The sequence below is a fragment of the Cheilinus undulatus genome, linkage group 19 (assembly GCF_018320785.1).
Source record: "Cheilinus undulatus linkage group 19, ASM1832078v1, whole genome shotgun sequence".
In the NCBI taxonomy this organism is placed as follows: domain Eukaryota; kingdom Metazoa; phylum Chordata; class Actinopteri; order Labriformes; family Labridae; genus Cheilinus; species Cheilinus undulatus.
This window is the reverse complement of record NC_054883.1, coordinates 39,823,693-39,895,781: the sequence shown is the minus strand read 5'-3', so window position 1 is coordinate 39,895,781 and position 72,089 is coordinate 39,823,693. Positions and strand designations below refer to the sequence as shown.

General features: G+C 40.2%; 1 protein-coding gene across 1 annotated transcript; it reads right to left on the bottom strand.

Annotated features, from left to right (window-relative positions):
• Positions 1–43,492: 43,492 nt before the first annotated feature.
• Positions 43,493–48,801, bottom strand: LOC121527085 (dermatan-sulfate epimerase-like protein). Its single transcript, XM_041813772.1, has one exon. The coding sequence runs from the start codon at positions 47,906–47,908 to the stop codon at positions 44,252–44,254; it is 3,657 nt and encodes a 1,218-aa protein (XP_041669706.1). The 5' UTR covers positions 47,909–48,801; the 3' UTR covers positions 43,493–44,251.
• Between the last annotated feature and the right edge of the window lie 23,288 nt (positions 48,802–72,089).

The following is a 72,089-nucleotide window of genomic DNA, read 5'->3' as shown; positions in this document are numbered from 1 at the left end:
GTTCGGATAAGATGTGAATGCAACCGTGCTCGGATACGGGGCAGAGCACCATATCAGCTTTATGACGTCATCGTAAAAACTAAACTTCTTTCCACAGCGCAGCAGTTTGTTCACATTTTTCCTCATGAAAGGGCAGAAATCATCAGAATCCAGTCAATAAATGGTCTGTTGTGACTCACCTTACAGATGGAAACAAGTTGGAGTCAGTGAGAGGAGGTGCAAAGGCAATAAAAGTCTCCTGTCACCTCAATAACCACTGTATCTGCGAAGCCCGAGTCCATTTAATCCTCTGAGCTGTAGTAGATGTGCAGATAAGAAAAGCGAAGTTGCTGGCATCTTAAAAAGTGATTCTAACCATCCATGGATGCAGGATGGACTTTTTGCCGGGTCAATACAAAAATAATCTTCACTCAAGTCATGACCCCAGGGGTTGCCGTGGTAGCTTCTTCTTTTTTCTCCTCCTTTGCGGGGTTGTAAACCAGCTACGTGCATACCGCCATCTGCTGTCTCAGACCCAGTAAATACGCAAGTGCGGCCTGGCGTGATTCAATGTCGCTAGTGTGAAAGCAAGCCAGGGGGGGAAGGAGGAGGGGGAGTGGGAGGAATCGCGCCACGGCAACAACTGTGCCTAATGTGAAAGCACCCTTACAGAGGATAACAACAGACGCAAAACAAACAAACAGCAACAAAGATACACTATTAAGCTAAGAAAAACAGAAGTTTAAGGCAAAATAATTAATGATCTTGTACACACCTTGCAACAGTCTGTACATTTTGCATATACTAATGTTGGGATCTCCGAAAAGGAGCACATTCAAATCCATGAACAAGTTTGCACACAAAGATAACTTAACAGCCGAAGGCTTGCAAGAAAAGCAGCAGTTTGAGGCCACTTTTGAAGGACCTAAGTGTTTAAGCAGGTCAGCAGGCAGTTTGTTCCAGAAGACAGCACCATAGTGACTAAATGCACCGTTGTCAGATTTAGTTTTAATTTTAGGTACGTTGAGGAGACACATGCCTGATGATCGGAGAGGTCTGATGGGAAGGTAGTAAGTGAGAAGGTCAGAAAGATACTAGGGTGCCACAGCATTCAGAGATTTATAGACAGGAAGTAATATTTTGAAATCAATTCTGTACTGAACAGGTAGCCAGTAAAGATGTTTTAACACAGGTGTAATACGTTCTGTTTTCCTTGTCCTTGTAAGCACTCTGGCAGCAGCGTTTTGGATGAGCTGGAGCTTCAAAAAGTCCAAAAGGGTGTTGCAGTAATCTAACCTGCTGGATATAAATGCATGAACCAGTTTTTCAGAGTCCCATTGGCCAAATATCCAGTCATTTTAAGGATTTCAGGGGGGCAAATCAGATTTCAGGGGGTCCGGCTACTACTGGCTCTGACCCTACAACACCAGTGGTGCTACAATTGGCCTTTGTAATCCATCAGGATATTACCAATCAAAATATTGTTATTATTTTGGTTGCCAATATGTTTTCCATTTACAAGTGTCTAGATTTTGTAAAAGAAAACCCAACTCAAATCAATAATTTTTTTTTTGTCAAAATGTTTGTTTACAGAATTAGCATGGTAGCACTGCCTTGTGAAGAACAAAGAATTATGATACAGTCAAGCAAAAGCTTCATGTTCAGATGGGGCCATTTTTCATATTATGATTGGTGTTTGCTGTGGGCCAATCAAAAACTGGCCATATTTGGCCACCAGGCCATAGTTTGGACACCCCTGACCGAGGCTTTTGGAAACATAGGCTCCACCAATCACAATCAAGAGTTTGTGGGCATTAAGATGTCAAGTTTGCCTACAACAGAGGGAGGACAGGAAGTGATCTGGCTCTGTTTCTTATTGGGTACAAGTTCCTGGTCTAGATCTGCTTATGCCAGGACATAAATCCTTTTCATTTTTATGTATTTTTTGTGAAATATCTATAAATAAAATCAAACATTAAAGACATAAACAAAACCAACAGTCACAACCTTTGGAGGGAGGCGTACTGTAGACAATGTTTTTAATGTTCTGTTCCCCTCTTTTATACCAACCTAATTAAACTTAAAGCAAAAAGTAAGGCAATTTGTGTTTGGTACACTATTTCTTTGTTGTAACAATGCTTCTTGGTAATAAATCTTATACCGCTGGAAAGCCTGTTTTTTACCCTTTTAAATGATGCCACATTTGTAAGGATCATGCATTTGTGGGATGAGCAGCAGAGCTGAGTATGTGGGTTGCGCCCATGAAAAATGTACCAAATCTTCTCTGCCAATGCCAAACAGCTGATTTTTCTGTTGCTATTGACTCTTGTTTTGAGCTTCTGGTACCCCCTGTGAGCATGGACCCTGCTACAATGGTCAGTAGGTGTCTACTCCAAGAATTGGCATGCCACATTTGACTGATCTGGATAGGGCCCGTCGGTTGGGCAACTTCAAGCTGGTGTTCCGCAAAACCAAGTTGCGGCACTGTTTGAAGGGAACCCTAGTACCAAACTGAAGGCCAAGTTCCATATAACGGGGAATGTCAGAGACAGGCCGCGAAGTGGGCGTCCCAAGAAGACAACACCCCAAGAATACTGTTTTTTTAACCCTGTCAGCAAGAACTCTATCCTCCAAGATGACAACACTCACCCCCACAGAGCGGGGTTTATCAGAGACTACCTCCAGAATCTGGGAGTGGAGAAGATGGAATGTCCTGCCAGCAGTCCTGACCTTAACCCCACTGAACACTTGTGGGATCAGCTTGGGTGTGCTGTTGGTGCCAGAGTGACGGACACAGCCACGTTGGCTGACTTGCGACAAATGCTGGTTGAAGAATGGGATGCCATCCCACAGCAGTGTGTGACCAGGCTGGTGACCAGCATGAGGAGGAGGAGCCAGGCTGTTGTGGCTGTGTATGGTTCTTCCACACGCTACTGAGGCTCCTGTTAGTTAAATGAATAAATTGTTAAATTTTCAATATATCTTGTTTCTTCAAACTACAATAATCCAAACCAAAAAACACCAAACAAGAGTCAATGGCAGGATCAGCTGTTTGGTATTGGCAGAGAAGATTTGGCACATTTTTCATGGGCTCAACCCACATACTCAGCTCTGCTGCTCATCCCACAAATGCATGATCCTTACAAATGTGGCATCATTTAAAAGGGAAATAAACAGGCTTTCCAGGGGTATAAGATTGTTTTAAGTTTAGTTTACCCACAATTTCCACATAGAACGACTGCGCCGCGGGTTTGCTCCAATCTAAGGAGAGCGACCTCGCCCAGTATGTGTCACTGTCCCTGATCAGTGGGTAGAGATCACAGGAGAACTGCAAGGTCACGCACGAATAATACCTCAAGAGTGGACGATTTTACCTTATGGGGTTTATTTATCATCCTTTCCAGTATAACTCCTCCTGTTGTACTCAAGACCACACTATCTGAGACCAAGACTTGCCTGAGACCAGAGTGCACCGAGATCAAGACAAGACCAAGACTTTTGGGAACTGAGATCGTGTCAAGACCGAGACTAAGCCAAGCCGAGACCGAGACAAGATGAAGACCATAAAACACAGTTTTAAAAAAGCATGCCAAGGTTGAATGGTTAAAGAGCATTCTCTCTTTAATTTCATTTTCTTTTTAATGAATTTGACAGAAAAAAAACAAGATGTCTGCCAGAGCACAACATGCAAAATCTCAAATCTTATTTTTTTTTAACTAACTTCTTGTAAAAATTAAATCCTCAAATGTATTTAAAAGCCACTGACAGGAATCAGGAAGTAAGATGTTTCTCTAGAGTTGTAAGGTGAATGAGGCCTAAAGTAAGTGTTCAGAGGTATTTCTGACTAGAAATAAGATGGACTGATGTCTGAGTTTTTGCAGGTGTCTGACACATAAGGCACTCGAAAAGATTTCCAAGGAGGCAGAACAATCAGTGAGCTACCACAGCTGTTTTAAGTCAAATTACAACATTAAATAATCAGGAACAGTTCAACTGAAAATGATATCATGTGCCCAGCCCAGGAAAAAAACAGTAAAAAAACACTCAAAAATCCAGGCTCACCATCATGAGCAAACAAAGAGGAATGGTTGCTAAAGAACACAAAACATGTCCTCAAAAGTCCCAAAACTTTTAATGGGAAATGAAGATTTAAAGAGGAGTTTGGTTTTATTTAAGAAACAAAAGAGATGCAGCTTTTTGTGACCAAAATGTGCATGGTGGGGTCTCACATAAATTTTACTGAAACTGATACTGTTACTGATACTCCTGATTGATGCGAGTCCTTATCGATACCACTAACAATACTTTCTATGGACTGGGTTAAAGACAAAATGAGAAGAAATAATTCCAATAGAAGTGATAAAAACTGAGTTCTGTTTGAGTTAAAATTTCATTGTTCAGTCTGTAACATCTATTCTATGTCCCTCAAATACAATGTCCTCATATTCAAAGCTGCATTTATTAATGTTTCCTGTCAAAACTAAGTTTTCCTATCTTTTATGGGACATTTGAACATATGCCATATAGGATACAGTCATTGAATTTACTGAGGTTACCTGAATGCACCATATTTTCCGTCTTTCAGCTCGTAAAGTTCACTAATTCGATTCTGGAACTGATTTCTTCAGTGGTTTCTACACTGGGTTAATATTTTTAACAAACAGGATTTGTTGTAAAGTTTGGGAGCACGTTTTAGTATTTATCTGTGCACATGAAGAATAAAACTGTCTCGGGCTCTTCTAGCTCACAGGCTGTTTCTGAATTCGCCTCCTATCCTAGCAGTGCGTACTGATTTGCCCAAAATGTAGTATGCAGAATGCGAACAAATGCGAAAGTTGCAGTATGCCAAAAATACCCAGATGATGTACTGATTCGGGAAGATTTCACAGTATGCATCGGACCAGTCTGCATCGCCTACTGTTTCCCACAATGCAAAGTGCCAGATCAGAGTTTGTAATAAAATGGGGTTAGGGGTTAGGGGGTACCCTAACCCTAAAATAGCCACAATCTCGGCCTTCTGTCGCCTCCCACTTCTCACTCCTGCTTGTGTGCTGGGGGGTGTGTGTCCCTCAGCCACAACACCGGGAAGGTTGCAGTCATCGCGGGGAGGGGGATTACACATGAACTGAAGCTCTTTGTTTTTTTGGCACATTAATGAAGCCAAAGAATAGCAGATCAGTGCTGGTCTCGACCAGTCTTGATGCAAAATCCCGAGTCCGGCTAGTCCCAGACCGAGAAAAGACTGAGTAAAACTGCTCTTGAGTCCGAGACAAGACCAAGACGTTCAAAATGTGGTCTCAAAACCAGTTTCGAGACCAAGACAGGTCTCGAGTACTACAGCACAAACCTCCAATTTCCATATACAGCGTGCGCGCCGCAGAACGCCGGCAAATTGTACTGCGGAGCAAATCGCACCCTCTCTAGTCTATCTAGGTCGCTCACCTATAGGTCGGACCAAACCCGTGGCGCTTCGGTGCACGGCACACTTGTCCTATGTGGAAATTGCGGGTGGTAAGTCTATGATATTATTGCTTCCGCCATCAGGTGTGTACATTAGGAAGTTAAAAGGTGCATGTTTTCTTAAAGGATCCGTGGTTTTATGCAAAATTCTTTGGCCAAATGCCCTCAAAAGTTAACTTTTCCTCGTCAATGGCGCTGTTGTAGCTCTGTGACCCACTGACCTCTCGGTGGCCCTTCGGTCTCACTGCAGGATGAGACATAATGTTGATATAGTGATGATTTATGATCAGGAGTCTGTGCTTTGTGTTGTATTTTGAAAGAACCGAATATTCTACGCTTGTGACTTTCTTATTGGTGCTTTCTGATCGACAGGTATTGACGTGGTTTGACAGCAGCCGGCGCTGAAAATAGACCTGCAAGCGAAGCGGAGCAAAGTAGCGCCCCAGGCACGCGCCGCTGCCGGACTGGAGCGCCGGCTTCGGAAATGCTCTGATAGACTAGAGAGCGAGCGATTTGCTCCAAAGTCGCTTTATGTGGAAATTTGAGGTTGGTCTCCTTTTACTCAACAGATTTTCTTCCAGAAGTTGCAAAATATGAAATCCATGCAAGCTTCAAAAGCTACACATCTGTGAGTAAGAGTCGTTCTCAAAGTCTCAAACAGAATCTAAAACCAGCCAAAAGCATAAAACCAAACACCAGGGTATAAAAAGTGCTTGAAAAGCTCAGGAGTCAATCAACACAGGCGTCATCCTTCGAGCTGACGGCCTTTCTGACACTCTTCCTCTGGGATATTTCAACACACACAAGCTCAAGTAACACCATCAGGCAACTGGAGACAGCTGTCACAATACTGATGGGGAAAGTGAAGTTCTGAAATAGCACTTATTGATTGTTTGTCACCTATTAATAATAGCCAAAGCTCACAGAAGATAATTTGACAGAAAGATGATAAAGCTAGCCTTCAGGGCTGAACACAACAGCAGACTTTTTTCACATAAAACATAATTTGGCAGCATTTAGGTTACACGCTTGTTTCCTGGCTCCTGATCTGAACTACAACGATAATTCCCACTCTTCCACTTTTAAAAAGCCAGAAACTGTGTCATGGAGTATGAGGAACATGTTTCTGAAAAGCTTGTGAATTAGAAATGCTTGTGAGGGAGAATTAAGGCAAAGAGGAGTCGGTGTTTATCAGAGTTGTTATGAAAGTTGTGCTGATTGTCTTTGATGTCTGCCTTTGAAGCCTCTTTGAAGAATCTCCGCCAACACCGAAAATTTGACTGCAGCTTCAGACCTTCAGACACGTGTTAGCTTCTGTTATCACTGCGACAAGAATTATACCCAACGAGTGAAGATGACTGAAATACAGAGCTGAGCAAATGAGTGTAGTGGTTATTGGAGGCATCAGTTTTGTTTTTCATCTAAATATGTTGGAATCTGGTTGCTGTAAACATGAAAACTCTGAGATCTACATGTGACTGAGTTCTGGATTTAGACTGCTAGAAAGTTTTTCACCCTTTTCCTGGCTTGGTTTCATGTGGGCGGGGCCAATATGTGGGCTCATGATATCATGAGACCATAGTAGGTATTGGCCCCGCCCCTCTAACACTCCAATCTAAAATCACAGAGCAGTTCATCTCAGTCCAGGCTGTTGTTAGCTGATGTCACTGCCTTTATTAAAAGTTAACAGTCAGTTAAATACTGTTGTTTTGTTCATTGTGAGGTAAATTTACCAAATCTATCAGCCACAGTAGTCTAGTGATACTCATCGTGTGGCTCTTTTGTGATTATTTGTGGCTCTTTCATGTCTTATATTAAATATCATTCCCCCAGAAAACCTTAACAAAGGGTAACTTTTTTGCCACTTTTTCCCAATTTTTTGCCACTTTAAAGCTACCTATTGCTATTAAATACCACTTGTTTCCTATTTTTTGCCCATTTTTGCCACTCTTAACTGCTTTTTGCCCATTTTAGTCACTTTTCGTTCTTTTAATGCCATGTTTTTGCCACTTTTGGTCCATTTTTTGCCACCTGTAACTCATTTTTTTGTAACTTCTCACTCATTTTTGCTACTTTCCACTTTTTCTGCCCATTTTCGCCCCTTTTCATTCATTTTTGTTGCTTTTTGACCATTGTTGCCATCTTTAACTTATTTTTATCGCTACTTCAAGCCGGTTTTGCCGCTTTTCATCACTTAGATTGTGGCTCTTGCAAAGGTATTTTTTAACACTTTGGCTCTTTGGTTGAGTAAAACTGATCGAACGCATCAGAACAGGGATTTGAGACAGCATATGGACGTCTTTTATGGTCAACAAAGGGTCAAGACACAGGCTAATAGTGTGGATACTTTCCTCAATGCAGATTGTAGCATTTTTTAAATTTCAGAGGATCTTATTTCTCCTGAGTGGGCGTGGCTTCATCTCATTCAACAGACACGCCCACACCATCCTGGAGCAGATTTTACTGCCTCATTTTTCATGATTTTGAAGCTTAGATTTATAAACTTCAGATGTTTTATTTGACTGAAATGTGATGTAGGGGTTCATAACAGGGTGACCTGTCATAAAACAAACCTAAATATAAATTTATTTTTTTACTTTATGGGGTCTTTAAATCATTTGAAAATTGTCCATAGTTGGTGACCAGCCTTAGCGGCTCAGTAGGATCAAGAAGTCTAAGCTACTGCATGTGAACCTTTCTTTCATTTTAGCAGAAGTGTCACAATTGCTGTAATTTGTACACTTCTTTATATTTTTCCACATGAAGACCTTGTTTGCTTGACACAGATAGAGCAGGGACGCTGTGTTACACTTCCCTGAGGCTCTTAAACGGACAGCTGAAGGTAAAGAACTCATGAAGCGATTGTAAAGCTTTTGAAAAGCATTATTCTACCACTCAAGGACAAGGCATGACACAATACATACAGTAGGAATAGAGTGAAAGTGAATCTTCTATGAGCACCGATGTGGTGTTTAAAGCAGCAGCTTGCATTAACAATGTGCTTGTAGATGTCAGCTAACCAGAATACTTTAATGCTGCTGAAGCAAAACATGATTTAGAGAATTGATAGATATTGATAAATCAATGCTCTCCTCGTCCAGCACTTATTGGATTCTGCTAATGAGAACTTTCTTGAACCGGCAAGCAACCTGTTTTATTTCTTCTTCTTTTCCCATCAAATATTAACCCAGCATCCCTGCCAATAACCCTGATGAAAGGCTGTAGTAAATTGGCATGGCAACCAAAAGAAAAACACAGCTAACCGGGTTGATATTGACATTACGTCTGCCAAACGTTGGCACTGCAATCAGGCCCTGGCTGAGAAAGCTTGATGAAAAATGACATCAAATAAAAAAACATCTAATTCTTAGTCCGTCTCGTTTGCACATTGGCTGTGAAATTAGGAGAGTGTTATCACGGAAAACCTTCAAATAATTATCTGGATTGTGTACCTTTGGATTACAAGCCCTTGAAATGACTGTCCATTAATATAAACGCTTATTATTTTACAATTACTAGGATGTCGTTTAAACTGGCAGGGTTTTCTATTAACAGCTTCCAGGCTGTGTTGAAAATGGAAGATGTTTTCCTCCTCCGTTCACATTTAGTCGTCCTTGAGGGAGAATATATCAAGTGCCAAGATGAGAATACATATGGATAGTCTTTATCTGGCTACCTGATGCTCAAAGGTTACTAAATTAAATTCTGTGAGTTTTCAGTGAAGGGCACAATCCTCATTTTCTATGACCACATTCTGAGAAGAGCAAACACCATCACAAGCAGCGAACCAACACGAAGGACGGCAATCTATAAAGAGAATCAGATTGATTTTCTCAGGAATAAGCTATTATCTACAATCAGTGGCCCTCAGATGAGAAAGGGCCAGGCGGAAGGACACTACAGAGGGGGAATGCACAAAGCATGAGGTGTGCAGAGTGGTTATAGCTTAAGGCTTCTTATTTGACATAATATAGCAAAGACCATGGGCATCACAAAGAGACACAAAGCCCATTCATAGACCCTTGAATCAGTTTCCACACTGATTCATCCAACAAATCATCTTGCGTGACCAAGATTCAATTCATTAGCACAGCAGACAGAGAAATATCATCAGCTGGGTTTTCAAGGTTGCACCTAGTAGAACATTTTATGTACACTATATTGCATATATTCCATAGGGTTTAATATGACGTCGGCCCACCCTTTGCAGCTACAACAGCTTCAGCTCTTCTAGAAAGGCTTTCCACAAGGTTTAGGAGTGTGTTTATGGGAATTTTTCACCATTCTTCCAGAAGTGTGAGAAGGCCTGGCTCTCAGTGTCCACTCTAATTCATCCCAAAGGTGTTCTATCAGGTTGAGGTCAGGACTCTGTGCAGGCCAGTCAAGTTGATCCACACCAAACTCTCTCCTCCATGTCTTTATGGACCTTGCTTTGTGCACTGGTGCACAGTCATGTTGGAACAGGAAGGAGCCATCCCCAAACTGTTCCCACAAAGTTGGGAGCATGGAATTGTCCAAAATCTCTTGGTATGCTGAAGCATTCAGAGTTCCTTTGACTGGAACTAAGGGGCAAAGCCCAGCTCCTGAAAAACAAGCCCACACCACAATCCTCCCCCTACACCAAACTTTACACTTGGCACAATGCAGTCAGACAAGTACTGTTCTCCTGGCAACCACCAAACCCAGACTCGTCCATCAGATTGCCAGATAGAGAAGCACAATTCATCACTCCAGAGAAGGCGTCTCCACTGCTCTAGAGTCCAGTGGCGGCGTGCTTTACACCACTGCACCCGACACTTTGCATTGCACTTGGTGATGTATGGCTTGGATGCAGCTGCTCGGCCATGGAAACCCATTCCATGAAGCTTTCTACCACTGTTCTTGAGCTAATCTGAAGGCCACATCAAGTTTGGAGGTCTGTAGTGATTGAAAGCTGGCGACCTCTGTGCACTATGTGCCTCAGCATCCTCTGACCCCGCTCCGTCATTTTACGTGGCCTACCACTTGGTGGCTGAGTTGCTGTCGTTCCCAATGGCTTCCACTTTGTTATAATACCACTGACAGTTGACTGTGGAATTTAGGAGCCAGGAAATTTCACCACTGGACTTGTTGCACAGGTGGCATCCTATCACAGTACCATGCTGGAATTCACTGAGCTCCTGAGAGCGAGCCATTCTTTCACAAATGTTTGTAGAAACAGTCTGCATGCCTAGGTGATGATTTTATACACCTGTGGACATGGAAGTGATTGGAACACCTAATTTCTATTATCTGGATGGGTGAATGAATACTTTTGGCAATATAGTGTATAAAAGTCAGTGTGTACACATACAAAAATAGCTATCTTGTTAGGTCTGTTCAGATAACAAGAGAACCGATTTGTTCTTCTGTCAGAAATGCTGCTACAGCCTGTTAAAGTAGACATTTATCTCAAAAAACACACAAACAAATACATGTATTCTATTAGTTACCTGTCTTTGTGTTTCTTGGTGAAGGCTGTTTGATCTCAAAGACAATGAATTATTCCGTTCAATACACAACAAGGGCTGCACAGCAGCACAGGGGTTAGCGCTGTTGCCTCACAGCAAGAAGGTTCCTGGTTTGCTGGTTTGCACCCAGTCAGGGTGTGTGGAGTTTGCATGTTCTCTCAGTGCATGTGTGGGTTCTCTCCAGGTACTCAGGCTTCCTCCCACCACCAAAGACATGCTCGTTAGGTTAATTGGCGACTCTAAATTGGCCGTAGGTGTGAGCGTGAGCATGCCTGGTTGTCTGTCTCTATATGGCAGCCCAGTGGTGTACCCAGCTCCTCGCCTAATGACAGCTGGGATATGCTCCAGCCCCAACAAACTATTCTTTGTATTCCTGTATTCCTTGTTTCAGGCATGTCTGACAATAAATGTGAGAAAATCCAGACATTTTCTCACGAGGCATGACTGTTTCCATATGCACACAGTCTGATATAATAGGTGGCAGTATGCATGCAGTTGGTTTACAAGAAGAAGACAGAATAAGACTGCAAACATTATCAATTGGGTGATTTTAGTCCATCTACCATGCAGACAATGGAGTCCATTCCACAACTATGGCTGTTTTTATCATTTTTGAGCTACCAGCAATCACCCCCTTACTACTTCCACATCTACCTTTCCAGCTCAGAGGACAGGCCCATGCTCTGTTTCTGCATTTTTTAAGAGACTTCACATCTCCCATTCACCATGCATGAGTACACATGCCAAGACCAAGGCTCAGCCCCAAAATATCCCTTGCCCCTACCACCTAGCACTACCCCTCACTTCTAGGGTAGGATATCCCAATTCTTGTTGCAATGTAAGGGAAGGGTAAAGTGTTTTGTAGTCCATACAACAGAGCTCATGAAGGGAACAAAAGTTAGGGTTTTTTTTTTTGCAAAGATTTAAGATTTATGACAACGATCTAATATCATAATTTAATGTTTTAATGCATTATGGTCTTTTTGGTTTCAAACAAGCATATCAAATCTGTATTCTGGTATTGTTGTTGCCTCTGTTTATGTGATGTTAAAGTCTCGACTGTGACATGGAGCTAATGATTTTATTTTATAGTCATTTTATCCACCAAATTTGTAAGGTGTGATTACAGTTGTACAAAAAGTCCTTCAGCCGGTGGTTATAGTGCAACTGCCTTACAAATTTTAGAGCACTTTTTGATAACAACTCTTTCCAGTTTTAGTGGAAGTGGAAATATTTCTCTTTCTCAACCATAGCCTGGTAAAAGATTTTATGTGGAGACTTCAAAAACACAGCCAAAGCTGTGAACATAAGTGCCGCATTCAAGTTAACAGGAAAAATCAAAACATGTCTGGCGTTTCTGCAGATGTGGATGTGTGGGTAATGAACTACATCATGTGGTATTGAAGTTGGTTAATGCCCTTAGGAGTAGAGAGGGTGTCCAGTCAGTCTGAGGCGTGATGGATTATTTGGAGTGTCTGGACCAAAAGGATGTGAAGGAGGAATGATCTCAAGTACTTTTTTTTAATGAGATGAAAAACTCGACAACTCTTAAATGAAACTGGGCACTGTTCACTTTTTTAAGAGGTATTTTTGAGGTGAGCCCTACAGATGGCTCTGTCTGTGTCTGATTAAGTAAGTAAGTAACTGACTGAGTGATCCTGATTTATAAGCCATAGAATGCAGAGTTGAGTCTGCTTGTACTGAATGCTGTCAGTGATGGCTGCCTCCACTGTGTTCACTAGAGCCATACATACAGAGTTGCTCTATGGGCGGGGTTTACTGGGTTGTGCTGAAAGCCCTCTAATGGCTGCCGCCACTGCTGTAAATACTCAGATATAGCTTTAGCATGGCCTCTGTTTAACCAGAACCTATAGCTGGTATTGATGGTAATATAGGCTACTTAACCAGCTCATGTTGTTTTTAAACTACTGTCATTTACTAGCTAATGTTTTAGCTAGCTGCTGTCATTAACAATATAATATCCTTAGCTAGCTTCTATCATTCGCCTAAATGGTTTATCATGTTAGTCAGCCATTGTTGACATCTAGCCAATGTAAATAGCTAACATTAGCTAAGATATAAATCATAAACAGATTTTATAACCTAAGTGCAAAATGTTTGTTATGTTAGGACAGCTCTGGTGAGTCTGGGAGTTGTTCAGGTGGTTGGTATTAATCCAGTTAAAATCCTCTAAGACAGTGTTACTCAACCCTGCTCAACCAAAAGTCCAAATCGTTGAAAAATACCTTTGCAAAAGCCACAATCTGAGTGGTGAAAAATGGCAAAAAAAACGGCTCCAAAAGGTGGAAAAATGGTTAAGAAAAAAAAGAGCAGGAAAAATGGATGAAAAGGAAATGGGGAGAAAAAGTGAGAAAAGAGTCAGAAAGTAGAAAAAATGAGAAGTGACAAAAAATGAGTTACAGGTGGCAAAAAATGGCTTAAAAGTGGCAAAAATGTAGCAAAAAAAAAGAGAGTGGAACATGACTAAAATGGGCAAAAAGCAGTCAAGAGTCGCAAAACTGGGCAAAAATAGGAAAAAAGTGGTAGCCTAAATGGGCAAGAAGTAAAAAAAAAAGGTATGGTGAAAAGGGGGCAAAAATGGACATGGAAGTGGCAAAAAATTGGAAAAAAGTGGCAAGAAAAGTTTCAAAATTGGCAAAAAATGGGAAAAAGGGTATTTAACTGCAACAGGTAACTTCAATGGGCAAAAAGTGGCAAGAAAAAAAATGGAGGAAAAACAGCAAAAATGGGAAAAAGCGGAAAAAAGAATACATGAAAATGGGGAGAAAAGGAAACATGTGGTATGTAATGGCAAAAGGTAGCTTAAATGGCCAAAACTGGCAAAAGAAAAAAAGGTGAAAAAGCCCTAAAATGGGCAAAAAGTAGGAAAAAGGTTGGTATTTAATGACAAAAGGTAGCTTTAATGGGTTAAAAGTGGCAGTAAGTGGTGGAAAGGGGTAAAAAAGTTTCAAAAATTGGCAAAAAAATGGGAGGGAAGGGTATTTAACTGTAATATGTAGCTTAAATGGGCAACAAGTTGCAAAAAAAAGGATGGTGAAAAGGGGCAAAAATGAGATAAAAATGGCAAAAATTTGAAAAAAGTGGCAAAAAAGGTTCAAAAATTGGCAAAAAAATTGAGCAAAAAGGGTGTTTTAAAAAGGGGGGGGGGGGGGCGGGGGCGGGGGGGGAAGCTGAAAAAAGAAGAGATGAAAATGGGGTGAAATGGAAACATGTTTTTCTTTTTAACGGTTTTCTGGGGGAATAATATTTAAAATTAAGACACAGAGCCACAAATAATCACAAAAGAGTTAGATGTGGCTCCAGAGCCACACCTTGAGTATCACTCTAGACCGGTCCCAGTTTGAGACTCCTTTTTCCTTTGGGAAAAAGTAAATATATTACTTGCTCACACCTGTTTGCCTTGCTCACACCTGGTCTCAATAATTATTCCAGGGGAAAAGGCACTGGCTCGAAATGAGCGCGAGGCAAAAACATGTGAAACTGCTGTCATGTGGCTGTGAATGTGACACTCGGATGGTTTCAGCACTGACTGCAGCATGTTTGTGCCATGCTTAAATTATTCTGTTTATCTGATTCCACAGGGAGCAGAGAAATGCTTAAGACTCCAACCCTTAACATGAATGTAAACAGTGTGTGACTGCAGCCTCAGCTCCGGGACTCATTATGCTGCACCCTTTGCCACTGAGCCACACGTCTGAAAAAACAGCGAACAGCTTCTCTTTTGCTCACCAGGTTCAACTCCTTACTATGCTACTTTATACTTTTAAAATTTTCAACATGTGTGTTCATATGCAACTCCCAGAGACAGTGCAGAAATGTTTCTCCTTCTTTTACAAGCATATAGCTGCTGCAGGCCTCTGTTTAGTGCCAGGGTTACCTCATACTTTGTAACACCTCATTGTATGGGTGATGGGAAGCTATTGCTGCATACGAAATGATGGAGTCAGTAAATGTCACATCAAACTAAGGGGTAAAAATGAGTTTATGCCCTTTAAGCGCTTTAAAAGTGAGTCAGTCTGTAATATATTCTGCCTTTATGAATTTAAAATCAATGTGGGTTTATATATAAGTCATTTGTTATTGGCGGTTGCCAGGAGGGCTTGTAATTTCCCCTGGCATGACTTCAGACAGAATCCTGATGGCAGCCCTGATGGGTTTTAATGGGAGTTGAGTGAGGAGAATGGACCAAATTTGCATGTTGACAAAGGATGGAAGGAAACAAGATAATGGAGGTTTTGTGGGCTGTGGCCCAAATCAGTGGCAGGATCCTCCGAAGTCGACATTTCTCCAATGAATACGCCATAAAATACTGACAAGGCGGGTGCAGAGCCAGGAAAACACAGGTGAATCCTGACAGGGCTTTGCCAAAGAAGGCCAGGGTACGCTTTTGCACAGAAATGGTCCCCATGGTGGATGCTTCAGAACAGTCAGTCTCGTCAAAGGCAGTTATGGTGTATCTGTCCACATGGATAAAATATTAACAGCTGTCTTCAAAGGGGCTCTATGCAAGATTGAGAAAAATATCAGTGTAGCTACATCGCCGGCCATTAGGCGAACTACACCAACATTGTGTTGCTCGTCCTTGCTCATGAACGAGCCTCCGGTTTATCAGCTGATGCACACGCAGACCATGGTGATTTACCAGCATCATGTTTACAGAGGAGGTAAGTGACGTAACACCTTTAAGTCCCACGAACTAAGAATGAATAAAGTATATTTGAACCTCTAGAGCGGACACGGCACAAAATTAAATATTGGTTCATATGAGGCGATTAAAAAAGGACAATATTTTCACGACCATTTCTATGAATGAACAACTTCGCTACTTAGTGCAGCATTGACCAATTTTATTGTCTTTCTACGTGTGTAATGTGTATTAAATGGGACGCGTTTTAGAGCAGAAACAACGGGGCAAACATTGCTCTGATAATGGTGCCTCGACCGTGGATATCAGAAAGCTGACATTATGTGTTGAAGATATTTTACGAACCAAGTATCAAACTTAAACTCAGTAAGTTGAGTCCAGTGCCAGGAAGCAAGAAAAAAATGCAATATTATCCGGAAAACGCTAAATGAGCGATGTGACATTCTCGTTGTTTGGCTGCCGAGTGAACGAAGCAGATCTTGTTCTCCATCCCAGAGCGATGGAGGTAAGTTAACGTTAGGAACCGACTGATTATTCTGCCAAATTTATCGAATGAAACCATCACTCATGCTCCTGGGATTTCAGAAGCAGACTTGAGAGAAGAGCAAGCCCCATGCAGTTCTGCAACACCGTCTGTTGGCAGAAAAAGAGGTAAGAACAAAAAATGTCTATATTATATATTAAACATAATATATTTAACATATCTTATATTATATTACTTCTATAATTTACAGGCAGTGCCAGGGGACACGCAAGCAGGAGAGGACGTGGGGTAGGGGGTCCCGTGGCGGCCGTCCAGTTGTATTGTGCTGCATTTTGTATTTATTTTATTTATTTTACAATAAAATTACATTTGTAATACAATTTTCAGATGTCGTTTATGTCATTGAAGGCAAAATTATAACATTCAAATCATAGTTTTGCTTGACAGACTCTCACAAAAATGCATTTTTCTCAGCTTTCTGGAAAAAAGTGGTCTTTTTGGGGAAACTAGCCTCTACTCAACTTCAGATAAATGAAGAATGGAACAAGGAGCAAACAAACAGTTTTTCCATGATGAAATAGAGTTTCTTCTTTCATTTGAGTTACTTGGTGAGTCATAGTACAAAATATTCTGTGGGTCTTGAAAGATGACTCAAAATGGCCAAAAAACACTGGCACAAGCCACTTTCCATTTTATAAAAGGGCTAGCACTCAATGAGTTAAATGAGAAATATTTGGCGTTGTATAGCTGATAGCTGTGAAAAAGGCACACTTTAGATCATTCTCTTTATTAAACCAAGATGTAAAGCCCTTTCTAGTGCAGTTAGCAGTGTTAACGCTGGTTAATTCCTTTAGCTCCTGTTGCTCATCTGTTGACAGCTTCATCTTTTATTTACAGCAGTCACCCTGAGTCGCAGGTGCAACATCGAGGGAGGGGAACACTCTCCCGACACGAATATCTGTTGTTGTTTAATACTAACTGACAGACTACAGATTGCCTTGGGTTATTACTCCCACCTGGACCTGTGCTTACACGACTACCATTTACAGCATCTGTATTTGTGACTCCATACAGTGAATGTTTGTCTCCATGAGCCTCTGCAGAATTACAATCAAAAAGTTCACTACATGGCATCTGATGAAGTTAGATGGACAAATCTAAGCTACTTACTCCAGCTGTGCACGCCTGCACGCCCACGCGTGCACAACCCCTCCCCTGCTGCAGGGGATATTTTCAATTAATCAGCCTCTCTCATCAATAATGCATCACCCCTGCAGCCAGTCACTCTTCTCCAGCCATTTAATGAGGCAGCCCGGCCAGAGGGACACCATCTACGCATTACTCCCATTATAGTCGATGCTCAGGAGCAAAGCCGCTGTGACCACGGCCGGTTATTAAAGTAATGCCATCATTTGTGCCCTCCAGTCAAATCAGAACTGTCAGAGACTGTTTGCAAAAGGACAAAAATGACAATGAGTAAACACGCCGAGAGCCAGGGTCCGCCGTGTCACCCCTCAGTCACAGAAAGAAAACCTCAGGTTGCTACAGCAGGGATTCAAGAGACCAGAAGAGGTTTGTAAGGAGTGATCAATTATTAAAACCAACTTTGCTGCGACACAGGAGAATGTTCCTGCTTGATAACATTTTTAAAGTTTAAATCTCAGCCCTGATTTAAGACATAACCCCCGAGAGTGAGGACAGCAGCTGCTGGAAATACACTCCGAATAAATCTTACGCACATCTCTGCAGCGTTTTAAGCTGCAAAGACTTTAAATTAGTTGTTACAAAAGTCGTAACAGTCAGATAATAGCACATCCTTTTGGCATTCACAGCAGAGAGTGATTAAGCGGGAGATAAATTGGCCTGGTTCATGTCAACTTCAAAAAATAATTCTGGCATTGAAGCAGCATCCATTAGCTTCCAGTTGTCTTTGATTTTTCTGATATTTGGTGGTAAACAAACATTGCTGTGCTATTTTACACCTAATTGAGAAAATGAGAGTGTCGTCTGCATTTTAAAGTCAGAGGGTGTTTTTTCATGACTTGGAAAGGCTCTGACATCTGCAGCGTTTTTTGCTTGGAGGCATCACTTTGCTTTCCAGCATACTGGCCTTCCCCTGAGCAACTCACTGCTGGTGCTAACAACTCAGTTTTTCCATTTACTGCAAACTACTGTGACTGCTTGTACGAATTTAAACACCCACTGCAGTTCAGAGGCTTTCTTTTAATACATTCTGTGATAGCAGGTGCAAAGAGCTGTGGCTTTACTAAACCAGTGGTGCAGTGGTTCAGATAATTAACCTAAAAGCTTTAAAAGACCACTCAGTTTTCACCTGTGGAGTTCTCTAATGAAATAGAGCGACAAAAGAAAACATGTTTAGCCTTACAAATCTTGTAAAAACTTCAAGAAGCACAACAGTTTTGATTGGTTGCAAGCCAGCACACATGGAGACCACCAGGAGTTAGCTTATATACAGTAGCCCCCTTTAGTAGCCACATGGCTGATATCACTCAGGCTTCATCCAGTATATTCTACAGCAGTGGTTCTCAACTGGTCTGACCTCACAACCCACCAGTCTGTCTTACAACAGATCGTGGCCCAAATTCCCAAAAATGTTGAACAATGCATGTTCAGATTGAATATGTTGCAGTTGGGAGCTAACCTGACACGCCAGATGGATTTGTTTCACACATTCATCTGAGATAGCTTCAACAGGAAAGGTTTGAGAAAAGGCAGAGGCTCAAAGTGTGACTGGATGAACGTTCTGTCTGTCGCATCTCTATGGGCCAATCAGAGGAACAAAACATGCGACGTAGCTGCTATCAAGCTGCGCGTGTGCAGCTACTGAGGAATAACACGAAACATGGTGACTATAGACATGTAAGTACTCAACTTTTGTCATTTATGAAAAGAAAACAACTCACTGCTGATCTTTGTTCTTCTTTTGACCAAGAAATGTCATCAAGTTCTGAAAAAACTGGCGCTTTAGCAGCGTCCACGCTAATCTCTTCCTCCATAACTGCACCAGCTCTTGCTGCTGCTCGTTTACGTCACGACTCTGCTGCACCTGACAGTACTGCCCCTCGTCGCTGATTGAGCTTTGCAACATGGATTCGCCAGTGAAAAACACAGAAACAGGCGTATCCATCTGCTTTGCAAGGTTAGTTGGGAGCAGGATTGAAACACAACACCTGATATAAACAGAAAAAGGGACAAAACTGACAAATTTTATACCCTTTATGCCATTGCTGTTTTCAATTTTTGCCAGTTTTCCAGGAGGCTTGTGAAATTACTTCATTATCATGGGACAAGTTGCCATTTATTGAAAAAAGAGGAGATAAATTAGTAGAATAACATTTAAATTTACCTAATTTCACAGTAAAACAGATTAAAATAAAAGGTAACTATGTCCAATAAGAATTTCCTGACTTTTGCCACCAATTTCTTTTTTTTTAACACCTAGTCGCGACCCACTGAAAACTGACCCACCAGTTAAGAACCTCTGTTCTACAGTCAATGGATTCACCTCAAATCCAATTTAACAACTGCATGTTATCCATAATCTAGCAAGTAATGAATAATAATAACTGTTGAAATAGGGTGACTATGCATCCTAATTTACCCAGGCTAGTCCCGTCAAACTCAACCAGAGCAGGGGCCGGATTCTGGATTTGGGTCTAACCTGAGGACATAACAGGGTCAATATTTAACCATTGGCTGTCAACCTAAATGATTTTTAGATTAAAAGGTCAACATGATAAACTAAAAACTCAAAATCTGAGATAAAAAGTCAAACTTACAAATTTTAAAGGTAAAAACATGACATTTAAAGTCAAAATAATGTTTTTTAAAAGGCAAAGTATGAGATAGAATTCTGAAACCATGATTTCTAAGTCAAAATATGATATAAAAGTCAAAATCATGAGTTTTAAAGGTCAAAAAATGAGCCAAAAGTCAACGTTAGGAGTCGAAATGGTGAGCAAAACTGAGATAAAATTGACAATCATGATATTTAACAATCAAAATGTGAGATAAATATCGAAATCATGACTTTTAAATGTCAAAATATGAGATTAAATTTCTAATTCATGAGTTTTAAAAGTCAAAATGTGAAACAATGTTAAAAATCATGAGTTTCAAAGGTAAAAAAATGAGGAAAAAGACAAAATTAGGAGTTGTTAAAGGTCAAAACATGAGATAAAAGTCAAAATCATGACTTGAAAAGGTCAAACTAGGATTTAATGTAAAATTGTGAATCTAAAAGGTCAAAATATGACATTAAAAAGTCAAAGTTATGAGATGTAAAGGTTAAAATATGAAATAAAAAGTCAAAACCACAACTTTTAGTCATAACTGTGAGATGCAAAATTGAAAATGTAAAGAAAACACAAATTTCTCCTACGTTCCTGACTTTTTATCAAAATATTTATACTGTTTACTTTTACTAATATTTATGACATGATGAAAATGTTATAAATCATCCAGGTTAAGTTTACATTTTTATACTGGAGGAAATCTGCAGACCTCATACTGGTGGGCCAGTTCTAATAAAAATAATATGTGATCTGGTTGGCCGGGTATAACTGTACCACGGGCCAAATTTGGCCCCCGGGCCTTGAGTTTGACACCCCTAGTTTAAAGTACAAACTGGCTAATGATTTAAGTTGCAGAAAAGTGAAACTCCCCTTTAACTGCACTCTAAAGTAATGGCGTTTTTGTTTTGGTCTTGCTTCTTTCTAATCATTTTTCATCATCTCTCTGCTTTTGTAGTTGTTGTTTTTCTTCCATTGGGCCACGAATGGTGATCTCCGAGGAACACAACCATATGAGCAGAGAATCTGACCATCTGGCTTCCTCTGCCGCTAAAAAATCACGGGGGATAAGAGAAGAGTGACGAACGTCCCCCGTCTCCCACCGCCTGTCAGTGTCAAGATGTCTCCTTTAAAAATAAAACACTGTTGTCGGAAGCTGCGCGGAGCAAACAGCGTGATTGCAGGGGAATGGAAAGCCCTCTGAAAAGTGAAGTTTTTGAAGACAAGAAGAAGAAGTCACTGCCAGGGAACCAGAAGAAAGAAAAACTAATTTGAAGATGTGTCTTGGACTGAATCCAGGGGTGTAGATATCCAACTCCGGGTGGGAGAGTGGTGATATAACATCTGTGAGGAGTATAATGATTGGGTGAGGGATTCTTGCACTGTGAGCTTCACAGATAAGCCAGCCAGGTCTCCTGTCGATTCTTTATTGTAGGAAGCAGCTTTTCTATTTCAGCTTTATGAAAAGGCGGAGAGATGAGAATATGTAAGTGAGGAGAAATCTTGCTTTCATTTCCGAAGACTTAACACCAATCTGTTGCTCCGCAGTGATTCCCAAAGCTCGCTGTGACCAATGTCATGGCGACCGTTACTCCTCCTCAAGACATAAATTCTGCTAATTAGAGATCAATGACTCATGCTTGATGTAATTAGGCCGGATAGGACGCCCACGCTAAAACCCAGACTTATATTCATCCCTCTTCCCCTACCGGTGCTATTGTGTAAGATATAAAACATGAAAATGATCCCCTGGGCAGACATGTCCCGCCCAGACGTGGTTCAGGAGAGTGGCGGCAGTCTCTGCAGCACTTTGACAGGCGGGTTATGGTTTCTGGATCCCAGTAATGAAGGACTACTGAGTGTGTCATCCAGGAAAAAAACCTCTCTCTCCTGTCTGTCTGCGTGTCGTCCAGCCAGCTGGATTCAATCCTACACCTCGGAAAAACAGCAGGCCTCAAACGCTGCAGCACACCGGCCCTTTGCTTTAATATGCAGAAACAGCTCGTTAAATCAAAAGCAGGCTAACTCTTTCCATAGCACAATTTGTGAACTCGCAGATTTAGTCGCCTTTTTGTCTTTTTATCTCCTTTTCCAGCGAACACATCACTCCGCTGCCTTTTTTTCTGCACAGCCAGCAAACCGCAGCGGTTGAAATAGGAGAAACAGAGCAGCCGTGCACACAGTAACACTACAGTGGCTCGATTTCCACGAGAGTCTGAGCAGCTCAAGTCGGCCCTGCAAACCGTCTGCAGCGTACAGAACAACAGAGGGGATTAACCAAAATGTCAAGAGAGGCAGGTTAAGCCGACAGGATATTGGTTAATACGGAGAGGGTCCCACTTTCAAAGTCAAAAAGTCAGGAAGTTTTCGGAGAGAATGCCTCAGTCATAAAGTCATCCCGCCTCACTGAGGAAATTTCATTTTTTCATATTTGACTTTGTGACAGGAGGGATTACAGACACTGTGAGGCTTTTTTGTCCTGTTTACATTTTCTATCAACAGATTTTGGGCACCAGGTGACTGCACTTTAGCATTGCATACATACTGTTTTATGCATCAACAATACGTCTGCAGTGACAATCAGAACTCAGTCACCCGCCTGTTATACGTGCATGACATCATTTTGCGGCTTGGTGTTTCTACGTGCTGTGTGCAGTAAGGCCACTGGCAATAAAAAAGAATAAGGATTAGCCACATGTGTTAAAAGGTCACAGTGATATAATAAGCAGATAAATCTTGCTGAGATTAAAATGATAACTCAATGCAAGACTAGGACATGGCGGATTTCCTGTTGGAGTTGGAGATTTGTTCTTGTAGACCAGTGATACTCAATGTGTGGCTCTTTTTGGATTACTGTGACTCGTTTATGTCTTAATCTTAAATATTATTCCCCTTGAAAACCTTAAAAAAGGAAAGTTTTTTGCCCTTTTTTCAAATTTTTATGCCACTTTTCAGCCATTTCATTTACCTTTTGTCATTAAATGCCACTTTTTCCTACTTCTTGCCCATTTTTGTCACTTTTTTCAACTTTTGCCACTTTTTTCCCATTTTTGCACCTTTTTACCTTTTTTTTTTGCCACTTTTCACCCAATTAAGATACATTTTGCCATTAAATACCACTTGTTTCCTTGTTTTCCCCATTTTTGCCTCTTCTTTTTGCCACTTTTTCTCAATTTTTGCATTTTTTCAACATTTTTGCCACTTTTTGCCCATTTAAGCTACCTTTTGTCATTAAATATCAAGTTTCCTTTTCTCCCCATTTTCATCTCTTTTTTTTCTGCTTTTCCCCCATTTTTGTCCTTTCTTTAACCATTTTTTGCCACTTTTTGCCCATTTAAGCTGCCTATTGCTGTTAAATACCCTTTTTTCCCATGTTTTTGCCCATTTTTGAAACTCTTTTTTTGCTACTTTTTTCCCATTTTTGCCCCTTTTTACCATTTTTTGCCACTTTTTACCCATTTGAGCTACCTTTTGTATAAAAATACCACTTTCTTTCCTACGTTTTGCCTATTTTTGAAATTTCTTTTTGCCACTTTTTTTTCTAAATTTTTGCCCTTTTCCCCATTTTTTTTTTGCCACAATTCACCCATTTAAGCAACCTATTGCTATAAAATACCACTTGTTTCCGTGTTGTCCCCATTTTTGTCTCTTCTTTTTGCCCCTTTTCTCCATTTTTGCCATTTTTCAACATTTGTTGCCACTTTTCGCATATTTAAGATACCTATTCTCATTAAATTACACTTTTTTCATTTTTTGCCAATTTTTGAAACTGTTTCTAGCTACTTTTCTCCAATTTTTGCCACATATCCCATTTTTGCCTTTTTTTGACATTTTTTGTTACTTTTGGCCAAATTAAGATACATTTTACCGTTAAATAACACTCTTTTTCTACTTTTTGCCCATTTTTGCCCTTTTTCAACGTTTGTTGCCACTTTTCGCCCATTTAAGCTACCTATTGTTATTAAATACCACTCGTTTCCATGTTGTCCCCATTTTTGCCTCTTCTTTTTGCCCCTTTTTCCCCATGTTTTCCCTTTTTCAACATTTTTGCCACTTTTCGCCTATTTAAGCTACCTATTGCTATTAAATGCCACTTTTTTCCTACTTTTTGCCCATTTTTGCCACTCTTGACTGCTTTTTGCCCATTTAAGTCACTTTTCATTCTTTTTTTGCCACGTTTTCACCCATTTGTAAACATTTCACCCAAATATAAACAACAGTGAAGTGATAGCACTGGTAGCATCTTGTATTTACAGCATTGTTCAACTAAACTCTTCAACTAACACATGCCAATAGCCAGCTATATCACTGATATGGAACAACATTAACGTCTGCCTGCCAAGCTTGAATTATGCGCTCTACTCTTGTCTACTGTGTCATATGTTCTGTTGATCTGATTGGCCTGTGATGAATGTGACGAACAATCTTTTATCAATCACCCTCTGAGATTTGTTTGAAAGATTCTGTCTTCCCCAAACACCACATACCCAGATGGATGTAAAATATATCGTGCCATGGGTACGTGAAACAGTCTGTCAGGCATTTCAGGTTACAAAGAATGTTCACTGTGAAAAAATAATCACAGAAAACCCAATTCTTCCATGTATTGTCTGAGGAATAATCTTATTTTGACAAATAAAGAAGAATAAATTGGTTATAAGGAGTGTGTGGCGCCTTGAGGAGACATTTCTGATTTACAACTGTGATCATGCCTCAGTATGTGAAATCAAAACACCTCATCTGCTCTGATTTCCCCACGCTAAAAGACCAGACTGGGCTTCATTAGCAGTCTCCGCTGTGCTTTATTGGCACGCAAGATCCCATTTTCACTACAGAAATGACTCTGCCACCAACAGCAAATTGACAACGCGCCATATTTCCTCACAAGTCAACTCTTATTAATAGCATTTACTGGGATGTGCGCCTCCTCCATATCCAAACACAGCAGTGTCATCAGCAGGTAATATTGAACAGAGGGATGCTGGGACCTCACATGTTTTGTTTGCCGAGGAGAAAATGACTAAATATAGAAAAAAAATAAACGCATCGCCAGCTGCTTACACCTTGTCTGGGAAAGGTTGAAAACATCCAGAGCTTAGTTTCTGTCATCTGAAGGGCACACGTCAAGTCAAATGCATGTTTTAAAAGTTAATCTCAATCTGTAGGCTAATTCTGCAGCACAATCGGCTCTTACAGTATCGATGATTACTCCCCTCCCTGACTGATGGCGGCTGCAGCAAAGGTTAATTAATGAGCAGTGGCAGGAGCGATGGCTGCCGGCGAGGGAGAGGCTCCTCAGGGACTTGGACTCACCAGTGGAGGAAGATAAAGGTGGAACAGGGGAGGGTATGACTACTCAGCTGAAATTGAGTCTCCTTTTTTTTCCTCTGTGGATAACCTCCGTGTACTTAATAGTCTGAGAAAGAGAGTTGATCACGTCCCCGAGCTGCTGCGTGTAGAATTAGATTATAAAGCAGCTTTTCATCATTCCCCCTATAAAACCTTATTCCATGCAATGATTATGTATTGGTTATCAAACATCAAAGATAATGTGTGAGCAAACCTTCCAGCTTAAATTAGTTCTGCAAATCTGCTTCTTGTGATCAGACATCAAAAGGGCTTCATAATGCAGATTTGTCTGTCTGTATAGCAGCAGGAGGCGTTCACAGTCTTAGATTCAGATGGGAAACATCCACGCCGACATATAGATTTATTTATATCCACTTCATAAGACACCATTATATTTCACTGGTGGAGATTATCTCTGCAGACTTACACTTAATGTGTGAATTAGTCTGATTAACATTAAGGGAAGAAGCAATGTATGCTTTATGCACCATATTGCCAAAAGTATTCGCTCACCTGCTATGACTGGCATATGAACTTAAGTGACATCCCATTCTTAATCCATAGAGTTTAATATGACGTCGGCCCACCCTTTGTAGCTATAACAGCTTCAACTCTTCTGGAAAGGCTTTCCACAAGGTTTAGGAGTGTGTTTATGGGAATTTTTCACCATTCTTCCAGAAGTGCAAGAAGGCCTGGCTCTCAGTCTCCACTCTAATTCATCATAAAGGTGTTCTATGGGGTTGAGGTCAGGACTCTGTGCAGGCCAGTCAAGTTGATCCACACCAAACTCTCTCCTCCATGTCTTTATGGACCTTGCTTTGTGCACTGGTGCACAGTCATGTTGGAACAGGAAGGGGCCATCCCCAAACTGTTCCCACAAAGTTGGGAGCATGGAATTGTCCAAAATCTCTTGGTATGCTGAAGCATTCGGAGTTCATTTCACTGGAACTAAGGGGCCAAGCCCAGCTCCTGAAAAACAAGCCCACACCATAATCCCCCCTCCACCAAACTTTACACTTGGCACAATGCAGTCAGACAAGTACTGTTCTCCTGGCAACCACCAAACCCAGACTCGTCCATCAGAATGCCAGATGGAGAAGCGCGATTGGTCACTCCAGAGAAGGCGTCTCCACTGCTCTAGAGTCCAGTGGTGGCGTGCTTTACACCACTGCATCCCACGCTTTGCGTTGCACTTGGTGATGTATGGCTCGGATGCAGCTGCTCGGCCATGGAAACCCATTCCATGAAGCTCTCTACCACTGTTCTTGAGCTAATCTGAAGGCCACATGAAGTTTGGAGGTCTGTAGTGACTGACTCTGCAGAAAGTTAGCCCCCTCTGCGCACAATGTGCCTCAGCATCCACTGACCCCACTCCGTCATTTTACGTGGCCTACCACTTGGTGGCTGAGTTGCTGTTGTTCCCAATGGCTTCCACTTTGTTATAATACCACTGACAGTTGACTGTGGAATATTTAGGAGCCAGGAAATTTCACCACTGGACTTGATGCACAGGTGGCATCCTATCACAGTACCACGCTGGAATTCACTGAGCTCCTGAGAGCGAGCCATTCTTTCACTAATGTTTGTAGAAACAGTCTGCATGCCTAGGTGATGATTTTATACACCTGTGGACATGGAAGTGATTGGAACACCTAATTTCAATTATTTGGATGGGTGAGTGAATACTTTTGGTAATATAGTGTATATTAAGTTTCATCTTATTTTTAAATTCAAAAAATGTTTAATTTTTGTTACATTTAATACAAAATTCAACATTCAAAAAAAAACATTCAATTCCCATTTCACACTTCCCAGCTCCTTCTAGGGGATCCCAAGGCATTCCCAGACCAAACTGAATATATTACCCTTTTAGCAAGTTCAGGGTCTGTCCAGAGGTCTCTTCCAAGGAACAACTCCTAGGAGAATCACCGAGGAGGCATCCTGATCAGATACCTTCACCACGTCAACTGGCTCCTGTTAATGTGAAGGAGCAGCAGCTCTACTCCAAGCTCCCTGCAGATGTCTAAGGCTGAGCCTCGCCATCCTCCTGGAATCTCATTTCAATTGGTTTTACCCTTGATCTCATTCATGACCCAGAGCTCATGACCATTGGTGAGAGTTGGAATATAGATCGACCAGATAATCGATAGCTTTAACTTCTGCCTCAGCTTCTTCTTTACCATGACAGTCCAGTAGGCCTACAATACTGCTGATGCTGCACCAAACCGCCTGTCAATCTCATGGTCAATTCTACCCTCACTCACGAAGAAGACTCCGAGATACTTGAACTCCTTCACTTGAGACTCTCATCCCAACTGAGGGTCAGCCCAGAGACTCTTAGAGGTCAATAGCTGAGGAAGCCAACAGAACAAGAACATCATCTGCAAAAATCAGAGATAAAATTCTGAGATCCCTCAATCAGAAACCCTCCTCCCCCTGGCTTGTGCCTTGAAATCTTGTGCATGAAAATCACAAACAGAACAGGACCGGACAGAGAGAGAGGCGATCTTTGTAAACAGGAAGTGATCTCATAGCATACGAAAGCCCTCACGTCTACAAACCATCCACATGATGCCTCTTTGTTTAGTGTTTCATTAAAATGTCAAAATGTGCTCATCAGGCTGCACAGAGAGGCATCTGTGAGAACTCTCTCTTCTTGAAACAGCGTGAGCACATTCAATGCTTTAGATGCAAATGAGACATTGCCATAGAAAATGTTTTTTTACGCTACATAAAATGAATTTCAGGCATCTATTACTGACATTTTAAGCTTGCTAAACTTTCCTTGTACAAATATTACTGCAGGGAATTTGTGGACAAGAGAATTGATTTCACATTGGCATGCAGTGAGAGTCACTAGCCCCCTTTTGCAGACCAGGCAGAGGCAAGACAGCATGAGACAAAATGTTTAACATCATATGCAAAAGGTCTAGAGCAGTTCGTACTCTCTTCCAGCATGGGCACACCTTGGAGTCATTTTGTACATGCACAACTGCATACTTTTTTAAACCTCCTATTTCCACACATTCTGCCCCCTTTTAACCAGTCTTTGGTTGTTATGTAAAACTGTCTGTTAACAGTGGCTGTAGCTGTGTATTATGATCATTTTATTAATAGTCATGTTAAAGCAGTGTTACTCAACCCTGCTCAACCAAAGAGCCAAACTGTTGAAAAATATATTTGCAAGAGCCACAATTTAAGTGGTGAAACGTGGCAAAAACAGCTTGAAGTAGCGATAACAATAAGTGAAAGGTGTTAAAAATAGTCAAAAGCAACAAAAATGGGTGAAAAGGGGTTAAAATGGGGAGGAAAAGGGGTTAAAATGGGGAGGAAAAGGGTCAGAAAGTAGCAAAAATGGATGAGACATGACAAAAAATGAGTACCAGGTGGCAAAAAATGGCCCAAAAGTGGCAAAAGATGAGTAAAAAGTGACTTAAATGGGCAAAAAGCAGTCAAGAGTGGCAATGGACAAAAAATAGGAAACAAGTGGTATTTAGTGGCAAAAGGTAGCTGAAAAAGGGCAAAAATGGGATGATGTGGAAAAAAGAAGTGGCTAAAATTGGCAAAAACTTAGAATAGTGGTATTTAATGACTAAAGGTAGATTAAATGGGGGACAATGGGGAGAAACAATGGTGAACAGGGGCAAAACTGGGATACAAGTGGCAAAAAAATGGGTTTAAAAAAAGTAAGGAAATAAATGGTATTTAATGGCAATAGGTAGCTTAAATGAGCAAAAATTGGAAAAAAATGCAAAAAAAAGAGTAAAATGTTGCCAAAAAAGTGGCAGAAATGGGCAAAAAATTGGAAAAAAGTGGTATTTAATGGCTAAAGGTAGCTGAAATGGGTGAAAAGCTGCAAAAAAAAAATGGTGAAATGGGCAAAAATAGAATAAAAAATGGCATAGAAATAGGTGTAAAAAAATTGGAAAATAAGTGGTATTTAATGGCAAAAAGTAGCATAAATGGGCAAAAATTGGATAAAAGTGGGGAAAAAAGTGGCAAAAACAGATGAAACAAGTGAAATTTACTTGCAAAAAGTAGCTTAAATGGGTAACTATGGGGAGAAAAAATGGTGAAAAAGGGCAAAAAAGTTCCCCTTTTTAAGGTTTTCTGGGGGAATAATATTTCAAACTAAGACATAAAAGAGCCTCAAAGTCACAAAGGAACCACACGTTGAGTATCACTGTTTAAGTTTTAGGCTAACCATTAAACTGCTGCAGGTGTGCCCCCTTTTCATTCCTTTAACTCCCCTTTAAGCCTTCTGAAATGATCTTTTTTTAAACTTAAAAACAGCTTTCTCCTTTAAACTCATTTCTTGCCTCTCTAACTTCATTGCATTGTCCTAGCTTATTAGTTTGTTTGATTAACTGCTTCTTTTCACTGCTTGTGCGGATTTATCTGAGTAATTGCCTTCACTTTTTGCTTTTTAAGCTGATTTATTTAACCTGTTTTTCTTTTAATCAGTCGGGGTTTTGTTCATTTTGTTTGGTTATTTAGTTCTTTTCATTTTTTCCCTTAGTTTTGAGGCTAGTCATTCAGGGTGAGAACTCTGCTCCTGTTGCAGGCAAGTTTAGAGCACAAGTGCACAAACTGGCAGCAACAACTGCAAGCAGGCATTTGTGATAAGTGGCAATGAATTGTTTTAACTCAGCCACACTGAATGGTTTTCAACATGAACAGCCTGTTTAAGCTCAGGTCACAGCATCTCAGTCAGATCTAAGTGTAGACTTTGACTGGGCCACTCCAAAACCCTCATGTTGTTTGTTCAGTCATTCAGAGGTGGACTTGCTGGTGTGTCTTGGATCTTTGTCCTGCTGCATGACCAAAGTTTACCGGAGCTTGACGTTACAAACTGATGGCCGGACGTTCTTCTTCAGGATTTTCTGCTGGAGAGCAGAATTCATGATTCCATCAAGTATGGCAAGTGGTCAAGTAACGTAAGTTTTTTAGTTCAATATAGATACGAGATACAAAAACCTATCCAACAAGAGGAACTTGTCTGATCATGCAGGGTTCCTTTTAGAAATGGCTTTGTAACCCTTTCTAGCCTAAAGATGTCAGTGACTTTGTTTCTAATCTGTTCGTGAATTTCTTCAGGTGGAGGCATGATGTGTTGCTTTCTGATATCGTCAAACCTACTTCACTTTTTAAGACAGGTTCTATTTGAGGGGATTTCTTCATTCAACAGGTCAAACAGATATGGGTGTGGAGCAGCAAACACTTTTCACAGCACTATAGATACTCCTAGTCGAATACTAAAAGTGAAAGGTGCTACAGTGTAAACACTGTCATCTGTTTTCCCTTCATCTGATGAGTCCATCATTGGCTTTAGGTAAAAACTGCAGTTTTACTCATGCTCACTCTAGCAGTTTAGCAATTTTCTCAAAATTGTGGTAATTAAAGTTTACATATATATTAACATCCTGATGCAGATTTGTGAAAACAGTCAAGCTTTGTCTAGTCCAGTGTTACTCAACCTTTCTCCACCAAAGAGCCAAACTGTTGAAAAATACCTTTGTAAGAGCCACAATCTAAGTGGTGAAAAGTGGCAAAAACAGCTTGAGGGAGCGATAACAATAAGTGAAAGGTGGCCAAAATGGTCAAAAAGCAACAAAATGGTTGAAAATAGGGAGGAAAAGTGGAAAAATGGTCATAAAGTAGCAAAAATGGGTGAGAAGTTACAAAAACATGAGTACCAGGTGGCAAAAAGTAGTCCAAAAGTGGAAAAAACCTGGCAAAAAAATGAGTAAAAAGTGACTTAAATGAGCAAAAAGCAGTCAAGAGTGGCAAAAATGGCCAAAAAATTGAAACAAGTGGTATTTAGTGGCAAGAGGTAGCTGAAATTGGCGTGGCAATAAAAACAAGTTAAAGTAGGAAAAATGCTCAAAAAGTGGCAAAGAAGTGGCAAACATGGGTGAAAAGGGGCAAAATAGGCATTAATTTGCAAAACTGGGTTAAAATGGCAAGAATGGGGAGAAAAAGTGGCAAAATGAATAGAAAAATAAGTCAAAGGTGGCAAAAATGGCAAAAAGCGCTAAAAATGTGCAAAAAAATGAGTGAAAAGTGACTGGCAAAATGAGGAAGAAAAGTGGCATTCAATGGTATAAGGCAGCTTAAATGGGCAAAAAGTGGCGGGGGTGGGGGGGCAAATAGAAAAAACTAGAAAAGCACTCAGAGAGCACAGACATGAGCCCTATCTCCCTATAGTACAGAATCCTTTAAAAAATTCCTGGATCCGTCCCCATGTGCCCCCCACCACAGCATTCACCGATTACTCCCTCCTCGGTGGGGTGGAAACACAGTGAGGCAACGTATTGGCTTCACTACGCATGGACTGTCATGGTGGAAGCATTGCCTGCCGGTGCCAACAGATGCACCCAAGGTCTCACTGGACGACTGGAAGTCATGGCAGAGGGTGAATATTCCTCTCTTCCTCCCAGTATTGTGAGTATTCTCGCTACAATTTGCTGTCTTTCTCTCTGTTACGCTCCGACTCGTCTGAGCGACCAACCAACTAAAATGACTCAAAGAGCACATCGATGACTCATCCAGGAAGTGACAAAAGAACTCAGAACATCTAAAGACCTGCAGAGTTAAGGTCAGAGTTCATGACTCAACCATAAGAAAGACACTGGACAACAATGGCATCATGGGAGAGTTCCAAGGCCAAACCCACTGCTGACCAAAAAGATCATAAAGGCTCGTCTCACATTTGCCAAGAAACATCCTGATTATCCCCAAGACTTCTGCGTTTTGATGAATCGACCAGACAGCAGTCGTAGTTTTGGAAGCATCTCATAAAAAGAACATCACACTAACGGTCAAACATGGTGGTGGCAGTGTGATGATCTGGGGCTGATTTGCTGCTTCAGGACTTGGACCACATGCCGTAAATGATGGAACCATGAATTCTCCTCTCTACCAGAAAATCCTGAAAGAGAATGCCCAGCTATTTGTTCATGACCTCACGCTCAGACACACTTGTTCGATTTACAACACCGTGGACCATACACTCTGATATTATCTGTAATTACAATGTCTTATTTCACAGAACTAGAGTTTTAAGCTTTTTTCACCCACTTTGCCATCTGGATTATATTCTTCATCAGTCAAACTGAGTTCTGAGAGAGTTATGTGCATATTCTCTCCATCAGCATTCCCAGTGACTCCTGATTTTGATTCTGAAAGCATCAACAAAGGCTACTAAACCCAAAGCAGATGCAAGTGCGGACATGAAGAAGCCTCCCTTCTGAAGCATTTGCCTGTTAGCGGTTCTCAGTAATATCCACCATGCCCATGCATGGAAGGATTACGCTCAGAGTAGCCTGCCAAGATTTAGACTGTTACAGGAAGGATCAAGAACAAATGACTAATGAAATGAGTGACTCACTGCGACCGTTCCACAGACATGAGACACGACATGTGCTCTCTCAAAGCCTGCTTCTGTTAAAGAGCCGGAGCATGACAGAAGAATATTCTGACATGTTTTTAATTGTTGGCTCCTCCTCACTGTGCACGTCAGCCACTCACAGTAATTAGGTTTCTGTCATGCATGTCTAATAAAATGGAGATTTTGCTGCTGCAGACGTCTGCATAAGTAGCTGTTTTAGTGCTGTGTTAGCCATAGTGAGCCTGTGTACAAATGAAGATTTATGTTCTGCCTTTTGTAGTCAGAGATAATGGCTGTTTAACACCAGTATAAGAGGAGTGTGTGCAGTGTAATGCCACATAATGATGTGATGCATCCTTTAATCATTTAGCAAGAAAATTACAACATCTCAGCTAAGGTTGGCAACATTTTTGTCACATTTAAAAAAGATGCAATCATTCAAATAACCACAGATAAAGCCATTCTGAAAAAATGCATTTAAAACTTTAAACTGTTTGAGTTGCACAGAAAAATTAAAGCCGTAAACATGGCTGATGTTTTTGTGCAATTTAAACAAAAAGCAATAGTTGGCCTGCAACTAGTGATTGTTGAAAATAAGAAATCACTTCCTATTTTCAGTGTGATAAAGTTGCTGATGTTTGGTGCCGACATGTTGCCAATTTTTTCAGGAGTTTGCTCAGAACCCTGCTCAACCAAAGTTTTCAAAAATACTTTTTCAAGAGCCACAATCTAAGTGGTGAAAAGTGGCAAAAAAGGCTTGAAGTAGCAATAAAAATAAGTTAAAGATGGCAAAAATGGTCAAAAAGCAGCAAAAATGGGTGAAAAGGGGCAAAAATGGGGAGAAAAGGTGGAAAAAGAGTCCAAAAGTAGTAAAAATGAGGGAGAAGTTACAAAAAAATGAGTTACAGGTGGCAAAAATGGTCCACAAGTGGCAAAAACAAGCAAAAAAACAAAGAGAAGTGACTTAAATGGGCAAAAAGTAGATAATAGTGGCAAAAATTGGCAAAAAAAAAGGGAAACACGTGGTATTTAATGCCATTATGTGTCTTTATTTGGCTTTCTCCTTTAAACTCATTTCTTGCCTCTCTAAAAAAAAGGGGGGAATTTTACTAAAAATAGGTGGCTTAAATGGGTGAAAAGCGGCAAAAAATGGTGAAAAGGGGCAAAAATGAGATAAAAGTGGCAAAAGGAAATGGCAAAAAAGGGGACAAAAAGGAAACTAGTGGTATTTCATGACAATAGGTAGCTTAAAAGGGCGAAAAGTGGCAACAAATGGGGAAAAGGGCAAAAATTGGAAAAAATGTAGCAAAAAATTGGGATAAAAGTGGCAAAAAGAAATGGCAAAAATGGGCAAAAAGTGGGAAAAAAAGTGTAATTTAGTGAGAATAGGTGGCTTAAATGGGTGAAAAGCGGCAACAAATGGGGGAAAGGGCAAAAATGGGAAAAAAGTGGTAAAAAGAAATGGCAATAAAGGGGACAAAAAGGAAACGAGTGGTATTTCATGACAATAGGTAGCTTAAATGGGTGAAAAGTGGCAACAAATGGGGGAAAGGGCAAAAATGGGAAAAAAGTGGTAAAAAGAAATGGCAATAAAGGGGACAAAAAGGAAACGAGTGGTATTTCATGACAATAGGTAGCTTAAATGGGTGAAAAGTGGCAACAAATTGGGAAAAAAAGTAGCAAAAAATGGGGAAAAGTGGTGAAAAGAAATGGCAAAAATGGGCAAAAAGTAGGAAAAAGTGTAATTCAATGAGAAAAAGTAGCTTAAACGGGTAAGAAAGTTGCAAAAAAAATGGTAAAAAGTGGCAAAAAAGTGACTCTTTTCAAGGTTTTCTGGGGGAATAATATTTAAGATTAAGACATAAAAGAGCCTCACATTGAGTATTACTGTTTTAGAGGCTACATTTTTGACCTTCTGATATTTATTCACACACTCAAGCCTGGTGAGGGTTTGTTTTCCAGCTGGTTGTGAGATGCGTTCATCACAGGATGCTATTCATGTTGATAAATACAGAAACTCACTCAAATGTGTGGGATGTACGCCCGTGTGATTGTTCAGTATTGACTGTGATTTAACAGGACATCATGACCTGTGTGTTCTTCTGGCTGATGAACTAAGCAGAGTCATGATGATCAAACCCAGCGTTCCTCTGTTTGGATGACTGAAAGCTGAGTCAGTCTCTTTGTTTGTGAATGTGTAAATACACTCAAGTGTTTTGATGGTGCCAAAAAACCTGATGAAAGTCGGCTAACGTTGTATGATTCAACAAAAATGTCTGCACAGAGCTCTTCTCATTATTCTGCATGTTTTATATTCAAAAGCAAGACATTATCAATAATGCCACTGTAAAATAATGTAGTTTTCAATTGTATTTGCAAAAATTGGACTAATTAGGCAAAATAATGACAACAAGAGAGTTCTAATTTTGTAGTACTGAAATATTGCAGCTTGGAAAAGTGTAGGGGTTACCTTCCACATTTAAAAGAGAGACATTTCTTAGTAATTTTAGGAGCAAAACTTTGCTCAAAACATAGCTGATTAACAACATATCCTGGCAACAAGAAATTATGCAATAGTTTCAGTTTTAACTAGCTGACCATGACCATTTCACCAACAGTCATTTGGTGAAATTTGAATGAAATTCAATGAAAAAATGCTGTAAAAGGAGAAAAGGCCCTCCGCAGCAGTGATTTATTGATGGTATCAGTGCATGTGTGTTTGATCCATAGCATTGGTGCTAGCATCCTGGATAACACTACCCTGTGTCAAACTGTTAGTGGCTTCTAATGTTGAAAGAATTTATTTGTGCTATTTTTAACAATTTTTCCCACCCAATTTTGCTGCTTTTTTGCCACTTGTCATGAATTTTTGCAGTTTGGACCCATTTTTGCCTCTTTTTACCCACTTTTGCCAGTTTACACTAACTTTATTCAATTTTAACCCATTTTTGTCACTTTTTCCCACCAATGTTTGCCACTTTAAACCCATTTTACTAGTTTAAAATAATATACCTGACTTTTTTCTGCCTGTTTTTGCCACTTCCAAACCAATTCTTACAACCCCCCCCAACCACGTATCAAGCCCACAATTCATTATTTTTTTGTGCCCATTTTTGCCAATTTAACCAATTTCTGCCACTTTTTAATCACCTTTTGTCATTATTTTAGAATTTTTTAAATGTTGCAAATGTGTTTGTGCAGTTGCCAATTTTTTTGTACAAATTCCACAGAGAGGAGCAGTTGCCTTTGAATTCTTCATTATTAAAAGAGAGAAATTCTCAGTATTTTTTTATGGCTGACAAAGACAGAATATCTAAAGGTTTAGATGTTGAAAAGTTACAAATCTTTGTGCAGTTTAGACTGTGCAGAAGTTTGCTTGCATTTTTTTAATAACTTGAAGCAAAAAATCACTGACAGATTCATGACAAGTAAACTGCCTATTTTGGTTCTAAAATGATTCCAACATTTTTGTGCATCTGCAAACTTTTTTTTTCTTAAAGTCTTAAACACTGACATTGGGATTGAGAAATTTTGACAGTAGGCATGAGTTGCCTTGCAATTTTTCAACGGTAAAAAGAGCACATTTCTTAGTGATTTCAGGAGCAAAACATTGCTCCAAACATATTTTTATCAGTGACAACAAGAAACTATGTTTAGGTGTTGGAAAGTTACAAATCTTTGTGCAATTTAGACTGTGCAGAAGTTTGCTTGCATTTGTTTATAACTTAAAGCAAAGAAATCACTGACAGATTCAGGACAAGTAAACTGTCTATTTTGGTTCTGAAATGTTGCAAAAGGTTTTGTGCAGTTGCCAACTTTGTAGTGATGAAACATTGCCAATGTGTTTGTGCAAATTAGACAGGGAGCAGGAGGTGCTCATGCAAATTTTCATAACCAGAGAGACACATTTCTTAGTCATTTCAAGAGCCAAATTGTGCTCAAAACAAGAAGTAATCCAATAGTTTAGGTGTTGAAAAGTTGCAAATCTTTGTGCAGTTTAGAAACTATGAAAATTGCAAATGTTTCAGTACTGAAAAGTTGCCAATTTCTTCTTTAAACTTAAAGAAGAAGAAGACTTTAAAGGAGTTTGCCTGCAATTTTAATGAATAAAAGCAGGAGCCATTTGTGTCAAGTCTGAAAAGTTTTTGTGCAGTTAGGGCAGTGGTTCTCAACCTTGGGTTCGGTACTCCAAGGTTGCCTTAAAAACAATAAGAATATTGTTTAGATTACACTACCAATTTTGCTCAATTTCAAACCGTTTTCATCACTTTTTCCCACCAATTTTAACACATTTCTGTCACTTAAAACCTATTTTTGTCCATTTTAAACCCTTTCCACCACTTTTGTCTGCCTGTTTTTTCCACTTCTAAACCAAATCTTGCCACTCTCTGCCTATTGTTGCTCTGTTGACCCATTATTGCCAATATTAACCCCTTTACCACTTTTACGTCACATTTCACAATTTTTTATGCCCATTTTTCCCAGTTAAACCCAAATCTGCCTATTTCTGCCTCAGCTAACCCTTTCTTGCCAGTTTATATCAATTTTTCATCCAATTTCACAAAATTTGCACCTATTTTTGCCATTTTAATGCCATTTCAGCCACTTTTTAATCACCTTTTACCAATTAAAATAACCCTTTTTCCCACTTTAACCCATTTCTTGGCTATTTTTTTGCCACTTTTATCTAATTTTTGGCACTTCTAACCTTTTCTGCTGCTTTAAAGTCCAATGTCACCAGCTTCCCCACCATTTTAGCCATTTTGTAACCCATTTTAATTCTGTTTTTAACAATTTACATTTTAAGAGGGCTACTTACTACACAAATAAATTGAAATATTTGTTTCTTTGAGTATTAATCAGGTTCTGTATAAAATACCACAGCTTAACTTTACAATGGACCATAATTTTGCTGTCCTCTAGTTTGGCTAGGCCCCAGAAAGCTCTGCCCTTCAGCCCTTCATGCCCCCTTATAGTCGGCCTTGTCTCCACATGACTATTCTTGATTGTGCATGGCTGTGTTCAACCATTTTCAGGTAGAGTGAGGGTCCCCGGTCTCTGGCACCTTTATTTTGGGGGTCACGGGCTGAAAAGGTTGAGAACCACTGAGTTAGTGTACTCTGCACTCTGTGACATAGTTCTGTTGCCATAGTGTTAAATGTATATCTGCATCATTTTGCCTTTTATTGGCATCATATCAACGTTTGAATCCCAGTATTGTTATCAGAACAAAGACTGTGTGTTGATATATTTATGAATTTATTATTTTCTTTACATTATCTCCATTTCCTCACAAAGAGAAAAAAACCCTTATAAAGAAAAATGATTGTAATTCAAGGCCACAGAAGCAAGGAACCATATCCCCACGAGCAAATACAAAACAGAGTCAGTAACAGGATTGCAACACCAAAGTGAAAGCATGTCTGCCAAGTCTACACATTCAAAGAGCACAAACATCAAACGGGTTTTCCAGGCAGTCAAGGGTTTTCAGTGTTCATGGAGGAGAAAAAAAACCAAACAGGACTGTTTCTGGCTGAGGGAAGAGATGGAGATTTCCAGCATGTGTTTTTCTGCTTGTGTACAGATGCGCTAAGAGAGTGGAAGAATCTGCATGTTACATGTGAATCCATTTACAATACAGAGATGTTAAAGCAAGACGGGCTTCACAGGTTATGATCACTTTCACCACAGAGCAGAAACGCTCTCTTTTCTCTTCTTTAATATTCATCTCCTGCTCAGGCCACGCCTGGCTGAACTCTTTCGAAACAAAAGCCTGAGAAAGATCATCGGATTTGTGATTGACCGCGACAGGAAATGGAAACTTGTGCTGTTTGCTTTTCCTCCAGGTCTTTTTTTCTTTCCAGTGAAGATGGTGCAGAATAAGACTCAGTTATGGTGTTTTGCAGATTAATATGAGTAGCTGAGGGGGATGCTTTGGAAAATTGCTTTGACTAGAAATGTGTCAAGGCTGACAGTTTTTTCCCCAGTTTGATCCCTATTAAGCACTTCCCTCTGATCTAATTCAATAAATGCCAAAGGGAGTTATATTAATCATATTCAACCCTGAATCTTTGGGAAATGTGTCTTTGGAAGCCATAAATACTTGGAGCTTTCTTTCTTGGAGACATAATATCCTTGGAGGTTTTATATTTCCAGGCTAATGGAGTACATACAGTAAAGTTAGCTTTGGATAAACGCACCGCATACAATCAAAGGAGTCTCTGTGAAAAGTGCTAAGCCATCAAGCTGTAATGACATCTTTAAATAGTCCCTTTTTAATCAAATACAATCCATATCATTCATAAGTTTATATCAGAGCACTACTGTCGTCTATTTCTCTGGATATGTTGCAGCATTTTTCACTTTTAAAGGGAACAGCACACGCAGATATTAAATTCTCCACAGCCAAATTAGACCTTGAAAGTCTTTCCCAAAGCTACAAATTAAAAGACTGTCAATAAATAAGCGTCTTAATAAGCCGCAAAACATTTCTTTACCACATCACTGGACGTCCCTTGGCGAAACCCTCAAAAAATAACAGCAGTAATAACAGATATGGATTTTTACACAGACATCACACATTAGAAATGGAAGAAATTGCCAATTTTTCATCTCTAATTGAGACATACAGCCTTAACTCTTCCCCCAGTAATCGTTCTGTTGCTGTAACTGCAGATTTCAGCAGAAATTCAGTGGCATTCCTCTGCACCTAGAGTCTGATTCAATCCCAGAGTGCCACGAGTGAGAGAGGAGGGCTGCAGAGAGAGAACACCTATTCGAATGTAAAATATTCCTCCCTCACAAACATCTGTTGTCGTAGCTGAACAACGCCTTACATATACCCAGAAAAAAACACATCTTTTTAAGATTTAAGGTCAGTGCAAAAACAAAAACTTCTCAGAACTCAAAAGACTGGCAGCTACAGTAAACAAGACAGCTCCATAATGCAAAAAACACAAATCTTAGCAGAGTGTTTGTCTGATTCCTGGTCAAAAATATCTCATTACACTCACTATAAGTCACAGTCACCTAACAAGTCTGGATAAATGCCTTAAAAAAGCAAAAATGAACACTATAAGTTAAAACATCTGGGGCAGGCTTTCTTGAAGTGAGATGTACAATCTGGATATGACATTTATAAGCTGCATTTGACCGTTCCAGGTCTTTTATTTTGCTTTTTTGTCTTGAAATTAGATATTCAACCCAAATGTGTGCAAGTTGCTTCATTTTTGATCACGGGCAAAAGAAATGACCCAATATGTCTCATATCATAATTATGTTCATAATGTAAAGTAGGGCTGAACGATTTGAATAAATAATGTAATTGCAATGTAATATGCGGTTATTCTTAGGTTCCTCATCTTATACAGTGCTTAACAAATTTATTAGCCCACCCTAACCTTAACCAAAGTAAGGTTTATGCCACAGCTGCCCTAAATTAACAGCATTGGTAACTACCAAAATCGTTTTTGATGTTTCTGCAATGGTTAATACACCAATATGTAGAAGCTCTTTAACCCAAATGATATTTTTAATGCTAAAATATCATTATTGTTATCCATGAGTTTTCAAATTTACTGGTTTATAAAAAAAAACTGAAAAAAAGTAAAGCACATTAATATTTCTTGATTAATATGTCAACTTATAGTTATTTACTTGCATTCCTGAAGAGAAAAATGAGTTTTAGTGGTTGAATGTTATGCTTGATTCATTTCTGACTTCTCAGAGAAGCCCAGCGAGCCGGCTCAAATTTGGGTGAATTCAGTTTGAAATTCCTCATTCCTGTTTAAAATGGTAAAACGTGGAGAGCTCACTGAAAATGAAAGAGTCCGCATTAAAGCACTTCATGATGCTGGATGGTCTCTGAGACAGATATGACAGGTGGTCTAATAAATTTGGTAAGCACTGAACATTTTTCAACAAATTCAAGAAATAAATCATTCCATATTATGGCCTACATTCAGCCAGGAACACCCATCATACATTTAACCATTTTAGTGCATCTGCTAGAGTTTTACTTTGCAGAGAAGGCTCTGCTCTAAAGATGCTCCCTGAGCTAGTCAAGCAGCTGCTTTGACTTTGCAGGGAGCACATGGCTAGAAACCCCTATACAGATAGATGCATTTATGAAAGTTTGTATTGAAAACAATGAAATTACTCGGGAGCAATTAATCCATGCATGAGTCTGAATATGAGGGTGCAACAAGCTTTAAGCAATAAAGGAGGCAGTACTGTAACAATTCTTTTAGTCAGACAGGAGTGTTTTCTTTACCTCTTTACATGTTTCAGCTACTTCCTGTAGCTTTCCTCAGAAGCGTCATGTGATGGTGCTGTGACGTGTCTGAAGGAGGCAGCTGGGGTGGAGGAGGTAAGGCTGGCTATCAGCTGATCGCAACTTGGGGTATGACTTTTGTGAATAAACACTAAACTTCATCAATTTTAGATAAAATGAACTAATTTTTGCTCATATTGCAAATTTGATGTCATTTATTTAACTGAAGGCCATTATCATTTCTATGTCTCTCATTTTGATTAAGGAAAACCTACATAAACACAAAAAGGTAGCACTTGCATAATGTTTGCATAATGTGCGTAAAATCTCTGCTGCTGCAAAAGTTTGATTTATTAACCTGGTATTTTGACACATTTCAAGTTAAAGAAATATTGCAACTTGTGCGGTTTGTAAACTGCAGCCATGTTGTGATTTAATCTAATTTGCAATTAATTGCCCAGCCCCAATGTAAAACAAGAGATTTACTGGCACTTTCACTAAAACCTGCTGAGATGAACAGAACAATCTGACTTGGTCTCTCTCATTTCAAGACACCTAGCATGTTTTATTAGCTTAGCCATTAGCAAATATTTTCAGTAATTCCTGGACATCTTATTTAAATTCTTTAAATAAGATGTTTATGTGAGCTTTATAGTTGAATGTTGTTTTGAATAAGTGCAATGAGTTATTTTAGACCAGTTATTGAGTTAAACATCCAAATTAAGCCATGTTCATTGTAAATCTCACATAAAAAATTTTATTTTAAGATATAGGAAGTGATAATAAGGCCTGATGAAAGGAACAGTACAATCTGATTCGGTATATCACCTTCGAGACACCTTACAATTAAAAAATTTGCCATGGTGGATTTTTTTTACCCACAACGAATAATTCATACCTCTATATTTTAATATAAGACGTATATGTGAACTTTTCAAGTGAATGTGGCTTCTAGTGATGTTACTGAAATCTTCTGACTAGAGATGACAGAAACACAGTTGCTAAGATTTAAGATTTTGCCAAAAGCTCAAATTATATCAAGTGTAATTGTCTAAAATATCTCATTACACCAAATACGAACCACATTACTTTAAAAATCCACATTAACATTTTATTTCAAGTTATATAAAGGAAAAAAGTAAGGCTTGATTGCATGTGTAGTCTGTACTGGTTCTTTAATGGGTAAAATTAGCTTGTCCTACTGGAACAGTTTCACTTAATACAAGCAATTCAAGCCTCATTTTTTTTATTTCATATTGTGCAATAAGATTTGAACCTTACAATTCAATGTGGCGTAAAGTTAGTGTAGAGACATATTTTGACAAGAAAAGAGACAAACAAACTTGCTATTTGAGATTTAGGATAATCCATACAGGAAAAAACTCAAATCTTAGCAAATGTATTTGGCTCCTTACATAAAAATAAAGCCTGATTAGAGGCACAGTTACTGCTTCTTTTAAAATGTCTTACAGTTAAAATTAGCTTGAAACAATTTCACCTGTTAAAAACAATTAAAGCCTTATTTTATGCTTTTTATGTTTTGAAATAGGAATTTTACCTGGACTTTTCCAGTGAATATGGCCTGAAAAACCAGATGAAATAAATTTGATTACAAATGAGGAAAACACACTTGATAGATTTGAGATTTCGCAGAGTCCACACAGTAAAACTCCAATCCTAGCCAGTGCATTTGTCTAAAACAGGGGTGTCAAACCCAAGGCCCGGGGGTCACATCCAGACCATGGAATGATAATATCTGACCCACAAGATTAGATCATTTGTGTTATTACTGACCCACCAGTATGAGGTCTGCAGATTTCCTCCTGTATAAAAATGTAAACTTCAACTTGATTTTTAAAATATCCTTGTTGAGCCATAAAAACCTGAAAAATTAAAGAGTAAGAAAGATTTTAGAACGAGTCAAGAATGTGGGGAAAGAAATTAATACATTTTTAATTTTGCATCTCAAGATTACGATTCAAACTTTTGACTTTTCATTTCATACTTTGACCTTTACTATTCATAATTTGGACTTTATATGTCAAATTTTCATCTTTTAGATTCCCAATTTAAAATTTTAAGTCATATTTTGACCTTTTCAACTCCTTACTTTGGCTTTTTAATCCCATATTTTGACTTTTAAACACGTGATTTAAATTTTTTTTCTCATATTTTAAAATTTAATCAATTATTTTTACTTTTTATATCAGATTTTGACCTTTTGAACTCCTTACTTTAGCTTTTTATTCCCATATTTTGACATTTTAAATTAATTATTTTTACTTTTGTATCATATTTTTACCTGTTGGACTCCAAATTTTAAACTTAAGTCATATTCTTAACTTCTTAAGTCATCATTTTGGATTCTAGCTTATATTTTGACATTTTCAACCCCTAATTTTGGCTTTTTAATCCCATATTTTGACCTTTCAGACTCACAACTTAAAATTTTAAGTCATATTTTGACTTTAAAACTCATAATTTCAAATTTAATTTTATATTTTGACCTTTCAAACTTATGATTTCAACTTTCTCCTCATATATTTTCTCTTAAAAAACATTATTTTTCTTTTTATAATATCGTGTTCTGATCTTTTGAACTAATAAGTTTGAATTTATATCTCAGATTTGAGCCTTTAAACTTATTATTCTTACTTTTTGAATTTCCAAATGATTTATCATCAGTGCTGGGTTTTTTTTTTTCGTATTTTATCCAGCCCCTGCTCTGATTGATTTTGACACCCCTGGTCTAAAATATCTGCTACACTACATATAAGCCACTTCCTTATATAATGTCAACATAAAACATCTTATTTCAACAATGCAAAGCTGAATCACACCTGAAGAGACATACAATCTAATAGGTATATCTTTTATCAATATATTTACTTTTTACATGCAATTCAAGCATTATTGTTTGCATTTTATGTCTGAAATAAGACCTTTATAAGGACTAATTACATGAATATAGCTTATAATTAGTGTAATGGGATATTCCCGATTAAAAGTAGGCTTATACACGTGTAAGATTTGAGTTTTTCAAGTGTCCATACTGCAAAACCCAAATCTGAGCAAGTATATTTGTCTCAATCCATGCCAAAATATGTCCTTACATGTTTCCAGGAGGGAAAAGGCCTGAATTGCTTGTATCAAGAAAACAAACCATTTAAAAATTTGTTTTGACCCTTTAGCAAATTGTTCACTTAGGCCTTCTTTTATGCTTATCTATGTTGAAAGAAAATGTTTGTATGGACTTGTTAGGTGAATTTGGCTTACTTATAGTGTTATTAGACAAATCCTGCTTAGATTGGAGTTTTTGCAGTGATGTCAGCTGACCAGCAGCAGTAAAGTTAACTACCAAACCTGGTGTAGCCCAGCCTCTTCATCACACCCCCACATATGTCCTCTATTAGTCTGACATCCTTTCGGGGCATATTCTGCCTCCACATGTTAATGTTGGCTGGTGAGATGTCTCCCTCATACATTAGGTTGTACAGGTTTGTGGAGGTGGTGAAAATAAGCTGGTTGAGGGCTGCGGGTGAAACAGGCACCCCCAAGAATGTGTGAATGGTCTCCGCCGTCTCCTGCGGGAAGTTGACCACGTCCTCAAACCTCACTTGGAGGTAAGACTCCTCAGGGAGGCTTTCGCTTACCCTCAGCACTGCTGCAGTGTGAGCGAGCCACAGATGAGCCAGAATGAGGATGGGGTTTGTCTCCAAATGGGACAGCAGTCTCTGGATTACTTTAAACTCTGGCGCCACGGTTGGGCACCCGTCTCTGACGACGTCCTCCTTGAATATCAAGGAAAGGTGCTGCGGGATGTTTTTAAGGGAGTAAAGGCTGGGTTTGCTGTTATAAACCATGAGATAAATCCACGCTCGAGGGTCTCTTACCAAGTAGATCGTCCTCAAAGAAGGTCCAACAACTTCCTGAAGGAAAGGAAGTTTGAGCGCCCAGCTCCCACTCCTCATGTTGAGGACCACCCGGGCGTCCGGGTACTCCGCAACATGGCGTCTCATCTCCCGGACGTACTCGGCATCTCTGTCCAAGCTGGCTCTGAGTTTGCCCTTCAGCTCCGACGCTGGCTCTCTCCTCCTGGACCTTTTCTTTCTGTCCCTAGAGGGGGTCACTCTCAGAGGCTGTTTGACCCTCCCGCCCTCCACCAGCTGAATGTTCTGCAAGTGCAGCTTGGTGTTGTGGACGAGCGAGTGCAGCCAGCCTTGAATAATCTTAAACCGCCCGTGCACGGCGTCCGACCTTGACCACTCGCAGGCGTCTACCAGAGAGTCAAACTCGAACTCAGTCTCAGGAATGTCCACGTGTTCGGTGGGAACTCGGATGTAAACAAAGTCTGAGCTGTTGTAGAAAAGGTGCTTGAGTATTTCCGAGCCTGATCCTGGAAGGGTTGTTATGACAACGGTGGGGAGCGGGAGCCGGTGCTGCTCGTAGAGTCTGATTTGTTTGTTTACTTCGCTTTTGGCACCCGCACCTTTCCATTTTACCCCACAGAGAAGCTGATCGCAGCTGTTAGACACAAACAGCAGCTCAGCAATCCACAGAATGAGCACAGAGAGGAGGGCGTAGCGCATCAGCCTGCTGAAGCAGACATAAAACTTTCTCTGCATGGTCAGAAATCCAATGGCCACACAGAGAACAACCCCGGCGATCACATTGACAGTGAAGCTGAAGTCAAAGAGCTGATTATCACTGCTGATTTGTTTGGGGATGAGCTGAGTCCCAAGGCCGAATCGAGTAATTTGATACCTATCTTCAACTTTACAATGCCCTCCAAACCCTAAATAAGACAGCCTTGCTCCTATGTCTTTATAGTTTGTAGCAATAGAGACTATCCTCTCTGTGTTATTTATAGTTAGAGAAAGTCTCACCCCATTTTTGCTGTTATCCACAAATCTACAGTTGGACACTTTGACATATGGCCCGTGTAAAACATAAGCTACTCTGCTGACTGTGCCTGTCATTGGGAAAGTGACATTGACATACTGCGTCCACCTCTTTTTAAACTCGGCCGCCTGCTCGGCCTCCTGAATCCTGGTGTCAGGGCTGTGACCCTGGCTGTCGAACCAGAACATTTTATAATGGGCGTCCCACACGTCCATCATGGCGCCGTTGTATCTGTCCATGAATCTGAAGGGAACGTATTTAAAATCAATGTCCAGATTGTGGAAGAAGGCGCTGAGAGACTTGACAGGCGAGTCGCTCCACTTTTCCACGTGATCGAGCACCAGAAGAGTCTGAGAGTTGAGCAGGACCAAAGCTCTGAAGACGCTCTTTAGCCTCATGGCGGGGGAGTACGCCGACACGGCCTCCCCGCTTACAAACATAGTGTCCCTGTGTGAGGTGGCGACGATCACCTCCCCTCTGGAATCACCTACACCCTCATCAGTCCAGCGCAACCACTTGGCGCACTCCCCTAACTGACCCTCCCACGGAGTGTTGCACTGACTGGTTGGAGACGGGCTGAACACTAAGACATTGTTAAGATAGCTGTACTTTGGTCCATAAAGTGCTTCGGACACAAAAACTTGTCCATTAGGAGCAAAAGTGAAAGAGTTCTGATCAGGGTGCTCGTGCCCTGGGTTGAAGCTGTTCCAGCCTTCAACCCAGGAGTAAGGCTTGTCATGGACGATGTCGTAAACGGCACGGCCACCCAGCTTGCCAGACTTAAAAGACACAAAAGTATTCCCTTGTCCGTTTGGCAGCCCTGCTCCATAGGTTACCACACCCCAGTTTGAGAAAATGTGCATTTTAGCTTTGCCAAAGTCACGCGGAGGCTGCGGCGTGAGGTGGTTGTTGTACCATATGTACTCTGTGTGAAGTGTAGCCCAGCGCTGGGCTGACGACTGCCCCATGGGACCGTCCTTGGGTCGGTGCTTTCTAATTTGTTGAGCCAGCCAGTTCCCCGTTCCGTTCCTCATGACATATGTGTCCAAGAAAACAAGCTGGCTCTCTGGCCCATAAAACCAGTTGTAGTTGGAGTCTGCTATCCCGACAGTTCTCTGAAACCCCGGTAGAAGAGTGGCGTAGTAAAACCAGAAGTGTCCCTGCAGCCAGTTGTTGTGCGTGTTGTCAATGTTGAAGTGGCGCTGAGCTAAAAAGACGTACTGTGTGATGGACTTGGCTGTGTAGCTCCCATATGCTACCCCTTCATCAAGAGAGCCATCGACCACATGATTGAGGAGGAACATAGTTTTCTCCATGTAGTTCACCGCCACTTGTTTCCAGATCATCGTCTCTGGGTCCTCGTGTGACCCAACCACTAATGCACCAGTTAGAATAGCTAATATGTTTGTGGTTTGGTGATTTTGGAGGTACTGTTTCCCCCACCCTCTGTACTTTGACAGCTCATACAGCTCCTCTGTCTCAGACCGGATTTTCTTTAGATAAACATCCCTCCTCTGTGCATCCAAGTAGGAGTAAATAAAGTCATAAGCAGTTGCAAAGCCAGTGAGAGAGTGTGCCATGGGGACCTCGTCGTTAGGAGCGCTGGTCACCTTCCAATCCGGGTATGCAGCCATCCTATCCATAAACTTGATAAGAAACTGCAGGGCGGCAGAGTCCTCTGGGCACAACAGGCAGTAGAGCGCCAGGGGAGGCAGGTTGTTCCCATAAATCTCATTCCACTTGCTTGTAAACTCAGCATGTTTGGCAGGGGGCATGTAGAAGGGAGCATTAGAAAGCATGGTGAGCGCAGCAGCCCGGATGACTTTAAATATGTGACTGTGGGTGGTGGAGGACCTTTGCCTCAAGTGCAACACATCCACTTGGTTAAAATACAGGTTGGGATGGGAATCAGTAGACTGGAGTTTCCACTGCTCGGCAGCTCTGTTTTCTGTAAGCCTGACCTGCAGCAAATCGTCCATGAAAATGTCTCTGTCGGTGGTGTTGAAGACCCCCGAGAAGGCTGTCCCTACAGCAAACAGTGGGAGTAAAAAAACTGAATACACAACCCAGTTAACTGCCATGTTTCCGGGTATTTGTGAATGCATTTTACACTAAGGCTGGGTGTTTTTAGCTTTAAAATATTGTCCCATACTTCAGCTGTATTTCAGAGGGAAAGTCCAAGTTGTTAAGAGTCCAAAAAAGGAGGGAAAATGTTGCAATAGTGAAGAAAGTCCCATGCATGATAGTCAAAAAGAGGGGAAACTTTAGTGCAAGAGCAAACATGATCCATATCCACTTGTAAAAATCTTCCAACAGTCTGCAAAGGCTTCAGAACACACCACATTAAATACACGGTAAAGTCTGACATGCCTCATGTGAAATCCAGCACATTAAAATCCCTCTGTCTGCACGTTTACCTCCGTCCTCAGAGTTATAGGTGTGCTCGTGAAGACTGGCATCTCCCCCCCACCTCGCGTGCGCCAGTAACTCATATCGATCTCCTCCCCAAAACATTTCCTCTCGAACAAACATCAGTCAGCCCCAGTCCGTGTCCGGTCCAATCACAGCCACCCAAAGGCACCGTGCGCAGCCCGACTGAGCTGCATCATCCGCGGACATGAAGCTCGGCAAAGCCCGCATCTCCGCAGACCACATCGCTGGGTGTCCCCCCCTCCCCTGCTGCAGACACCTCGTGTTTAAAAACTGCTAATCCCGATGGCTGGATTGATCTGTTTGCATTGTAAAATCCACTGCATGCACTCCCCTTTTTCCCTCCAGTGAAGTCCGGAAAGAGGAAAGTTGTCGTCACTCCTCAAGTATTCAAAGCATGAGACATTTTTCGGCTTGTCCGCGGGAAACAGTCCATCCAGAATGAGGAAGAATCCAGATGTGACTTCACTCTGTCTGCAGGTTTGTTGATAAATCCGCTGCCGATCGAGACACACATCTCACTAGCAACGCTGAGTGTGTGTGAGAGTGAGCTCCGGACTCGTCTCCGTTTGTGTCCTCACTGCTCAGCACAGTCAGTTTGATTGTTTTTTCTGCCCTGGATGGAAAATATTCCAGTGTACAGACTGTAGAGGGAGCCGTGAGTTCAGCAGCACAGACTCGTCTCTCATACAGAGAGCAGGGAGGCGGAATATTCATTTCATTTCATCCTTTCTCTCTCCTGTTCCTAACAGGGTGTTTGATTGATGTTATGCTAAATTCTTGCTCATCATTAAGGCTGAGAATAATAAGAAAAAATCTCCCAAAATGGCGCTAGAATTCCCTTCGTTTATATAGAAACGGTTCCAAATTTGTCCAGGGGTGTCACCAAGATTTCTGGGGCCCATGAGTAGAATTTAGATTGGGCCACTTCCCATAACCTTAAAGGGGCTCTATGCAAGATTTAGAAAAATATCAGTGTAGTGACACTGCCGGCCATTAGGCGAACTACAACAACATTATGTTGCTCATCCACGATGCTTCTTGCTCATGAGCGAGCCTCCGGTTTATCAGCTGACATACACACAGACCAAGGGGATTTACCGGCATCATGCATACAGAGGAGGTAAGTGAAGTAACACTTAACCCTTTCACCCCCAAAGTCACAAAATTGCGACAAGCAACATTGCTGTATTAAACAGGTTCTAGCTGCAAATATGGTGCCTGATGTTGTTACCACTTTACACCGGGAGATGGCAGACATGAGTAACTTCAATCCCAGCAGCATTTTTTGGGTGTGTTTCTTTTCAAAGTTTTGGAGTTTATAGAGTTTGAAAGATGCACGCCCGGTCGAGGAGACAAGTCAGAGCGTAACAGAGAGAAAGACAGCGAATTGTAGCGAGAATACTCACAATGCTGGGAGGAATAGAGGAATATTCACCCTCTGCCATGATTTCCAGTCGTCCAGTGAGACCATGGGTGAGACTGTCAGTGCATCTGTTGGCACCTGCAGGCAATGCTTCCACCATGACAATCCACACATAGTGAAGCCAATGCTTTGCCTCGCTGTGTTTCCACATCTCGTTTCTGAGAAAGGTGTGTGAGATAAGAATAAGTCCATAAATTGCAGCAAATTCAGCACTTTCTATATCACTGATTTCCAGTTGGTGGTCCCCAGGCCATGCTCAGCCCACCAGTAATAACCTGGCCACACAGACATTTTCTATATTTTTACACAAAATGAATATGTCATTATTTCATACAAAGGGTAAAATTATGTTATCATAAAAACATGTTTTTTCCATTCTACCCATATATCCATCAGGGGAGCAAGGTCACCCATAAGGGGTTAAGCTTTCTGGGCCCAGCCAAATTAGGGTCCCATGGGGGCCAGTAAAATCACATCCACCATAAAGTTAAGCAGTGATAACCATATTTTATTTTTAACCTGGAAAATAACCACTCTTATCTAATCTACTGAATGAAATGTATTTATGCTGTTGTAAAAATATTACCTTTTTCAAAATATAAAATCGTTTTCTTTAAACAGGATTACCTTTTGATTAGTAATGTTGACAATGTGAATGGGTACATTGAACTAAACCATTTAGATTCATGAAAATGAAGCAGAAGAATTGTCAATAATTACCTAAAGGCTGAAATATGTAAGAACAGGCAAAAACGTGTTAAAATTGTCCAAAAAAAAAAAAAAAAAAAAAAACATGGCAAACAGGCAAACATGGGCAAGAAGAAATAAAAATGGTATTGAGTGGCCAAAAGTGGCAATGAAAGGAGAAACAACTAAAAACAGTGGGAAAAATTGGGCAAAAATGGGTAAAACAGGTCAACAAAGCATCTGAAAAGGGCAGAAAGTGGAAAAAATTAGGGAAATGTGGCAAAACAGTGGTAAAATTGGATGAAAAAGGGCAACAAATGGCAAAAATGGGTTAAAAGTTAGTTTATTGGGAAAAAAAGTGGCAATAAAGGGTAAAAAACACCAAAAATGGACAAAAAGTGGCACAAATTTGTATAAGTGGCCAAAATTGGTCAAAAGTGGTGAAACAGTGGTAAAGTTAGGGCAACAGGGACTAAAAAGGACAACAAAAAGCAAAAATAGGTTCAAAGTAGCAAAAACTGTCATTAAAAATTGGTGGAAAAATTGAATTAAAGTGCCAAAAAGGGGCAAAAATGCCAGTAACAATGCTAAAGTGGCAAAACAGTGGTAAAATTGGGCAAAAAAGTACATTTGACACACTGTTCAAGTGCAAAATGAGGCCCGGACAATTCGGTGGACAGCCCCACAGTTTGGGGGTCAAAGTAGTTCTTTGGAGACATATAATAATATGTCATATTATTAATAAATAATTTAACAGACTGCTTTATGCATGTATTACCAAACTTGACCTAAACTTTCCCAAAGGATCTTTAGGTCCCTTTGGACAAAATTTAAAGCACATTTAACTCTGTAAAACTTTCATGTACCACCATCCGCTCAACTGTGCTGCAGACAGCACTAAGTGGACTATAGAAGAGCTGATTTACAAACTAAATAATCACACTACACTATCTCTAAACCACCCAAAGTATTATTTTCTACACTATCTTTACTAAAAACGTGTGTTTAAATCATCACATAGTATTAGTAAAACATTCACAATGTTACTGAGTAGTGATGGGAATTCTGGCTCTTTTCAGTGATCCAGATCATTTTGCTCGATTCACCAAAAAGAGGCGGCTCTTTTGGCTCCCAAACGGCTCTTCATTCAAGTACCAGTTTGGCTTCATTTGACCTGCCAATTTTAGCAATATCATAACATATGATTGATATTTGGCCAGGTATTTTACTCCAACTATGCTCAGTTTTGAAAATATCTGAAAATATCATGTAATTAGTTTTCAAATGTACTGTCTCCCCAAAACGTCCAGCAGTAGAAGGGAATCCTGCTCATTGGCTGGGCTGTATGTCACAGCTGAAATAAAACATTAATGTTCCACCATTAAACACAAGTCCTTAATGCATGGTGTGCCCCTGGTAGAGGATAAAATCTTTTCCCTACTAATCAATCAAATAACACACAGACACACAATCTATATGAAAATAAAATTGATAATAGTAATTATGATATGAAAGGGCTCTCAAACAGGATTCGGCTTTTTGAACAGGCTCGTTCACAAACGACCCATCACTATTACTGAGATATGGTTGCAGGCCAAAGTTGCCCATAACGGATGTTTGCTAACCATTTATGAGTCAGGCCAGATTTCCACAGTGGAAGCGTTCTTTGTGTTTTTGCACCTTTACAGAAAAAAAGTGGATATATTTTAAAAAATCAGCCTTCAATAATGGGTGGAAAGTATCATGGCCTACTATATTTATTCTTTGTGCACAGGGGAGAGCTGTGTTTATTCCTGTATATTTAATCATTAGAGAACAATCAGGTCCCATGTGCAAAAGACTAAATATAGAATTAGACAACAGCTGAATCTCAAGAGCATGGCCCACTTCTTTGTATCCATACATTTATGACATACTGGATATCAAATCTTTATAAACATACTGCTTCAAACATATTTCACATCAAATATATTTTATTTAATAATGTTCATTTTGGCACTTAACTTAAAAACACTGACATGAATTCAAATGTTTTTATGAGGCAAGACAAACTGTTTTTATATAGTATAAAAGTGTTATCATTCCTGAATATTTGGTTTAATTTTATCTGTAAAACAATTTAAGACTTCTGATGAGTTAAAACAAGTTTTTGATTAGTCCAAACTGTGGCATTTTCCTTATTAATGTTGAATATAGGCCTTGTGACCTTGCTTGCAACCAGCAGTGAGATGAGGCAGCTGTTTTAGAGCACCATTCATTCATACATAAAGCAATACAGAGTGCTTCGCCCACCTATAAACAGAGAAGTTACAACATAAACAGTGTCAAAGACATAAAGCTGTTCAAAGATAGGATAATAATATATAAAATAGGTTAAAGTAGTTAGCTTAGTCAGTTAGCTTAGCACAAAGAAAACTAGCCATGGCTATGCTCCATATGAGTTTACAGTAAAGTAGCTAACTAGCATCTTCAAAGCCTTTGGATTAGCATTTAATGGCGTGTTGAAGAAGAAAATGGAGTAAAATGTGTTTTCTATTAACCTGACTCGCCAGATGGATTTGTTCCACACATCTATCTGGGAAAGCTTCAACAGGAAACGTCTGGAGAAAAGGCAGAGGATTTGAAAAAATCCTCTGAGTGTGATTGGGTGAACGTTCTGTCTGTCACATCTCTACGGGCCAATCAGAGCAACAAAGCACGTGATGTAGCCGCTAGCAAGCTGCGTGTGCGCAGCTACTGAGGAATAACGCAAAACATGGTGACTATAGACATGTAAGAACTCGACTTTCGTCGTTTTTGAAAAGAAAACAACTCGCTGCTGTTCTTTGTTCTTCTTTTAACGAAGGAATGTCGTCAAGTTCTGATAAAACTGGCGCTTCAGCAGCATCCACGCTAGTCTCCCTCCATAACTGCACCAGCTCCTGCTGCTGCTTGTTTACGTCACGACTCTGTTACGCCTGAAAGTATGTCACTGATTGGTCCTGTCACTTTCTAAACGGGCCCAAATGGTTCAGATGGGAGCTTTGCAAGATGGATTCGCCAGTGAAAAACACGGAAACGGGAGTTTCCATCTGCTTTGCAAGGTTAGTTTCCTATTGGTTCAAGACTATTTCCTGGGTGGAACTGGAAACTTCCTGGAGGTTTGCAACCTTTTCATAGTTCCTTTTACTAATTTAGTTGTATTAACAGGCATAATTTAAGAGTTTCAGAGTTTAAGATGCTAGCTGTTTCTGCTAACCTACAACCTTTGTGCTAAGCTAAGCTAGCTAGCTGTTGGCTGAAAACAGAGTAGGGATGCACTGATCCACTTTTTTTCAGTTCCGATCCGATTCCAATAAATATGGGCCGATACTGATTCATTCATATATATATATATTTATTTATTTACTTTTATTTATTTTTAAACAATTAATATTGTTGTTGGTATAATGTGTGAGGTTACACAAGGCTCTAGTAAACCACTCAGCTCCTCTTATTAAAAAGCAAAAAAAAAAAAGTGAATTGAATTAAAATGTATTCCAAACAAATTTATTTGAACTACTACTAAAAAATAAATAGTATTTATTAGTAAACTAATTACCTATCAATTTTTATGAACACAGGCTTGAAATCACGGTCTTTAATGCACTTTAATGAACCTCCCGCCACTAGAGACCGCTGTAGTTTCAGTTAATGGCCGCAGCCGTCCTCCCTGACCCTTCACCGGATATAAACAATGAGAAGCTCTGCAGTGGCTAAGCTGTTAGCATGTAGCAGGAAGACCACGACAGTTTTCCAAAGTAGTACATGGAAATAAAGTGGTATGTGGCTTTTTAAGCGGCTATCGAGGGTTAAGCTCATGTACGACTACACACCTGAAGTGAAAAGAGGCCAAATATCAAAGCACAATAGTAATCTGCAAAGAGGAACGAAGGCCGGCGGCACTAGCTTTCAATGCTAGCCACGCTGTAGAGAGTATATCAGGCTAACGTCATACCCACTCGTCTTTGTGTTCTCTCATCTTTAGACTAGTTTTGACTATTCTAAATATAGGCTTACGTTTAATCGACTAAGTTTATACCGCTAAGAACATCCTAGCTAACACTAGCTCAGTTACACACAGACTGTCTCGTGTTAGACTGCGGTGCGTTCATGGTCTACCGCAAACTTTAGGATGGATTTGGATCGGTCACTTGGATCGGCGCCATCAGTCAGATATCCGATCTATTAGTTATATCCATATCGGACCTGATACCGATATTGGATTGGATCGGTCCCATCCCTATAACAGAGTTCCCCATTGATTCAGTGAAAACAATATAGATGGCAAATTATTTAGTTATTGATAAAAATTGCCTTTAAATGACTAGATATGGGTGCTCAACAACTCTAGTTTTGTTAGCCTTTGAACAAATAATGTTAAAGCTAACAATTTTGCTATATTCAGTTCTTGTGATAAGCTAAGCTAAGCTAAGCCATGGCCTTAAATTTAACAGAAAGATATCTCTCTGTGAAAACAGAAATTATAGCCAGAAAGTTCTCATTTTTTGGAACTGAAATGTTTATTTCACTTTCTAATGAAATCCAAAAAAATCAAAATTTCCATAAAATTTAACATATACATTTTTTGTATCTCATTTGATACATTAGGTGTTTTTTGTAACTGATAATCCACTTGAAGGCATTTTTATCATTTATCAGATTGTATTCAGAGGTTTTTTTTTTTATTTATTGATCATATTGATTAGATAGAGGTATCGTAAAAGGATGTATCAAATATGATACAACAGGCTTTAAGGGGTTACATTCTTAAAACTCTCTTTGTGTGTTAAAGATTTGAAAATGAAGCACTGCATATTTTGAGTTAAATCAACCTTTTTGTTGCCAAAAATGCCTCTTCATATCTTTTTATTTTCAAACACAGCGTCTTATCTTTGCTCCAGATTTCCTAAGACAACAGAAAAGGCCTCCAATAACCTCAAAGCATCCCCCCTCTGAGAAATGTGTGACATTTGCATGTCCTAACACGCAGCACGGTGCATTCATTGATCACCTCTTTCTGTGTGTATTAGGTTTCTGTGCAGCATCTTCATGTAATGATGGATCGCTTTCACTGTACACAGTTCACATTCTGTCTCCAGCATGCTATCCCACAGGGAACGCTGTTGCATGATGCTTTTTTTCCCCCTCCACCATGGTTCAAAAGCACACGCTCCATGCACACAGTCGGCCTTATCAGGATCTCTGCAGGAGGCACGCACAGTGACGTTTCTCAGGACAAAAGTCTCCTACAAGGAGAGAGATGCACGGCAAAAAAAAAAAAACAGTTTAATTTAAATGGTGTTAATACTCTTGAATTCATATCAATGTAATCACTTTATAAACATGCAGATTATTCCTCAAGGATCAAGACAAGGCATGAAAACTGTAAGCACCATATTTTTAGAGCTTACTTTAAAGGAGAGAGAAAAAAAATCTGGTTTCTGTAAGCATGTTTTCCTTCAACACAACAACTGCCCACATCACAAAGAAACCAATCAAAGCTAAATTAGCTGGAATAATTTTTGATAATTATATATCTTGACAACATCTATAATTATGTTCTATTATTGTTGTTTTTATTGTTTTAGAATTACGTTGTGTTCATTTCTTCTATATCTGTACCAAGCTTTCTCCTAGCACTTGGCATGAGCTTCACGAACGTGTGGCAGCATGCTATTTTTATGTTTACAGGAGTACATCTAATTCATTCATAGCATCAATATACCGACAAGTGGCTGTAGTTCCCTATGAATTAACTAGAAAGACAGCAAAGTATTTAGTGCTACACAAGCCAGCACACAAAGATGACTGGGCCCCTGAAAACCCCTGCCCCCCCCCCCCAGGTGTGATTAATGTGTGTTGGATCAGTAGCATTGGTTCTAGCATCCTGGCTAACTTTATTTTGGAGCTTAAAAGTGTGTCAAGCTATTACAGAGTTCTGATGCTGAAATTCTATCTTTGTGCCACTTCTCTCATGAATCCTATTTTTGGCTAACCTTGCAAAGCAGATGGAAACGCCCGTTTCCTTGTTTTTCACTGGCGAATCCATCTTGCAAAGCTCCCGTCTGAACCGTTTGGGTCCTGTTAGAAAGTGACAGGACCGATCAGCGATGAGGGGCAGTACTTTCAGGTGCAGCAGAGTCGTGATATTAACAAGCAGCAGCAAGAGCTGGTGCAGATATGGAGAAGAGATCTGCGTGGATGCTGTTAAAGCGCCAGTTTTATCAGAACTTGAACTTATCAGAACATTTCTTCATTAGAAGAAGAACAAAGGACAGCAGTGAGTTGTTTTATTTTCAAAAACGACAGAAGTCGAGTACTTACATGTCTATAGTCGCCATGTTTTGCGTTATTCCTCAGCAGCTGTGCAGGCGCCGCTTGATAGCGGCTATGTCACGTGTTTCATTGCTCTGATTGGCCCGTAGAGATGTGACAGACAGAACGTTCACCCAATCACACTCTGAGTTTTTTGTCAAAGCCTCTGCCTTTTCTCAAAGCAGCTCCTGCTGCTGTTTTTTTATGTCACGACACTGCCGTGCCTGAAAGTACTGCCCCATGCACTGATTGGTTCTGTCACTGTCTAACCGGGCCCAAACTGTTCAGACGGGAGCATTGCAAGATGGATTCACCAGGGAAAAACAGAGAAATGGGCGTATCCATCTGCTTTGCAAGGTTAGTTATTGTTCAGGTTAAATATAAAATTTAGTTTTCATAGGTTAACTTTACAATGGACCATGATTTTCCTTCCCTCCATGGGCCCTCCAATTGGCTGGAGCCCCCCCCCCCAAAGTCTGCAGAAACAATCTGTCTGCCAGTTTAAGCAAAGATGCAATCAAAGTGATCGGGAGTTCCTTCATCATGCAGCAAGATAATGACCCAAAACACACTGGCAAAACAACAAAGGAGTTCATCAGGGGCAAGAAGTAGAAGGTTTTAGACTGGCCAAGTAAATCTCCAGTTTTAAACCCTATAGCGCATTTTACCTGCTAAAGAGGAGACTGAAGGGAGTAAGCCCCCCGAGAAAAACAACATCTGAAAGAGGTTTCAGCAAAAGCCTAGAAAAGCATCACAAAAGAAGAATGTAAAAGTTTGGAAATGTCAGTGGATCATAGGCCTGATGCAAGTACTGCAAGCAAAGGATTTGCAACTAAATATTTAGTCTCATTCAAATCAAATCAAATCAAACTTTATTTATATAGCACCTTTCATACATAAAATAAATGCAACACAAAGTGCTTTACATTAAAAGACATACACCCCCAATCCCCCACCCCCTCACAAGCACTCGCACACGAACACACACACAAATACAGCATAGTCCACACATGCATACCCCAGGCATACACCCCACCACACCCCAGCCCACCCCAACCCAAAGATAAAATAAAATATGGCTGAAATATGGCTGAGCACTGAGGGACCGGATGAGGAAACACCATTCATTCTTTGGGAGCCATCCACACCGGGAGATGCCCCAGCCCTCGTATACAGAGTCTGTTTAATAAAATGTGGTGATCTACTGTATCAAAAGCAGCGCTTAGATCCAGTAGCACCAGGACTGAAAGTTTCTGTGGGTCCATGTTACACCTGAGATCGTTAACAATCTTCAGGAGGGCTGTCTCTGTACTGTGGTTCATCCTAAAACCAGATTGATATTGATCTAAAATATTATTTTTATTTACAAAATCATTTAATTGGATAAAAAACAGTTTTTCTAAAATTTTGCTTAAAAAGGGTAAGTTGGATACAGGTCGGTAGTTATTAAAAATGTCAGGTTCCAAATTACTCTTCTTCAGAAGGGGCTTCACCACCGCCGTTTTAAAGGCAGCGGGGAAGACACCAGTCTGGAGAGAGCAATTTACAATATTTAAAAGTTCAAACTCAAAGACTCCATAAAATGTCTTTAAAAGTGATGTGGGAATTGGATCTAAAATGCAGGTTGTTGGGTTAACTCGGGAGAAAACTCGACCAAGCATCTCTGCATCAACCAGGACGAAATGCTCCAGTGTTTCCTCAGGTAAAAGCAATGGTTCAGGGCTGTTGAAAGCTGTTAACACTGTTTTGTCTTAAAAAAGTAGATCTAATGGCATCAATCTTACTTCTGAAATGGTCTGCAAATTCCTCACATAGAGCATCTGTTGGTACCATGGAGGACTTTTTAAAATCTGTGTTTATTAAAAGATCGATTGTGGAGAAGACGAATTTATGATCCTTCTTTTTTATCTGAGATGAGTTTTGAGAAATGGGAAGTTCTTGCCTGTTTAACTGCGTTATTATAGATTTTGAGTTTTTCACAGAATATTTCATAGTGAACTGTCAGTTTGGTTTTCCTCCACTTCCTTTCTGCACTCCTGCAATTTCTTTTCAGATTATTAAATTCAGAGTTTCTCCAGGGAGATATAGATGTAGTTTTTATTGTTTTTGTTAAAAGTGGCGCCACTGAGTCGAGGGCTAACCTCAGTTTAGTGGTAAAATGATCAACAATAAAATCACAGGGTGCAGGTAAAGTTTCAGCGGGGGTATTATGTAAAATCTCAATAAAATTTGCAGCCACTCCAGAAGTAAGATAGCGTTTCCTCACTGTTCTCTCCGGGGCCTCCTGTTGAATTAAACTGGCGACATTAAAAAATACACAATAGTGATTTGACACAGCCAGGTCGACAACGGAGGACACACGGGTGGACAGGCCATAGGTTATGACCGAATCCAGGGTGTGCCCTCTGTTGTGAGTGGGCTGTGTGACATGTTGGGGATAATCCATACAGGTTACTAGATTTAAAAACTCAATAGTAGTGGGATCTGACTTGTTATCTATGTGCAGGTTAAACTCGCCAGTTGATATGACTCTGTTATATGAGGAATGTATAACTGATAAAAGTTCGGAGATTTCACTGATAAAAGAGGTAGGATGTTTAGGCGGTCTATAAATTGTCAAACATAAAATAGGGGGACAGCTAAAAACAAAGGCATGATATTCGAATGTGGTATAATTTTTTTGTTGAATTTCCTTCATTAATAAAGAGTTAGAGACAATTGTTGCAGTCCCGCCACCTCTTTTACCACTCCTGTTACAAAATTAAAAAATAAAATTTGGTGGGGAAGCTTCAGTGAGAACAGCTGGTGCATCAGCACCCGGCCAAGTCTCAGTTAAAAAAAGACAATCTTATTATCTAAAATCAGATCATTAATAATAAAAGATTTGTTTGCTAGGGAGCGAACATTTAAAAGTGCCATAGTGAGGGTTGTAGGTGGACTGGTTATCTGTGAGTTTTTGTCATGAGTATTAAGATAAATCAGCTTTTGACGGGAAGAGCAGGGAGATTTAACGGAAAAAGAACAGTGGTTGTGTAAAGGCCTATTATTTGTGATGACTGGGATGAATGTGGGTTGCAGACTGGCGTTAGAAGTGGAGTTATGGCGTCAGTCGGGAAGACTGGAGAAATGGTTGGAAAAGTGAGAGGCTAAAACAGAGATTCCTTTATTGTTAAGATGGAGATTGTCATACCTGTGAAGATGAGTTTTTTTCCAGAATGAGTCAAAGTTGTTAATGAATCCATAGCCACATGCTGCACAGACAGCCACTGGTTGGCGCTGTAGAGTCGGCTGAACATCTCTGAGCCTCGTCTAAGGATGGGTATCAAACCAGAAAAAATGCAGATTTTCCCAGGCTTTCAATGGTCTCAGCCAACAGCTCGTAATCAGAGTGTAGTTTGGCTGATTGTCTGTACCTGAGGTCGTTCACACCGCAGTGTACAACGATCGTATGAGCAGAAGGGTGACGGTTGATGATGGCGGGGATGTGTTTGTGTATGTCCAGGATTTTTGCACCAGAGAATGAGTATGTAATACCGTTTGGGATGGGGACAGACCTAACCATGGAGTCACCTACCAGGATGTATTGTGGAGGTGAAGAACGGAGGAGACTGCTAGCATTAGCTGTGCTAGCAGCCAGAGCAGCCGGGGGGGTGCTGGAGGAGATGGAAGGGACCAGAAGTGAAGCCGGTTGGTGGTGGTCTGTGGCCCGTGAGCAGGTGGTGCTGGATGAAGGCTGCACCACGGCTGGCTGCGAAAGAGGGAGCCCACTAGCAGAGGATTTACCCAGCTGGCTATTCTTCTGTCTCGCGGTGGATCGGGCAGCTGCCCGATTGGCACCAGCATCAGGTGGAGGGATGGCAGCGCCAGCTAAGCCGCCTTTCCTCCGACCAGCTCCAAGAGGACCCGCAGCAGCAACGGAAGGCAGGGCGGCCATTGCAGCAGCCGCTGCAATAGGAGCCATGACCACGGCAGGAGACAGCGGAGCCCCCGTTTAACTCACAGCGGCTGGGGGTGGAATAACGTTAGCCGTCGCCGCAGCCACCGGGAGCTGTCAGAGCAGAAGCATGGTCTGGAGCATCATCAGCCGCGGCCATAGGGACATTAGCAGGGTGAATTGTGACATCGGATGGTAGCATGGAGAAGCGGTTTGTGAGGTTGAATTGTGGAGGAGAGATGGCTCGAGACTTGCCCCCTTACCTCCACACACCAGCTCCGACCAGGGAGTCTGTGAGCTGGGAGTGGAACAAGAGGAGGGCCGGCAGTGGGATGAAGATGGATCCCAGAGGATGGTATCTGCAGCGGGTGAGTTTATGATGGATATGATTTTGGATTGCGTAGCTGCAGTGTCCATGTAGTCAGACAGAAGAGTCTCCATTCTGGAGTTCGTCTGACGGCCGTTTAATGTCCTCTCGGAGGTTAGCAATGCTCCTACTTGCCTTGCGGCGGTCCTCACAGGGTGTAACGGTGTTGGAACTAGCACACAGCATGCTAGCTGCAGATTAGCTGGCAACTTCCGTAGCCGTGTTAGCTCCAGTAGCGTGGGTATTTTTTAAGGTTGTTGTATTTTCCGAAAGAGATTGACCGTCGTCGTTCCTTTTCTCCGCTTCATTTTAATTTACTTTGAGTCTCTGGTCTCCAATTCATTTAGAGGGCACTCCCATCCATTCAGAGACCACTCTCATCCCCATCCATTTAGATACCACTCACACACATTAGAGACCACTCCCATCCCCATCCATTTAGATACCACTCACATCCATCAACGACCACTCCTATCCATTAAGAGACCACTCCCATCCATTAAGAGGCCACTCCCATCCATTAAGAGGCCACTCCCATCCATTCAGTGACCACTCCTATCCATTCGGAGACCACGCCTATCCATTCATAGACCACTCCCATCTATTGTGAGACCACTCCCATCCATTCATAGTCCACTCCCATCTATTCAGAGACCACTCCTATTCATCAAGAGACCACTCCCATCCAGTAAGAGACCACTCCCACCCATTAAGAGACCACTCCTATCCATTCAGAGACCACATTCCTTCCATTCAGAGACCATTCCCATCCATCTGGAGACCACTCCCATCCATTAAGTAATGGAGCTGGAGCACATGTGTCACTTTCTGGCAGGGGATGTCCCTGTCACTCCTGCTTCATCTGGAAAACCTCGTTCTTTTCCCCTCCCTCTTCTCAGTACAAAACTGCTCACTTCTATGCATTTCTTAATTACTGAAGTGGGCGGAGTTAGCTTTGTGCTGGGGGTTCACTTACACTTTAAATATTTTTTTTACATAAACATCCTAAAAATTCTGTAATTCCATTGAAACCACAGTGACCAATTCTCTAAATCCAATTCAATACCAAATGGATCTGACTGAAACTCCTAAGCTCAATAATTAACATGTGTGGCCAAATACTTTTGTCCACAAAGCATAGAATCCCTCTTGAGTAGGATTACAAAATCTAATGTGTTTTTGGCTCCAAGATTAAGGGTCCCTTATCTCCACTGAGTTTTAATGCAATGCTAAAATGTAGTTTTGTCCCTGGTGAGTTTCAGTCAAGGTTTGAAAAAGTAATGATGAAATTATTAAAGATATTGCATCCATTTTTCTCCCACTCACCTCCCACTCTTCTCATTATAGCTCTGGGTTTGCATTAATGTATTTTAATGTAAATGTAAAGTATATACTCTCTTGGCTTGCCTTAAGGTACATGAAGTTTTGTAAATTCAGCGAATTTTCACCCACCACACACATTATAGATTTTTTATAAATAAATAAAAAACACATTGTGAGACTTAATAGCAACTTTTCTGCTGAGAGAAACTTCTAAGAGGACTGTGCAGCCAACATTTCTCACCAGTGAGGGTTGAACTCAGCGTGAACCAAATCTATGCACGACTGACTGAGGCGACGTCTGCGTCAGAGGACTGCCCTGATTACTGGCAATATGTAACACGATAGCTGAAGGAGCCGACGTAGCCGCACTGAAAGGTGGAGAAGAAAGAGGGAATAAGGAGAAGATTCTCTCTGTTAACACATCTCTACTTGAGGCCACACAGCTGAGCCACAGAGAGAAGAAAAACCAGTCCTGACATCACTGAGTGATGGCGCGGCCAGAAGCGTAATGTGGTTAAAACTCGTAGCTCAGGGAAAAGCTGCAGATCTTTAATCTCGAGAGATGCAGGCTCCAGGATATTGGGTCAGATTTCTGAGTAAATATGCAAATGTGATTCTCTCACAAAAGGAAGATTCATGACAAATACAGAGAGGAAGAGGCAGAAAAGGCTGCAGCTTTAGCAACGATGAGCTACTTTAAATACACTCCTTTTTATCCGTGGAGGTATAAAACTGAAAATTATCACATGAATGCTGATATTTAATCATGATGCTCTGGTGTAGGATGTAGCCCACAGACATTAAACAATGCATTGATTTTCTGACCTTCTTGAACTGAGAGTTTCCTTTTCCTACCATCTAACTTCTAAAAACATGCACTTAACACTTTTATAAGAACATTTAATGGCCCATTAGTGGTTGTTATCACTACCATTAGAATGCTTTTAGATGAAGTGGCCTTCACCTAACAAAGGCAATAATTATCTATTTTTATCCGAGGTCTGAAGAGACGCCTAAAACAACATTCGTACCAGCACATCACCAGACATATGCGTCCATAGTTATAATAATAAAGAGAAAACAGTCCATTCTCAGTCCCAAAACTCCCTTCAATGGAAATGCATTCAAAGCACAATTGTACTTAATCGAAATGTACGAAATATTGCTTTTATTTTGTGAAAAACTTTAATGGAAACCCAGCTTGTGTTTCATATTTTGAGTTTTAAGACTCAGGATTTCAATATTTATCTCACATTTTGATTCTTAAATATCATGATTTTGAATTTTATCTCAGTTTTGCTGACCATCTCAACTCCTAACTTTGACTTTTAGCTCATTTTTTGACCTTTCAAACACATGATTTTGACTTTTATATCATATTCTGACTTAAAATCATGGTTTCAGAATTCTATCTCATATTTTGCCTTTTAAAAACATTATTTTGACTTTAACTGTCATGTTTTTACCTTTAAAACAGGTTAGACCCAAATTCAGAATCCAGCCCCCGCTGTGACTGAGTTTGACACCCCTGACTTAAACCCTCGTGTTTCCTCCACTTTTTCACCTTCAGTATTTCCTGTTTTAAGATGCACAAGCAGAAATGTAATCATGCTGGCACAGTGGAGCTGCACTGTACTAAAAACAAACTTTAAAATGAACTTTTTGCAGCGTGCATCCCTCTGCTGTCTGCTCTATCCAGACTTTTCCTTTCATTAACTGCCCATCTGTTCAACCTTTCTCAGCAGACTTCTTCTGACTGATTTGATGTTCATTTTCTCCGCTTTCGTCACTTGAAAATCCTTCCTCCAAATGGTCTCCCAGTGAGAAAAATTTTCGTCTGATGCAAAAACCCACCACCCTTTGAATGTTTGCTGAAAAATCTGACTGGGATAACTTCTAAACGTCAGATTGTTGACATCAGTTCGGCGCCGTCAGACATGTATGTGGGGGAAAGAGTTCAGCCGAGTTTCCTAATTAGAGGAAGCCCCAGAGTGGTGAAATGATTGAATGGTGTCAACCACGGTAAACTAACACTCTAATCACTTTCATCCGCAGCTGCTCGAGCCCCGGGTTGAGCACGAGGTCCTCCAGTTGCTGCACAGCGACATTTTGAGCACATCTGATCAGAGAGGATGAGTGGCAGATTGCCAAGAACACGTCAGGCACGGATCCTGAACGCACCTTTGATTGACAGGTGGCAACTAGTGTCCGCACATCTGCCGGGGCTCTCCTGCTGTTCGTGTTTGCTGTAAGAAACTTCAGGAATCTTAACTTTGCTTGCTGAGTGAACACAACCCTCCCACCGTACATACATATGGAAAATAGAGGCGTGTGCCCCTTATTAAGAAGATTTCACGCTGCGAGCAAAGAGAGGTGCGATTCAGGCCTCTGAGAAGACTCCTCTCTCTGTAGCCCTGCAGAGAATTTCAATTTTCCCTCCAAGAGTCCGCGGTCACTCAGCATGCCTCGGTCCTGCGTCCGGCCCCGCTTGCTGGAGGCAGAGGAAAAATTGGCTCCAAATGTTCAGGTTTCAAAGATGGTTTCAGTGCCTTCCATTAGGGCCGTCTGTCAATCAGAGCAGTCTCACAAAACAAACCGTCAACCTGCCTTGTTTATTGGATGCTCACAGAATCAATGCTGTACCTCAGAATTATAAAATCTGCTCGTGTGGAGAACAGGAAATAGTTTATTTAATGAGCCTAGGAACAGAAAGACTATAATAACAACAATTACCAAGAATGGAAACAGTTAATAGTAGCAATCAGAGAGATGCAGGTTTTAAAATGTACATTAACAGCCTTTGAGGTATATTTGGTAACCGGTTTTATGCTTATTATTAAACACTTTAACAGCCATCCATGAGTAATTTGTGGACAAACTCATCCATCTCTGTAACAGAGTATTTCATGAGTAGTATCTATCTAACCCAGGGGTGTCAAACTCAGTCACAGCAGGAGCCGGATTCTGGATTTGGGTCTAACCTGAGGGTCTAACAGGGTCAAGATTTAACCATTGACTGTCATCCTAAATGATTTTGAGATTAAAAGGTCAACATGATAAGTTAAAAACTCAAAATCTGAGATGAAAACTAAAACTTACAAGTTTTAAAGGTAAAAACATGACATTTAAAGTCAAAATAATGTTTTTAAAAGGCAAAATATGAGATGGAATTCTGAAATCATGATTTTTAAGTCAAAATATGATATAAAAGTCAAAAACGGGAGTTTTAAAAGTACAAAATGAGCTAAAAGTCAAAGTTAGAATTTGAAATGGTCAGCAATACTGAGATAAAATTCAAAATCATGATATTTAACAATCAAAATGTGGGATAAATATCAAAATTGTGACTTTAAAATGTCAAAATATGAGATTAAATTTCTAATTCATGAGTTTTAAAAGTCAAAATATGAAAAAATGTAAAAAAAATCATGAGGTTTAAAGGTAAAAAAAAAACAAGATAAAGGCCAAAATCATGGCCTTAAAAGGTCAAACTAGGATTCCATGTAAAATTATGAATCTAAAAGGTAAGTCAAAATTATGAGATGTAAAGGTTGAACCATGAAATAAAAAGTCAAAACCATAACTTCTAGTCATAATTTTGAGATGCAAAATTGAAAATATAAAGAAAACATAAATTTCTCCTACGTTCCTGGCTTTTTATCAAATATTTTTACTGTTTACTTTTTCTAATTTTTATGACTCAGCAAGGATGTTATAAATCATCCAGGTTAAGTGTAGTCTTTTTTAGTCAAGTCTTGCCCTTGCTTAAAATCCTGTAGTGTGTGGCCCTAGTCTTAGTCTAATTTCTCTCATGGAAGAAAAGGCTGTGGATGAACATTTTTAGTCAGAGTTTAAGTCGACAAAATGAACACTGGTGAACACTGCAGGTGAAAGTAGAATAGACGCTGAATTAGGTAAAAAATAAATCTATAAATAAAGGTCCAATATAAGAGAAAAGGACGTGACAGTGGCATTCTGTGGAAACATGAACTGATCATCGTGAAACGACAGTGTGAGCGTTGTTTTTTTCCGCTCGGATGGTGTAGATTTCACATGAGGAAAACAGAGAAGGAAGGTTCAGGGTTGTTGACACCTCACTGACAGTGTTCGTGTTGTTGATCGCACCTGAAGATGATCACTTTCCATGGCTGTGGGTCCGTGTAGCCTCCAGCCTCAGAATAATAACCTTGAGTGTGAATTGTACAGGAAAATGTCTTCTCAGAGAGGAGAGATCATCCACAGCTGGGTGAGTAGTAACTATAAATACATCTACCATTGTACTGTGTTTAGAAAGCATGTTAGTCTTGTTGACACGATTTTACATGCTGAATTGTTATCTCCCAATGTCACTGTCTGCCACTGACTGCACTGTGCTACCTTTCAGTGTCATTTGCATCTGTCTAATGTCCTTAATACCTGCTGCTTAATGTGCTCTGACATCTGTTGTCGTTTCTGTTTGCTGACGACGTTTCATCCCTTCATCGCTCATTTCACTTTGCACATCACTTCTGTCCTCTCTGTTTGCACGTTCCTCTGCTTGTTTGAGATTGCACATCAACGCTATCTTTGCGATTTGCACATCACTTGTGATATTTGCATTTTTCCATAGCTGCAATCAGATGGAAAGAGTCGCTGGTACGGTGGCAGGTGTGAACATCAGACTGATGCAGAGTGCTCATGTCTGCTTGGAAAGACCTCAAATCACAATGAATAAGCTTGATGCTTCATGCTGCAGACACATTTATAACCTCCAATCTTTGATTTTTAGTTGTAAACAAACAAGTATCAATTCAAAATAATAAAAGAAAGATAAACTTCTGAGCATTTCGTTCTCTGTCACTTCAAAATGACGCATGCTTACATCACCTAACAACAGAAAAACCAAGATATTAGTATAAACTGTAAGTTTGTGTCACTTTTGGCTCTTATACAACACCTGGGATAGTATTTAAGTTGCAGAAAACCAGTCAGTATTGATAAAGGTATCAGTATATAAAAAAACACTCCCCATACCCAGAGATCTCAGGCTTAAAGTTCCTGTAAAGTGGTTTAAAAATCAGTATTTCAGGTTTGCTGTATGACAGGTCACTGTGTTATGACCCACCAGGTCAAATTTCAGTCATAAAACATCGCTAAGTTTATAAAAAGTGGCTTCAAAATTATGAAAACTGGGGCAGTGAAATCTGCTCTAGGGCGGTGTGGGTGTGTCTGTTGAATGAGCTGAAGCCACGCCCACTCACAAATACAATCCTCTTACTTTTAAAAATTCTTCTGATCAGATCTCAGCTGCCTGGCTCTGTGCCAGACAGGATTATAATAGTTTTGGGGTTTTTTCAGTTAGTTTTCTTTTTCACCTCTGCCATTTGTTAGTTTGTTAGCAAAATAACTCAAAAATTTGTGGACGGATTTTGATGAAATTTCCAGTAAAAGTCAGAAATGACATAAGGAAGAACTGATTAGATTTTGGGAGTGATTCGGATCACTGTCTGGATCCAGGAATTTTTTGAAGGATTCCTTACTATCAGGAGATAGGGCTAATGGCGGAGGTCTGCGCTGTTAGCACTTTACACCAGAAGATGGCGGACATGAGTACCTTCAATCCCAGCAGCATTTTTGGGTGTGTTTCTATTAAAAGTTTTGGTTAATAGAGTCGGAGCATAACAGAGAGAAAGACAGCGAACTGTAGCGAGAATACTCACAATGCTGAGAGGAATAGAGGAATATTCACCCTCTGCCATGACTTCCAGTTGTCCGGTGAGACCACGGGTGCATCTGATGGCACCCGTATCAAAGCCAATGCTTTGCCTCACCGTGTTTCCACCCCACCCCTAATGGTGGAGGTCTGCGCTCTCCGAGTGCTTTTCTAGTTATTTAGTTTTTACCCTTTGTTTTAAATTTCAGTTTAGTTTTTATTAGTTTTACTGCTGGTTGGTTAGTTTAGTTTAGTTTTTATTTTGCAAAAATGCTTAGTTTTGGTTTAGTTTTTATAAGTTTTAGTATTTTCATCAATACGGGATACTTTGCAGGGATGTGACCCAAAAAGGTTCTTCACTTTTCCTTCTATGTATTCAATTTTGTTGTTTGTAGACTTAAATGAATCACTGTGTTAAGTCGTCTTTAATGAAATCGGTCCACTCTACGCTCTCCGGGCTTAGTCAGTCTGCTGCTGGCAAGACTAAAACTGAGGAGATTTTTTCTCTAATTTCATTTTATTTTAGTTTTGTCAGCACAGGATTAAGCTTTAGTTAGTTTTTGTTTTTCGTAAAGCTTAGTTTTTTTTATTAAATGATTTATTTAAATGATTTATTTAAATGAGTTATTTAAATGAGTTATTTCGTTAGTTTTGGTCTTTGGTCTTGGTGCCAGAGCAGAGAGACAGAAGTTGGGGATTAAACTTACTGTTTTCTGGCACAAATCTCTCTGTATGATATTTTCAGTGACCTGTAGACCAGTGATTCTCAACCTTGGGGTCAGGACCCCCTTGGGGGTCACAAGACACTAAGAAGGGGTCTTCATATTCCCTAAAAAAAAAAAAAAAACAACTAAGAATATATTTTTAAATTCCACTGTTGCAACTTTACACCAATTTTGCCAAATTTTCACCAGTTTTCATCATTTTTTTCCCACCAACTTTAGCACATTTTTTACCATGTAACACCTAATTTGGCCAGTTTTAAACTCTTTCCACCAGTTTTTTCTGCCTGTTTTTGCCACTTTAAACCAATTCTTGCCACATAAGCCTAATATTGCCTCTGTTGACCCATTATTGCCACTATTTACCCCATTTTACCACTTTTTATGCCCATGTTTTCCCATTTCAACCACATTTAACAATCTGACATGCCCATTTTTGCCAGTTTGACCAATTTCTGCCAATATCTGCCTACTTTTTCTTTCTCAGTCAGCACTGTTTTGCCAGTTTATATCAATTTTTCTTCCCATTTCACCAGATTTCCACCCATTTTTGCCAATTTAAAGCCCTTCCAGACAGTTTTTAATTCCTTTTAACTATCATTTATGCCCATTTTTGCCTTTTTTGGGGTATTTTTTGCCATTCTTATACAAATTTTGCCACTTCTAACCCATTTCTGCTACTTTTAAGATCCAATTTCACCAGCTTTTCCACCATTTCTTTGCCATTATTAACCCATTATATATATATATATATACACACATATATATATTTTTTTTTTTTACAAAATAGATTTACATTTTTAAGAAGGCTATATACTACACAAATTATTTAAAAAAGAGATTTGTTTCATTGAGAGGAGTGGTTATTTTTTTATTTTAAATATGAAATACAGATTTCACAGCTTAACTCTACAATAGACCAGGATTTTGTGGATCGTCATGGGTCCCCAGTTTGGCTCTCCCCTTTATCCACCCTTATGGACGGCCTGGTCTGCACATGACTATTCTTGAAAGTGCATGACTGTGTTCAGCCACCTTCAGGTACAGTGGGGGTCCCCGGTCTCTGGCACCTTAACTTTGGGGGTCATGGGCTGAAAAGGTTGAGAAAACCCAGCATGTAGTTTTAATAAAGGCAGTGACATCAGGTAACAACAGACTGTTTCGAAGAGCTGGTCTGTGATTTTATATTATTGTAGCTTCAGGAGGTGGGGTCACTCCTCATCAAGACCAGTGATGTCATCGGCTCCTATATTTGCCTTGATCAGATGAAACCAAGCTTGGAAAGAGGTGATCAGTTTTCTAACAGTCCATAAAAAATTCTACCACACATACATCTCAGTGCTTTCACATGCTTACAGCAGCCTTATGCCAACATATCTAGTGTGCCGTTCTGTCTCTGGGGTTATTTTCACCAAATATGGAGGGCAGGTTTAGACAGAGTCAGTTATGACACCAAAAAATGTGTAACCGTATTTCTTAAACCCCTCATTTCCCTGCAGTATCAGTTTGAAAGGAGAAAATTAGTAAATCTGGCATGTGTTTAGCAGTGAGCATCCACTGATCCAAGTTCTGCAGCACCGTGCTCATGAAAGATTTACGAACACAGGCGGCGTTGATACAGTACCTGTTCAATTCCTCTGAGGTGTACAATACAAGTTCAGAAACTAGCCATGAATATTTTAGGATGCTAATTTCAGCATCCCAGAGGATAATTTGAATTTGAAAAAGACTCCCTTTCATAAAAAGGTGACAGAACGAAGATGAAGATTGTGAATCTATTTTAAAGGGAAAAAACAGCAGCTGTCAGCGCCGCCTTCACCAAACTTCTAGTCTCTTTTTGCTCCAATTGATTTTGTTGTGTTTCCGTTTGCTGATGCAGATATTGGTTTGTGTAACACGACACATTGACTCCGCACAGAAGTGAATAAACATCCCTCAGAACTAATTCCAATCCCAGAGAGTGACGCGTGATTTTCTACGCGGGTGCCAAATTAAACATCCCACTTTGACTGATACATCACTTACTAGCAGTGTTGTGGTTCAGCTCGTCGCAGAGCTGAGATTACAACTCCAGAGATGGAGCGTTTTTCTCCCTCCCCCCTTCGAGCTGTAACTTTCAGAGAGTCTGCGGTTTTAATCCGACGCTGTCAAGAGTCATCTTTTCGCAGCAAACACATCAAAGAGCCTGGGTGAGAATCACTGTTCTCCTAGGTGCACATTATTCAAATAGGCGAACATAGCTTGGCTTCTACATCTCATCACTTTCTGCGGGTGACATGTCGCCGTGAAGCGGGGGAATAGGAGATGAGTTTCTAGTGTCACTCACGGCAGCTTCCAGTGGGAAACCACAGTGTCTGAAAAGGGACTAAAAGATGAGACGCAGTGCAGAGATAACTGTGTCTACTTCACATCATGCAGTGTTTTGGCAGGAGAGCGCAGACCTCATCCACAGCTTGCACCGCCGGCCCTTTTTACCCCCAGCTCCGACTGTGATGCACACAGCCTGGTGTGAAGAGTGTGCGTTTCTATGTGTGTGGGAGAGCTTTACATAAATTCATGAGACTATTTGGCCCTAATTAAAATCCATAAACAAGCGAAGTGCAAGTTCATCTGCAGTTCACAGCAAAATGTCTCATTGATTTCCTGTGTTCTGGTAATAGCCGAGGAGTTCTGAATGGTGGCCTTTCAGGGCAAATTCATTGGTTTACAAATAATCTTCGCCTCTGGAAAATCATTCTCTAAATGGATATTCATGCTACAGAGGTTTTACATCTAAACCTTTGTTTTCTGTTTTTACATTTTGTTGTTATTGTTTACAGGCAAATGTCAACAAACACAATATTCCCCACAACAAACAACAGCCTCCTTGAAGCTACAGTAGCAGCATGGGGACTGTGGGTGGTCCGACACTTTGCTTCAGACTGAAATATCTTGAAAAATATTGGATGAATACCTATGAAAATTGGTACAGCCATTCGTGTGATAGAGAGGATTAAACCCAAAATTTCTATGCTATCACCTTTACATATACAGGTACATCTCAAAAAATTAGAATATCATGAAGAAGTTCATTATCTTTTGCCACTCATTTCAGAAAGTTAAACCCATATATTATGTAACCCTGTTAAAATGACTACTTGTTATAATAAGTAGATGTTGGAATAGAAAGTGTATCTGTAAATATGTTGATTTCCTGGTTAAAACCATTTGTAAATGTGGTTTAAGAAGCATTTCATAAAGGGTTAAAAATATTGTTATAAATAAGTGTAATAAATATGTTTAAAGGGGCTCTATGCAAGATTTTAAAAATATCAGTGTAGCCACACCACCGGCCATAAGGCGAACTACAACAACACTGTGTTGCTCGTC

What these genes read in the sequence shown, in the direction of transcription:
- LOC121527085 (XM_041813772.1), bottom strand. Translation starts at nt 47,908, where the DNA reads ATGCATTCACAAATACCCGGAAACATGGCAGTTAACTGGGTTGTGTAT.